The 68422-nt window shown below is 57.7% G+C and overlaps 3 protein-coding genes across 3 annotated transcripts; all 3 read left to right on the top strand.

Moving 5' to 3' along the window:
• The first annotated feature begins 102 nt into the window (after positions 1-102).
• OTOS (otospiralin) lies at positions 103-1110 on the top strand. Its single transcript, XM_066346039.1, has 3 exons — positions 103-199; positions 282-308; positions 871-1110. Exons 1-3 carry the CDS (start codon positions 127-129, stop codon positions 1053-1055), a joined length of 285 nt encoding a protein of 94 aa, XP_066202136.1. The 5' UTR covers positions 103-126; the 3' UTR covers positions 1056-1110.
• A 3221-nt stretch (positions 1111-4331) lies between these two features.
• Positions 4332-6901, top strand: LOC136378453 (COP9 signalosome complex subunit 9). Its single transcript, XM_066345410.1, has 3 exons — positions 4332-4462; positions 5616-5688; positions 6623-6901. The coding sequence occupies exons 1-3, from the start codon at positions 4400-4402 to the stop codon at positions 6658-6660; spliced, it is 174 nt and encodes a 57-aa protein (XP_066201507.1). The 5' UTR covers positions 4332-4399; the 3' UTR covers positions 6661-6901.
• Positions 6902-29268: 22367 nt separating this feature from the next.
• Positions 29269-62911, top strand: NDUFA10 (NADH:ubiquinone oxidoreductase subunit A10). The gene is made up of 10 exons (XM_066344996.1): positions 29269-29391; positions 33158-33326; positions 34340-34555; positions 37611-37697; positions 40250-40371; positions 41354-41433; positions 43522-43576; positions 45976-46061; positions 56245-56353; positions 62520-62911. Exons 1-10 carry the CDS (start codon positions 29314-29316, stop codon positions 62586-62588), a joined length of 1071 nt encoding a protein of 356 aa, XP_066201093.1. The 5' UTR covers positions 29269-29313; the 3' UTR covers positions 62589-62911.
• The last annotated feature ends 5511 nt before the right edge of the window (positions 62912-68422 follow it).

The raw sequence follows: 68422 nt of genomic DNA, 5'->3' as shown, positions 1-68422 counted from the left end.
CCTTTCACCAGAGCTGTTTTCCAGGAGTTGCCCACTGTGGGGGCCCTGAGGGAGGGGTGGCCTCACCCCTCTGGTTCTTCTGCTGCAGGTGGACCTGAGTCTGTCACTTCTAGTCTGCTGGTGGGGATGCCACTGGGGAAGATGAAGAGCTGCCTGCTTCCCGGGGTGGCCCTCTGCCTCCTGCTGGGGCCTCTGGCAGGTGAGTGCCCCTCGGGGCTGGGGGCGTGGCGGGGCCCTGTCCCGACGCCCTCCGGAGTCACTGCTCTCCCCTTCCTTTGCAGGGGCCAAGCCTGTGCAGGACGAGGCAGGTATATATATAGCATCTGCCTCCTGTTTCTTTTCTCGTCCAGGGGGGTGGGAGGGGGAGAGGGGCTGAGAAGATGGAGGGGAGCCCCTTCCTCAGGCCGTACCCTCCAGGCCCGTGGGGACACACTAGTGGGAGGGAGCCAGTCTCTGCGTGGTGTTGGGACCCTCTGAGCTTCTGGACCTGAGTCCCAGCTGGGTAGAGAGATACATATCGATTCCCGGGCTGGGCGTGTGTGGTTTGGCTTGAAACCCCCCAGGACTCTCCCATGTCCCTAACACAGTGACGCCTCCCGCTCAGTCCAGGACAGGGCCAGCCCTCCTCCTCCCCCTCCTCTGTCCCCCACCCCGGAGGCAGGGCAGGGCCTAGGGCATCCTCCACTGCTCCTTGGATGATGAGGCTCCCGGAGGACCTGGGACGACCCCGGCTGCCCTCCCAGCCGGGAGGGTCCCTTCACTGCACGGGTGCTGCTGGGCGCCTCCACCTGCCGACCTCCCCGGTGGGGGTGACTCCGGCAGGACCAGCGGCACCGCCCCGGAGCCAGACGGTCCCGATCTGTCTTGCAGACCCCTACGCCGAGCTGCCGGCCATGCCCTACTGGCCCTTCTCCACCTCGGACTTCTGGAACTACGTGCAGTACTTCCAGACGCTGGGGGCCTACCCCCAGATCGAGGACATGGCCCGCACCTTCTTTGCTCACTTCCCCCTGGGGACCACGCTGGGCTTCCACGTCCCCTACCAGGAGGACTAACGGGTCCCCAGCCTGGCGCCCTGGCCTCATCAATAAACTCCTGACTTAAAACGCACAGCACGAGCTTGTGGTTTTCTTTCGAGAGAGAGCTGCGCTCAGGACTTAACTCACCTTTGCAAGCGGACACACTGAGCTGCCGCTCTGACCGGGGGTGGATGTGTCTGTATCAGGCAGCAGCAGCTCCGGCTCAGGACTCACTGCTTCGTGCCACCCTCCTATCTAATCCTCATGGTGCCCCCAGGAGGGGTGCCACAGGTCCCCTGGAGTGTAGGTGGAGAAACTGAGAAGAGATACCAGGGGTCAGCTTGACTTGTGGACGGAACTCAGACCCCGTCCAGACAGCCGCTCCCAGAGGCCCTGCCCTTGGCCACAACGCTGGGCAGCAGCCAGACCAGCAGCGGCCACCCTGGGGCTGAAGCTGAAGGCCCTGTCTGGACGGCCACCTCTCACACTTGGCACACTCCTGAGGGCCATTCACACCACGGCAGCAAGAACCCCATTTGTGAGGAAGGGCTGTGAGGCAGGCAGGGCTGGGGGCCTGGGCACACGCTGTCTGCACACTCGGGAGTCAGAAGGACGGGCAGGCAGTGTGGACAGGGTCTCAGGGACCATCCTCTTGCACAGGAGTGGCCACTATGCAGCTGATGAGTCCTCCCAGGCGAGAGGAACACTATGCAAGCTGGAGCCCCCACAGGTCACATCCCATCAGAAACTAGCCTGACAAGCTGCTACCCCCAGGTTTTCTATCAAAATAAAATGACAAAGTGTGGTCCATTGAACTGTAGATACTGGTGTTTGCACCAGCATCTAACGACAGAAACGGTTACAGCGCATCAGAAACACGCAGGGCTTTGTGAAACGCGTGTTACACGTTATACTGGGGTGGATATGGTGATGGGCGTGGAGGTGGCCCTGTGTGCTGTCCCTCAGTATTGGCAGGTGGTCAAAGGTCACCGAGGTGACAGCTGCTGCTCAGAACCTCACACGTTATCTCAAGCAGTGAGGCGGTTATCATGAGAATTCTCCCAGTGACCAAGTGTGGGGCTGTGGGAGGACTTCATCAGGACCCAGCCACAGACCAGCCCAGCTACGACAAACCTGGAACAGGGGAGGTGGCTACGGTGCCCAGCACATGGGCCTGGTGCCTCCTGTGGCCACTCCACTTGCTGGAGCCCACCACGAGGCTTCCTGCCCTTTCACCGTTACCTGTCACCAAATGGTGGCTTCTCTCCCCGTGGCCCCGGTTAAATTCTCAAGAGGAAGACTTGGCCTAGTCAATCTCTTTGGGAAAAGCCAACACGTCTTCTTGGTCTCTCTTTCCCTCCCTGGAGGCAGTTTGACTGGTTTCTGTGAACTAACTACAATGTTTATCAAGTTCTGCTTCCTACAACAGCTGGGCATGAAGATCAATCTTCAGTTCCCACTGGGGGCCACTGGGTCTCAAGCAAACAGACCAGACAAAGGACAGCCTGTCAGCAGGGTCTGCATGCTAGTGACTTGCTTGTCAATTCATGTGTGTGCGTGTGCATGTGTGTGTCAGCATTCACATTCCACTGGACTCTCATGTCCCCGTTAGGACAAACACTGTGGAATGGTAGCCCCGGCTGCCTCTCATAGGCTGCCCAGGACCACAACTCTGGGTGCCTTCCTCCTGGGCAGGCTGCATGGTGCCCTGGCCAGGCCAGAGCTAGGTCACTCTCAGGTGTCAGCAGCACCCACAGCTACCCCGGGACACACAGCTGGGCTGCATTGATCGGTCATAAACGTCCCAGCAGACCATGCACTCTTCTCAGAGGAAGAAACCTTCACTCACTCCCAAGTCACCCTCAGTCGAACCTTCCCCCCTGGGGTAAATATCAGCTGCCTACCCAACAGCCCCCTGGACACCTCACTCCACTTCACTCCACCCCACAGCCCCCGGGACACCTCCCTCCACTTCACCCCACAGCCCCCGGGACACCTCACTCCACCCCACAGCCCCTGGGACACCTCACTCCACTTCACTCCACCCCACAGCCCCCGGGACACCTCACTCCACTTCACTCCACCCCACAACCCCCCGGGACACCTCACTCCACCCCACAGCCCCTGGGGACACCTCATTCCACCCCACAGCCCCTGGGACACCTCACTCCACCCCACAGCCCCCGGGACACCTCACTCCACTTCACTCCACCCCACAACCCCCCGGGACACCTCACTCCACCCCACAGCCCCCGGGGACACCTCACTCCACCCCACAGCCCCTGGGACATCTCACTCCAGTGTTTAGGACTCAGATTGGCTGTGACTCCCTTCCGGGTGACCTCAGCACACAACAGGTTCAGTCCTCTCCTATACCCCCACTCTCGGCGTCCCCTCTCAATCAAATCACGTGGGGAGCCCTCCCCCCACCTCCTCAGCTTCCCCTCAACACTCCACTCTGGAGCTACTGGCATGAAAAGCATTAGCCATGGCCCGCGTCGCAGGTGTCCTGGGGGACCATAGTCCACGTTGATGGACAGCTGAGTTGTTTCTGTGTTTAGGGTACTGTGATGGATATCGCCGTGAACGTAGGTGGGCAAATTATCTCAAGGATCTGCCTTCAGTTCTTTGGGGTGCTGGACCCCACGGTGACCGTCTGTTTCCTCTCGGAGGAACCTCTGTTGTTTCCCACCAGGACGACGCGGTTTTCCATCCCCGTCCCCGTGTGCAGGGTTCCAGGTGCCCCAGGTCCTCCCGCCACTGCTGTTTTCTGGGGTTTGATAGCGGCCGTCCTGATGGGCGAGGTGGTACCTTGTGGTTTGATCTGCGTTTTTCCCTTGGTGGTCAGCGCTGCGGGGCCCCTTACCGTGGGCTTGGTGGTCATTTGCGTATCTCCTTTGGAGAAATGTGTATTCAAGTTCTTTGCCCATTTTTGAATGGGGTTCAAAATTATTGTTGTTGAGTTTCCGTTCGTTATCCGTGTGGAATTGATCCTAATATCAGACATATGATTGGCAAATCTTTTCTCCCGTTCTGGGGCTGCCTTTCCCGCTCTGTTAACCCTTCCCACTCTCTAATGAATATTTCTTGGACACCTCTCTGTGCCAGACCCTTTGGGCTGACCCGTCTGTGGCCCCGGGCCACCTGGATGTCACTGAGCAGCTCCCGTTGCGCCCTGACAGGCAGGCGGGAACCCCTGTCGTCGGTCCACTCCAGAGAAGATTAGGGCTCCGTCCTGTGGGTCCAGTCCACCTGTTTCAGGGGAAACCATAGAGTCGGCGGTCCTCCGGCGTCTAGACCTGCCGCGGCGAGGCGCGCACCGGAAGTGGCGGGCGGCGGGCCGGAAGTGATCCGCGGACGCCCGGAGCGCCGCGGGGGAGATGAAGCCGGCGGTGGACGAGATGTTCCCCGAGGGTGCTGGGCCCTACGTGGATCTGGACGAGGTGATGGGCGGCTGCGGCCCCGGCGAAGGCTGGGAGAGCCGCGCGGGCAGCCGGACGCTGGGCCTGCGGCCGGGGATGCGGGAAGGAGTCCAGGCCGCCGCGGGTCCTGGCTGTCGTGAATTGAACATCTTGCGGTGCCTGCGAGAGCGGGGAGGACAGGGAGCAGGAGAAGGCGGCGGGCACGTCGTGCACGAGGCACGCGTGGCTCCCCCGCTGGGCTGCGGGGGCCGCGCATCCACTCTCCAGGGGCGCTGGCCCTGACCCCGCTGCCCAGCACTGACCTCGCTGCCCAGGTCTGTGTTCAAGCCACTGCCCTCGGCAGCGTGCAGCCTCGGCAGGGTGCTGATGGACTCCGCTGTGCAGTGTGGGGAACAGGAGACTCGAAGGGGGTCAGAGTGAAGACGACACCTGTCCATGGGGGGACAGACGAGCCCCTGCCCAGCCCAGAAGTGGGGGGACAGTCCGCATGCATGGCTTGTGGTGATGGGGAAGGGAGGAGGTGGGGACTCCTGGGCTTTTCTCTCGGGTGCTGAGAGCAGCATGCTGGGGGGAACACGGGAGGCGCTCACCTGGTGAGATTTGGGAGGGCGCAGCAGGGCCCGGCCAGCGGTGCAGGGGGGGCTGCCTCGGAGGGCTCTGCCCCAGCCCCGCACCCTGCAACACTGAAGGAGACCCCAGATCCCACACCCATCGGGTTGCCCAGCTCTGGCCGTCTTGATTTTACTGCCACCCTAAAGCAATGGCAGTGGGCCAGGGGAGGGGGCGCGAACCCCAGCCAGCAGGTCGGTTCCCCACGGGAAATGGTTTAGCTCTGGCTCAGACGGAGCAGGGAGCCGTCCAGAGCAGAGCAGTCCTCAGGCTCGTGTAGTGCGCACATGCGGGGCCTCTGTGGCAATGCCCAGTGGGGTTTGGCACCTCTGCTGGAGGTGTGTACAGAGAAGTGGTGTTAGAGCAATGGCGGGACTCTGAAACGCGAGGAGTTCAGGAGTGTAGGAGCCGAGGAGACCTTCAGAAAAATTCCCACCTCCATCTTCACCTGGAATGAAATGTGGGCTCCAACCTAGGTAGTTCTCTGTCCCTCACTTTCCTCCTGCGTGGCGTGGCCCCTCTTTCTGAAAACGCTGCTGACATTCCTGACCTCTCCCTTCCGCAGGCGGGAGGCAGCACCGGGCTCCTGATGGACTTGGCAGCCAATGAAAAGGCCGTTCACGCGGACTTCTTTAATGGTAAGGGTGCGGGGTTGGGTGCCAGTTTTAATCAGAGCGTGTCTTCGGCGGGCTGTGCAGTGGAGCGACGTTGTGACACGAATGATTTGGATCATGGGACAGAAAGCCAGGTCCTGTGCCATTCTCAGAACACAGCGTCCTCTGTGTCAGACGGCAGCGTGGCTGTTGGCACTGGCATCAGCCCCTGTATTCAGAAGAAAATAAAACCCAGCAGCATAAAATTGCCCCCAGGCTTACATTCCAGGCATTGAGATGAGCCAGACGCTTGTGACACGGCCTTGGTCGGGAATAGAAAATACATAAGAAAGTGAACGGAAGGAGGAAACGACCTGACTTTGTCCGTCCACTGCAGAAAGCGGTGCTGAGTTGGTGGTGCTTCTTCAGGGGGAACAGGACTTAGGAGGCTGTATTTCCTGAGCGTGACTGTGGGTCGGACTCCTTGAAAGGGAGTCGCTCTCCCACGGCTCCGGCCTTCCCCCACTTCCCACCACCCCCGTTTTCTTCTGGGGCGAGCAGTGCGGGGGGTGGGGCGGGGGCTTGTCCTGTCAGCTAGCTGCCGGGCCTCGCCTCCAAGGGGACAGAGCGGGGCCTTGGCCTGGTGCGTGCACAGGTGGGGACGCTGGCGGGACCCGGTGCGCAGTCACGGCCGCGAGGTGGTCGCCAGGTGGCCCAGAACACGCCCGGGTGCCTTTCTTCAGATCGTCATCTCAGTAGAAACAGGACAAGGTGCCTCTGCTCTGGACAGCACAGTGTCCTTGGTCTGCAGCTCAGTCCGGTCGAGTAAAATCGAGGTTCTGTCCTGGGAGAAGCCCTTTATTTAGTTAGATTGCCCAGTGTTTCCTGTGCGTTTTGAATGACCACATAACTCGTTTTGAGGTTATCAGTCGTTTACCTTGTGTGTCCCATTAATGCCTAGTTTTGTTCGTTCATGTAGATTTTGAAGACCTCTTCGATGACGATGACATCCAGTGAGGCGTCCGGCAGCGGGGGCAGCCCAGCCGTTGTTAGATGGGCCGGGGGTGGAGCCCCTCGGGACAGCGGGGATGCTTCTGAAGAACTGTGGGAACTCGTGCGATGAAGGGATGGGGAACCCCGCTGGGGGCCGGTTTCAGCCGGTGGCTGAGGCCTGCCTGTTAATCTTAAACGTGACCAGCTGTTGTTCTCACTGCAATTAAAAAAAAAAAAAGGATGTCATCACTTTCAGGGTGATTTTCTTCTTCATTTCTGAGGGAATCCTGCAGTCCCCAAACGTCCCTTTCGGCGTGCGTGCTCACGTACGTGTTGACAGGTGGAGAAGCGCGCTGGTCTGCACGTGCGTGCTGGCGTGCAGAGGGGCACACTGTGCGCATGCATCTTGGCTTTGCGGCGAGGCGCTTGCTCTGCGCGGGCATGTTGGCGTGTAGAGAGGAGCACACTGCGCATGCGTATAGGCGTGCAGCGAGGAGCACACTCTGCGCGTGCGTGCGTGTTGGCGTGCAGCGAGGAGCACACTGCGCGTGCGTGCGTGTTGGCCTGCAGCGAGGAGCACACTCTGCGCGTGCGTGCGTGTTGGCGTGCAGCGAGGAGCACACTGCGCGTGCGTGCGTGTTGGCGTGCAGCAAGGAGCACACTGCGCGTGCGTGCGTGTAGGCGTGCAGCAAGGAGCACACTGCGCGTGCGTGCGTGTAGGCGTGCAGCAAGGAGCACACTGCGCGTGCGTGCGTGTTGGCGTGCAGAGAGGAGCACACTGCGCATGCGTGTTGGCGTGCAGCGAGGAGCACAATGTCAGCTGAAGTCAGTGCGCTGCTTTCCTGTGAGCACTGCCGAGTGACCCTGTGGGGCAGCCCGTGAAGGGGGCTCGTGTGAGACCGTCAGCAGTGCAGGGCCTGCAGGTTCCTCAACCAGCGTCGGGCCTCGGTTTCCCGCCTTCACAGCGGATCAGCCGCTCTCCCCAAACCTGCAGCCCGGAGCGTCAGGACAGCTGGAGAACTGGAGTGAAAGAGCCGCGTTCTCCGGGAGAAACGTGCACGTGGTCCGTTACCACGGAGACTGTCCCGTCTACGGGGATTACGTCTTTCTTTGAGTTTCTCAGTGGGTTCAGCTCAGCAATTCATCACGGCCGTCCGAGTTCAGATGAGTTAGCATTCCAAACCCACCTCCCCAGGAAACGCCCGGACGTGGCAGTCCCCGTGGTCGGAGTCAAGCGGTGCCACTTAGTGGTGACTCAGCCATGCCCACCTCCCCGTGAGACCTCGCCCAGGGCGTCGTCTCGGCGGCCTCTTTGTGGACACCAGGGCAGGCTGTGAAGGGCCGTGCGTGTCACCGCCGCCTCCTTTTGTGAGTGCCGAGTGGCCTTCTCGCCTGTCCCTGTGGCGGGCTGTCCTGCCGGGGACCCGCAGCCCCAGGCTGAGCGAGGGCAGCGTCCCTGGAAGACAGCTGGGACAAGCGCGGGCTGTGCGGCTGGACACCCTCAGCCAAGCCCTCCCCGCCCTGGGCTGGAGGTGGCAGGCTTGTCCCTGTGCGGGAGGGTCGCAGCTCGGACCCGCAGGGCAGAGCACAGGCTGGTTACAGGGAGCGGCCTTTCTCAGTGCCCTGCTCTTACGCTTAATTCACGGGCAGTTTTTACAGTTTCCTAAACGGGGCCCAGCACAGGCCGAGGAGGCTCTGTGGGGCGGCAGGTGGGTGTTTGGGGGAAGTCGTTAGTGACCACTGGTCATCCTACAGCAGTGACTGTCAACCTTTTTCCTCTCGTGCACATGTAAACTGATGACTCAAATTCTGCAGCACACCAAAAAACATTTTTGTTGATCTGTCAGGGGAAAAAAAATAGATATAATTTTCATTCATTCTCACTGAATGGCTATTGTGTTGACTGCTGTCATTTGACGACGTAAGGGAAAAGAGGTCAGTGCCCCTGACTGAGCAGGTACTGCACATTTGCAAACCCTTACAGCACGCCAGGTTGGAAATCGCTGCCCTGTGATCATCGTAGGAGTTTCACAAGAGTCCTTGGGGTTTGTGCTGCACTTGGGACAGCTCAGACCCGCTGGTGATCCCCCCACTTGTCTCTGTGGGGTCCTGCGGGGTCAGCCCCCTCCCTCCTTGGGCCTCAGTTTCCACATTGGTAAACGAGGCCCTTGGTTCCCGAGGTCCTTTCTAGTTCCCGGGTCTCAGGTCTTCAGCAGGAGGGAGTGATCGAGGTAAAGACAGGCGATGACGCGGTCACCCAGCGGCACAGGGGAGCCCAGCAAAGAGTTGGTGTGGCCTTTCTAGACCAGGGTCTCAGGACTCAGAAGCTCCTCTGTGGACCTTAGGGCTTGAGACTCTAGTGCAAGCAGTTTGGTGAATGGCAGCCCCTGTGTGTGTGTGTGTGTGTGTGTGTGTGTGTGTATCTTCTGCACATATTTGCATGTGCTCAAGTGTTTGAGCCAGCGGTTCTCAAACTTTTTGAACTTGGGCACATTTAAAATCCTACACATAAATTGCAGGCACACTGTATACACATTTCTGAGAAATATGTTATAAGTCAAATATTAAAGAAAAAAAATATAAAGTCCAAGCGTGCTTTTATGGTAAACGAAATAAATATGACAAAATTAAATTTATTCTAACATTAAAAAACATTTTTGTGTTACAGTTTTTGAGTTATGCTTTTTAGAATTCATAAAAAAGGGGTTAAAAAATTTAAAAAACGACAAGTTATCTTTTTATATATACAGATACATTCTTAGATTTAGTAAATTCGGCAGGTCCCGGTGCAAATGTGTGATCGAAGTTTTTTCATTCTTGTGTTTATGAGAAACATGAGCCTGATATGTCCTAGCGATTTCTTCAATGTCTGGGCATATATTTGAAAGGCAAACTCTCATGTCCTCATCAATACATTGAAGAGTTCCTCTCTTTTTACTCTTAATTGTGTTGAGTGCAGAAAACCCCCACCATACATATCATCTTAACTTGACACCAAACAAAGGATAGAAGAAACTTGCCTCCAGTCTTTCTGGGGAACATGGGGGGTAGTGTAAACAATCCAGCACCACAGCTTAACAGCCTTTTGCAACCTAATCAGGCAAATGAGGTGGGGGGTTGGGCAGACTGTCAGCTTCCAGTCAATTCCCCACACCTCTGTCCCCCCAAACTCTAAACTCCAAAAACCCTGTTGGTTTTGGTCCCCAACAGGCACATATTTCTCTGGAATACCACAGGGCACACCTGGAAATCTAGGGCACACCAGTGCACCCTGACGCACACTTGGAGAACCCCTGTTTGAGCCCTGGCTCCCTTCGCCTTCACAGAGCCAGGAGGCCAGGAGACGGACTTCCTTCCTCCCTGTAACCTGTTGTCCCCGTCACGGCCCGGTGACCTTCGGACACGGCAGCTTTGGCTGGTCTTCCTGTCTGTGCTGAGGCCTTTGGCAGAACTCTCGTCGCCGTCGGTACCATTTCGCTTACACTGACACCATCCTCTTTTTTTTTTTTTTTTTTTTTTTTTTTTTTTTTTTTTTTCATTTTTCTGAAGCTGGAAACAGGGAGAGACAGTCAGACAGACTCCCGCATGCGCCCGACCGGGATCCACCCGGCACGCCCACCATGGGGCGGCGCTCTGCCCACCAGGGGGCGATGCTCTGCCCATCCTGGGCGTCGCCATATTGCGACCAGAGCCACTCTAGCGCCTGGGGCAGAGGCCGAGGAGCCATCCCCAGCGCCCGGGCCATCTTTGCTCCAATGGAGCCTTGGCTGCGGGAGGGGAAGAGAGAGACAGAGAGGAAAGCGCGGCGGAGGGGTGGAGAAGCAAATGGGTGCTTCTCCTGTGTGCCCTGGCCGGGAATCGAACCCGGGTCCTCCGCACGCTAGGCCGACGCTCTACCGCTGAGCCAACCGGCCAGGGCCTGACACCATCCTCTTGCTTCTGTCCGCTTCTGTCCGTCCTCTCCATCACAGAACTGTGTGCCGATCTCCGCCCGTCTGGAGGGCCACGGGCTCGGCCCCAGCCAGGTTGTGGGACAGGGAGGAGAGCCAAGCATGGCCGCTTGGAGAAGAATCGGCTGAGGGCAGGGGGACCTCGGGGCTCCAGGGAAAGTGGGCGTGTGTGTTAGAATCCCTGGAGGTGAGAGCAGGCGCTGGTGGGAGAGCTTTGGAAGCGCGGGGCAGGAAGAGGACAGCTGGGCCCAGGGCTCCGGGACCCCTGGACTTAGGCCGCCTCCTCTGTGTCTTGCTCTGTCCCTGGTTTCTGTGGACAAGGTGGTCCCGGCAGGGCCCGTGCCCCCGTGTCAGCCCTTCACGGGGCTGGGTGTCCCACGGCACACACTGGGGAAGGCCTCTGTTGGGCCCGCTCTCTGCCGGTCTCCCCCAAGCCCCCATCCCACCAATCAGCAGCCAGGCTTCTGGCTGAGAGGGTGGCAACGTCTTAGTGTCTCAGGGCTGTGGAAGGACCCCTCTGTACGGATGACACCCCTCGATAGTTGTGATGGGTTATTTGGGGAATATTTTCTGCTAACATCAAGTGTTTTGGAAGCTGCAGGGTCTCAGAAATGAGCATGCTGATGAAAGAGCCTGTTTCTTAACCACAGGGTTAGACGGGGTTTGTTTCGGTTTGGGGAGGGGATAGCAGAGTGCAACTTTTTTGGTGTTTCGGCTATTTGAGAACGTCATCAGCCCCCAGGCCTCTCCCGTCCTGTCCTGGCAGGGAAAGCGTTCACCTCGCGGTCACCTTTGCACCCTCTGTTTGTTCCAGTAGGAAGGGGCTTGTCACCTTTCCCGGGGCTCGAGAACCTGCCAGGGAGAGGAGACGGACCTCTGACTCCCTGGACAAACAGCAGGTGGGCTAGGGCACGTCCCAAACAAGTCACATTTTTAAAAGGCTGCGTTATTGATTCTAGAGGTCTCACTGCTGTGACTTCTGCTTGGAGCCAAGAGGGAAAAGGTGCTCAAACAAAAAGCCCCTTTGTCCCTCAGGAGGCCGAAAACAGGCATTTGGGGCCGGCCTTTCCTCTGACGAGGGACCTGAGGAGTCTGACTCAGGGCCTCCGCAAGGGTGAAGGGGACGGAGTCCGGGCAGACAAGGGGTCAGAGGTGGTGGGCAGGGCTGTGGAGCCCAGGTGAGTCCCCTGACTTGCAGCATGACTATGGCAGTAGGAGAGCTGGTCCCTCTGTCCCTATAATCAAGCAAAGAGTCCATAGTAGGTGCTCAATAAATGTCTTCATGTAAATAAAGGGACCCTATGCAGCACGTGAGGACGTTGAGGGTAACTGAGACCCGGGTCCTGCTGGGCTCCCCAGCGACCTGCCCTGTGGGCTCCAGGCTCTCAGCGGGGGCACCGGCAGCTCACACAGCAAGACTGGAGGGCGGGGAGGGGCCAGGACCTCGGGAACCGCCCATTCTGAGGCACCGGACAGGTGTTTAAAGGGACACAGAGTCACACCAAGTTGATAAGACGTCAAGAAAGCAGTAACCTCGCTCAACTCAGTTGAGGGCAAACGTTCTGGGTGACGGAATGCAGCCCGTTGCTGGTGAGGGCACGCGGCTTCCGTACATCGGGGGACGGGGGACGTCACCGTCTTCTCGGCAGCACGGTGGCAACAGTGATAAGAACTGAAGGCACCTGTGCCCTCGGGCCTGGCGTTGCCACGGCAGGATTTCTCGCAGGGTTTCCTTCCTCGTGAAAACTCCGGAAGGAAAATGAATGTGCATCCCGTGAGCGTGCTGCCGCTGGAAAGAGGGCACTGCAGCCTTGTCGCTGCCCGGAGGGGCTCCCTGGAGGCCCTGGGAGGGCAGGTGAGACACAGGCGGGCCCTGCTACCCGACACCTGTTTGTCTCCCTCGCGCAGGACTGGCCCTGTGTGGCATGCATGCGTGCAGGTGCGTTTTTCAGAGAGTACACATGCATGTGCACACACACGTATACAGTTTCAGGCACCTCCTTCTAGATCCCACAGGCTGTGCTGGTACGTGTGTGTGTGTGTGTGTGTGTGTGTGTGTGTGTGTGTGTGTGAATGTTTCACCAAAGCTCGGGCTCATGGTCCCGTGGACAGGACAGTGAATGAAGAGCTGTAAATGCAGAGTGTAAGTGTATGGGCAGGGGGCAGGCGGCAGGCTGCACCCTAGAGCAGTGGTCCCCAACCTTTTTTGGGCCACGGACCGGTTTAATGTCAGAAAATATTTTCACGGACTGGCCTTTAGGGTAGGACGGATAAATGTATCACGTGACCGAGACAAGCGTCAAGAGTGAGTCTTAGACGGATGTAACAGAGGGAATCTGGTCATTTTTTAAAAATAAAACATCGTTCAGACTTAAATATAAATAAAACGAAAATAATGTAAGTTATTTATTCTTTCTCTGTGGACTGGTACCAAATGGCCCACGGACCGATACCGGTCCGTGGCCCAGGGTTTGGGGACCACTGCCCTAGAGGATGCCCTTGGAGGTGAGCCCCAGGCAGTGGCGCAGGGGGCGGAGGGGGAAGCCCAGGTGTGCACAGGGCCTGGGGTCAGGGGCACGTGGCCAGTGGCATGGCTGTGGGAGTGGGCAAGGGGGTCCCCAGCAGTGGTGAGGGGCGCTGGGAAGGAGGAGTCGCTTTTCTTCCAGTCTCCTGGGTCTGCCCCCAAACGGGGGTCCCACTCCACTTTCTTTGGTTCCCGGTTTGCAGCAGAAGGAGAGAAGGAAGGCCTGGCCTTCACGGTCAAGGGCCACTAGCTGCCTGAGCTCTAAAGGAGGGACTTTCACGATTGAGTCCCCGAGTGTGGACAAGTTGTCCAGTCGGGCCTGGCTAACCCGCGGTGGCCTGAGTTTCCCTGAAGGAGGTGAGCCAGGCTCTTCCAGATTTCGGCTGGAACCTTCCCTGCAGGGCAGTGGTTCTGCCCAGAACCCAGCTGCGTGGCCATGAAGCCGTCTGGTTTGAAAGTCACTCGGGGGTCGGTGGATGGACCCTCCTCTTGGCGAGGACCTGTGACCTGGGTGGGGGGACCAAGATGATCTGTTCCCACTGCAGCCCTTGGATGGTGGTGGTGGTTTGTTTTGTTTTGTTTTTTCTTTCTTTTTTTTTTTTTTTTTTTTTCCGTTTGAATCAACGTGACATTTTATTTTGCTGAGACTTAATTTATCCTGTCACTTGGAAGGCTCACTCCTGTCCCCAACTGTGCCCAGTGCAGTTAAGTAAATGTTGAAATAACGTGCTGGAACATTGCTGAGACAGGAAAGCCGCTGACCCGGCTGGGGAAGGGGCGCTCAGAGCAGCGAGCTGTGTTTTCCTGACCCAGCATCTTGCTGGTGGCTGTAATAATAACCCCCGAGAGCCAGCCTGGCATCCAGCAATCCGTCCTCGGAACGTCCCCGGGGGGGTAGGCGGTGCTCAGCGAGCCGATGAACAAACAACGTCCTGAGGACGGGCAGAGAGGGGCTTGGCCCTGGAGTGGACGCCCAGGCCCGGGACGCAGTCTGACCCCTCTGGGACGTGCGACCGGGAGGAAGTTACTCAACTTCCCCGCCTCCGTGTTCCGTCTACACAAATGAAGGTTGTGCTTAGAAAAAAAAACTTAACATTTCTATTCGAAGGTGCCATTGAGGAATGGTCCAGCCGCAGGCGGAGGGGTACACTACAGCGTGTGGTGTGTGAGCCTCGCAACCGCAACACCGAGGGAAGTGACCAGTCGCGCTCTCCTCCCGTGGAGTCCCTGTGCAGACGGCTGGCCCAGGGGTGCAGGTCAGGGTCAGTGCAGGTGGCGGGAGAGGAGCTGACTGGAGACGTGGGGGTGGTTACTCGGTTGCATGTAACTGTCAGCACTCGCCAAACGGAACGCTTAAGACCTGTGCATTTGTGGATATGTACATTGTCCAGCAGTAATTATTTTTGTAAAGAAAAGGGTCCTAGCTCGGGCTGCCGTCCTAGAGTAGCACAGACAGGGGGCTTAACAACGAGAAGTTATTCCTCACGGTTCTGGAGGCTGCAAGTCCAGAACAAGGCTCAGGCAGGGTGGGTTTCTGGTGAGACCTCTGTCCTCGGCCTGCAGACGCCACCTGGGCACCGTGTCCTCACACGGACTCCTCTCTGTGCACGTGCGCCCGGGGGCTGTCCCTTCCTCTTCTTACAAGGACACGACTCCCGTGGGATGAGGGACCTGCCTGAGTGACATCATTCAGCCCTAACTGCCTCCCAATACAGTCACATTGGGGGTGAGAGTTTCACCGTAGGAATTTGGGGGGACACAGTTCAGTCCGTAACAAAAACCTTTAAAAAGAGAAAATAATAAGACCTGTGGTGGCGCAGTGGATAAAGCGTTGACCTGGCAATGCTGAGGTTGCCGGTTCGAAACCCTGGGCTTGCCTGGTCAAGGCACATATGGGAGTTGATGCTTCCTGCTCCTCCCCCCTTCTCTCTCTCTGTCTCTCCTCTCTGTCTCTCCCTCTCCTCTCTAAAATGAATAAATAAAAAAAAATTAAAAAAAAAAAAAAGAAAAATTGAAGTTTAAAAAAAAAAAGAGAGAAAATAATAATACGGACTTTGTAGCATGGTTGTAAGGTTTAAATGATCAGGTGAGGTAAGCCCTGAGCCCTGTCCACAGCCAAAGGCTTCTTCTCCTCTGTGGAGTTCTTGGGGCCCCGTCTCAAAGGCCACACTCCTTCACGAGGCCGTGTTTCTGGCCCGTCTTCCCAGGGGCACCGGTCACGAGCTTGTTTCTCAGGCCCTCGGTGAGGGGGTGGAGCAGTGGAATCTGACCACGGTGTGGAGAACAGGGACCACCTCGTCCCGCGCTGTGGACGCGACAGCTCCCAGCGGAGCCGGCGTGGCAGAGACTCAGGTGAGTTTGACAGCAGGTTAGAGACCACTGGTGAGAAAACCTGTGACCTGGAACACAGGTCAGTAGAAAATATTCAGAGTAAAGCATAAAGAGATAAAAAGATGGAAAAAATCAGAAGTGACGGCGAGAGACGGAGATACAGCGACAAGGGATGGAAACAAAGCACCTTGAGGCCAGTGAACCTGGGGACACAGCACTGCAGAGCTGAAGGGGTTCAGGGAAAGAGGGGCTGCGAGAGGAGTTCATAGCTCTGAAAACCAACATTTAAAAAGGATCTCAAGTAATTTAACATACTACTTTAAGAAACTAAGAAAAGAATAAAACTAAATCCAAAGCAAACCAGAGGAAAGAAATAGTAGAGATTAGAGTCGAGATAAATAAATTAGGAGAAAAATGAGAAAAAATAATCAATGATACCAAATGTTGGTTCTATGGGAAAAAAAAATCAACAAAACATACCTTTAGTTAGACTGACAAAAAGGTAGACGACTAGAATTACTAAGATAAGGAGTCAAAGCAGACATGTTACTTCTGACTCGGACCCTACAAAAAAATAAAGGATTGTAAGAGAATATCAGAACAATTGTATTCTAACACATTAGGTAACCTGAATGAAATGAAAAAAAAAATCCTAAAAACAGACAAACTGTCAAAACTGACTCAAGAAGACATAGCAGATCTGAACAGACCTATCACAAAGGGATTGAGTCAGGAATCAAAAAACTTCTAACGTGAATTCTATATTCAAAGAAGAATGAACACCAGCCCTTTTCAAACTCTTCAAAAAGAAAAAATAGAAGAGAACACTTCCTAATTCATTCCGTAAGTCCTGTCTTGTCCTGATGCTACAGTCAGATAAAGACACCACAAGAAAATGAAGCTGTGGACCAAAATCTCTTATACAGATAGCAGCATCAATCCTCAGCAAAATACTAGCAAGCCAAATCCATAGAACATGAAAAGGATTATACAGCATGACCGGGTGAGATTTACCCCAGGAATGCAAGTGTGGCTCCACATGAAAAAAAATCAATTCACATGATGCACCATAGAAACAGACTAAAGGGGAAAAGGCAGGATCTGCTCAAAAGGTGCAGAAAAACTGTAAAAGATCGTTGAAAAAATTAAGGAAGATCTATGTACGTGAATGGAAAGATATCCCGTGTTTATGAACTGGAAGACTTGATAATGTTAGGATGGCAGTACTCCCCAGATTGAAGTGCAGATTCAGTGCCAGACCTATCAAAATTCCCATTGTCTTTTGAGGAGGCAGAGATCGACCATAAATAAGCAAGCAGTCTTATAAAAACAACAAAGTAAGAAGACCAACACTTCCTGGTTTCAGTGTTGATTTCTGTACCAAGCTACAGTAATCAAAATAGGGCTCTGCTCGCAAATGAATGGACATCTAGACCAATGAACAGAACTGAGAGCACAGAGATCTCCCCCCACGTCTAGAGACAATGGATTTTCAACAAGGATGCAAAGACCATTCAATGGGGAAAGAATAATCTTGTCAACAAGTGGTGATGGCACAACTGGAACTCCAACTGCAAAAAAAGAATAAATTAAGAACTCTTCCTCTCACCATATACAGAAATTAACTCAGAATGCACAAAGACCTGAATGCAAGTGCTAAAACAATAAAACTATTCAACCAGAAGGAACGATCGGTGTGAACCATCATGACTTGGGATTAATGGACAGTTTCTTAAATATGATACCCAAAAACATAAGCAACAACATGTCTATAGATAAACTGAATTTCATCAAAGTTAAACTCTTCTTTGCATCCAAAGACTCTATCAAGAAGGTGAAAATAAAACCCATGTTATGGGAGGTAATCTGTGTAAATTATATATTTGATAAGGATCTAGTCTCCATAAAATGTAAAGAACTCATACAACTCAGCAACAAAAAGACAAACAACCAAATCTGAAAATGGGCAAAGAACTTGAGTAGACATTTTTCCAAAAATGATGTGCAAATAAATGGCCGATAAGCACAGGAGATGCTCAACATCATTTGTCCTCAGGGAAGGGCATGTCAAACACTATGAGACACGGCTTCACCTGTCAGGATGGCTATCCTAAAACATAGAGAGTGACAGGTGTTGGCGAGGGTTTGGAGATATCAGAACCATCCCTCACTGCTGATACACTTGCAGAAGTGGTACAACCGCCGTAGAAAGTTGATACAGTTCCCTTAGGGCCCAGTAACAATCTCACTCTTAGGTATGTTCCTGAGAATTGAAAATATATGTTCACATAAAACCTCCTACACAAATGTTCATAATAAATAGCATTATTCATAATAGCCAGAAAGTGGATGTAAGCCCAATGTCTAAAAAATGATGAATATATATAAAAAAATTTTGGTATGTTCACACAATGGAATAATAGCCATAAAAGAATGAAGTTCTGATACAAAATATAACATGGGTGACCTTGAAAATGGTATGCTGAGTAAATGAAGCCAGACACAAAAGGCCACATTGTATGATTCCATTTATATGAAATGTCCAAAATAGGCAAATCCATAGAGACAGAAAATAAATTAGTGGTAGCCAGGGACTGGGGAAAGGCGGGATTGGGAAATATTCCGGAACTAGGTCGCAGTGGGGGCTGAGCAACATTGTGGATATCCTGGAAAAAAAAACAAAACAACAACACTTGTTTGTGCACATTAACATGGCAACATTATAAATTTTGTCTTGTGACGATTATTTCTCAATTAAAAAAAGTTAAATGGAAAAGGAATGATGGTGAAATAAAAACATTAACCAGCAAGTTAAAATTGAGAGAATTTGTCACCACTAGAGGAAATACCAAAGAATGATTTTCGGGCAGAAGGAAATTGATCCCAGATGGAAGCTCAGAGATGACAGAAAGAATGAAGATCAAGGAAAAGGGCATGAATATTGAGATCTCTGAATAAACAATAATTTTTATAAAATGCCTGAGAGATTAAAATAGAGGGATTAGAATCCACAACAACAAACGTATGGAATTCAGGAGGGAGTAAGTCGAGTTAAAACGACCTATGGCTTTTGCGTTGTTCAGGAAGTAAATAAAAATACTAACTAATGTCAGCTGTGTTTAATTCAGAAATACAAGCTGTAACTTGTTGGCAACCATGAGAACAAAAAGGAGGAAAAGGGTGTAAAATGCTCAGGCTAATATGAAGGAAAATTATGGAATAACATTTTCTTCAATCAATGTAAAAAAAAAAAAAGAAGGAAGGAAAGAGGGGGAAATACATAGGCAAGACAGAAGAAAGCACTAAGTAACATTTTATGCTTAAAACCTAAATCTTTCCGTGTAATGTAAGTGGCCTGAAGTTTCCAATCAGAAAAGATAAATATTATTAGACAGGTTGAAGGAGCAAAACTTAACAATGTGATGTTTACCAGAGACATTAAAAATACAAAGATAAGAGATTGTTGAGAATAAAAGTGAGGGAAATATATAAATAGCAAACTAACATTTCAGCAAAGAAAACTGGAGCAGCTAAACTAGAATCAGATGAAGTAGGCTCCACACGCAAAGCACTCGTTGAGACAAAGAGGGACCCTCATAATGACCAAATGTGACTCAGCAAGCAGATGTGAAACAGTGTTTCTTTCGCAAGCACCCAACAGCATTACAACAAATAGATATAAGGGGACAATGGGCACTTACAGGAGAAGAATATATATCCACAGTTAGATGAGAGATGTTTAACTCCCTCTCCTGGATAAAACAATCAGACAAAACACCAAGAATACAGGAGAAAAGGCACAAATTGCTGATGTCAGAAAAGAAAGGGGGCTATCACCCGAGATCCCGAAAACATGGATTCGGTTATGAGAGAATGCAATGGATAACACCGTTTGAGTAAATTTGACATTCTGACGGAGTTAAATAGAACCTACCAAAACTGACCCAACCCCAAAGGAGGGGAAGACCTGAGCATCTTACCATTATTTGATAAATTTAATCCAGACTTTAAAACCTTTTAATGAGAAAGACTCCAGGATCATATAGCTTTGCTTGTGAATCTACCAAATACTTCGGGGGGGGGGGAATAATGTTGATTTTACACAAAAATCTTTAAGAGAATAAAAAAAAGAGGAACAAATTTCCATGTTATCGCATGAGGCCTGGATAATCTTAATGACAGCATCTGAAAAGGCTGTCATTAAAAATATATATACACATATATACATTATATACATATACATACATATATATACACATTAAAATATATATACACATGTATATATATATGTATATGCTATTCTCAATCAACAATATGCAAATTTACAAAAAATATTGGAAGGTCTAATTCAGTTATATATAAAAATGATAGTCCCGGTTGGGTAACTTGGTGAGAGCTTCCCTCCACATGCCAAAGTTGCAGGTCCAGTCCTTGGTCAGGGCACATGCAAGAATCAACCAGTGAATACATGAATAAGTAGAGCAATAAATCGATGCTTCTCTCTCTCTGTGTCTCTCTAAAATCAGTTTAAAAAAATGATATTATATCCACAGTCGTGTGTAAGCCAGGAGTACCAGGTGAATGTCCGGAAGTCAGTGTTCTTCATCACTGGGACAGAACGAAACGGACAGTCACAGGATCTCAATAGATACAGAAGAAAACAAACACACACCTGATCTGGAAGAGGCCAGGATACAGAGCGGCTACAAGAAGCTGGCAGCGCACATCTTTCCTGGTGACTTACTGAGAGGCTTCCCTTGAAATGGGAAGAAGACAAGGTGGTCCCCTCTCCCCACTTCCCCTGCCCCCGGGACATCCTGGCCAGTGCACAAAAGCAAGAAAAAGAAATAATAATGATAATAAGACTTGGAAAAGAAAGGGTAACAACCTGTCATTCATACCAGGGGATATGACTGTGTACATAGAAAATCTGTGAGGAGCTACAGATAATTCATTGAGATGATTAAAGTTAGAAGACTTGTTATATACCACACCAATATCTACAATTGATTTCATTTCTATGTACCAACAACAAACAGCCAGGAAATGAAACTTCGAAAGTGATATTTAAAATAACATACAAATATCCATTACCAAGTATGTGTAAAACCTTTTCTCATGAAACCTGTTAAGAGAAACCAAAGCAGATTTAAATAACATGGTGGGATATGCCAGGTTCATAAACTGGCCACCTCAACATTGTATTAAGTCTCCATTCTCCCCAAACTTAACTGAGATAATGCCATCCCATGCTTTTTATTTGTGTAATTTACAGTCTGGTTCTAAAATTCATATCGCCACGTGCAAAACCCACCCCGATCACCTCTGTTTCTAAAGAGATCCTTAGTTTAATCAGATCTGCAAAATCTCTTTGCAACGTCAGGTAACATCTACGGATCACAGGATTTAGGTTATAGACGTCATGGGGGAGCTATCTACCACACTAGCTAAAATATCAATACGGAATATAAAAGGAAGTACTTTAAAATGCATAATTCACCCCAGAGAGAAAAGGGAAAGAGAAACAGAGAAACAAGAAACAAAGGGAATAGATAGAAACAGATGCTAATATGGGAGACTTAAAACATGTGAATGCTGCCCAAGCCGGGGTGGCGCAGGGGACAGAGCACCAACCTGGGATGCAACCAGGTTCGAAACCCCGAGGTTACCGGCTTGAGCGTGGGCTCACCAGCTTGGGCGTGGGGTCATCAACATGATCCTATGGCTGCTGACTTGAAGTCCAAGGTCTCTGGCTTGAGCGAGGGGTCACTAGATTGGCTGGAGCACCCTGGTCAAGGCACATATGAGAAGCAACCAATGAACAACTAGAGTGCCAATGAACAACTAGAGTGCCACAACTATGTATTGATGCTAACTCGTCTCACTCCCTTCCTGTCTCTTTACATAGTCAGAATCTTGGCCATCCTCATCTTGTGAGGAGAAGGCACCCCACGTGAGTGGACAGTTAGAGGTCTTCCTGCAGTTTTGGAAAGCTGACCAGAAGAGCAGCTCACAGGCCCTCAAAAGGTAAAACAGGAGACACGAAGGGCAGATAGTGTTGGCAACTGTCTTCTGTGGTGTTGACAAAGACCATGGAGAAAGAGAGAACAGCCCGAGCCCACAACTCATTCAACAAATGCCCACTTCTCAACGTCTTACTTAAAGTCAAATTCTGAGCCTGCACAAGATAGAATGTATCTCAATTTTTCTCACGGGAGAGTCTTCCCCAAGCCACCACAAGGTTATCTCCACCAGAAGTGACTCTTGTCCAAGGAGCTCACGGTTATCCCAATCAGTGCTGGATTTCCCTTTCAAATGCAATACAAACTCTCTAGCTTCTGAGCTCCCAATCAGCGACAACATTGCTTTCATCTGCAGCAGGACTTCTAGATGTGGCAAAAATGCAAATGGCCAATAAGAAATCTTAAGGGATGATGAAATGTTTGATCTTGATTGTGGCTATATTGCCCAACTACATTATTTTGACAAAGCTTACAAAACTGTATCATTTACACATTAGTAAATAAATTGTAGCTCAATAAATTTGTATCAGAACGAACATTCTAATAAGAAGAATCTACAGCAAACATAGTATTTGCTAAAATATTAAAAGCTTCTCCTAAACACACACTACATTCACTCTAAGTTGACTTTTTAATTTCCATTGTTCCAGGGTTATTTGTTGAAGAGACTATCCTTTCTCTACCTTGACACTTTTCTCAAAGATCAACTTACCATTTATATGTGGTCAATTTCTGGATGATAGTATATTCTGTTCTATCATGCTGACTTGATGACTGTAAATTCATAGTAGTTCTTGAAATCAGGTAGTAGACATCCTTCAATGTTATTTTCTTTCTCAAAAATAGTTTTGACTTTTCTAGGACTTTTTTCTTTTCTATAAAGATCTTGGGCCTGACCTGTGGTGGCGCAGTGGGATAAAGCGTCGACCTGGAACACTGAGGTCGCCGGTTCGAAACCTTGGGCTTGCCTGGTCAAGGCACATATGGGAGTTGATGCTTCCTGCTCCTCCCCCTTCTCTCTCTCTCTCTCTCTCACTCCTCTCTCTCTAAAAAAATCAATAAATAAAATGTTTAAAAAAAATTGTAAAAAAAAAAAAAAGATCTTGGAGTTTCCCCATTTCTAAAACCTGCCGGGATTTTTCTTGTGAATGTTTGAAATCTATACATCAATTTGGGGAGAATGAACACCTTAACAAATTGAATTTTTTTTTTCATCCATGAACATGGTATGTCTCTCCATTTGCTTTCAGGTCTTAGTTATTTTCTTTCAGCCATGTGTTATATTACTTGATGGGTTTTTTTGTTTGTTTGTTTTGTTTTGTTTTTTGTATTATTCTGAAGTGAGAAGCAGGGAGGCAGAGACAGACTCCCACATACGCCTGACCGGGATCCACCTGGCATGCCCACCAGGGGGCGATGCTCTGCCTATATGGGGTGTTGGTCCATTGCAACCAGAGCCATTCTAGCACCTGAGGCGGAGGCCATGGAGCCGTCCTCAGCGCTCGGGCCAACTTTGCTCCAATAGAGCCTTGGCTGCAGGAGGGGAAGAGAGAGATAGAGAGAAAGGAGAGGGGGAAGGGTGGAGAAGCAGATGGGCCCTTCTGTGTGCCCTGGCCGAGAATTAAACCCAGGACTTCCACACGCTGGGCCGATGCTCTACCACTGAGCCAACTGCCAGGGCCATACTTGATGTTTCTTTTATCAATATTTTTCCATCTTCGGGATGAGGATTGACAAAGAGCCAGGGTCTTCTGGCTCAGCTTAGTGGCTGGGCACCCAAAACTAGAGGCTCATGTGGGACAATGGCCAGAGGGCGGAGAAAAATCTTTCCTGGGACTCTTGGGCGCGGGAGCCCAATGCCGTGTTCCAAACCCTGTTGGTAAAGCCGTAATAGGCGACACAGTTAGACGCGGAGGACACGGAGCTGGCCTGGAAGGCTGACAGGATTCACTTGCAAGTTATGAACACTGGAATGTTTGAACACATGCCATTGCAGGGTCTGCGTCTCCTCTGCGTGAAGGAAAGACCAGGACAGGTACTAGGTCTGACCGGGGAGCACTTCCTCCAGCTACTCTTACAAAACAGCAGGCATGGACGTTCCCCTTCGGTCAGTGTTAACTGCACATACGACACGGGAACCCACAGACTTGCCTGAAACGGACGCTGCACAGGTTGCTGATTTGAAACAGCATAAACTAACCCGGTGGATGACAAGAGATTCGCACTTTAATGAGCAACACGCTATAGAAGCTGGAAAGCCTCTAAGCAAACTCTCTGTGTAACAAGTCCCCGTAGCCCGCGGGAAAGGCAGGAGGCTCGTGGGGACAGACAGTGGGCTCCCCAGGCTTGGGTCAGCAGTGCTTACGATGGCTTCCATGGCGCTAAGACTGCAGCACGCCCAAGCAGACGTGTATGCGGTGGCGCGTGCGAATGCTCCGTCTCAGCCCCGTCTCAGGGAGGAGTGCCAGCCGCAGCCGGCCGTCACGTGGGAAGGATCCCAGTTTACATTTCTCTAACAGGCACGGGGTTCTCACAGCTCACCAGCTCACCAGCTCACTGTCAGAATCTGGTTGGTTGGAACTTCAACTTCATGCATGGCCTTGAGTGTAACAAAACACGATGTGGACGTCACGAGAACGTCAGAAACTGAAGCGTGGGCGGGCACTTACCTACCTGCGTGGGTGGGGGATGATACACGTGACCTGTAACAGAGGCTGCTCGATACACCAGCAGGAACCCAAGGGCCCGCCGACTTGGTGAAATTCTTAGCAACAACATGGCAGAAACCACCCTTGACATCTTGCGAGCAGCTGGAAATAGAGGCCAGCGGTCGTCTCTCCCTGGACGGAGGAGGGAACTGTGGGTGGCTGGGCGGTCTGGATTCTGGAGGATGCACGCTCCCCACCCGGGAATATTGCCAACTCCTACCCATCCTGGAGAGAAGGCCAAATTCGAGTGGGGGCGATGTCTGAATGTCACAATGAGTAGCTCTGCAGAGGCCCTTGGCCGTGGTGAGCCACACGCCGTCGATATGATTTGGAGGCCTTTGCACCTCACAGACCTGCAGACTTGCTTGGGGCTGAAGCCCGTGAGTGCCACCCTGTGGCAAACTGTGGGACTTTGGACCAGAATATTCCCAGACACAGGGAGACGGTATTTGCCATTGGAGAGACCATGGCTTGCTGTTGGGCATTGATCAAAAGTGTCCTGAAGGCTGAGGACAGGAAGTAACCGTGAACCCCAGAATGCCCGTCGTGTCTTGGGGGGTGTCAGAGAGACACTGTGACAAGGTGAGCAGTGCCCAGAGGGCTCCGTCACAAACGGAAATGACTTCTCCAGGAGTGCGCGCCGCTTGGGGCGTGTGGTGATGGAAGAATTAAACAGCAATGAAGGCCCTGGGTGGGTGCGTTCACTCCCCGTGGGCAGTGGCCAAAAACCCGGCTCTGTGGCCAGGCAGATGGCAATGAAAAACTGCTCTTAAAGGGTGCCGGTACAAGGCCGGGTCCTGCAGAAATCGCTCCAGGAACTTGGGTCCATTAAAGCAGGCATGCTGGTGCCCATGAGAAGATCCCCTTCTAGGATCGGAAGGTGGTTGGAAACAGCAAGTGGAAATCCCGGTGTGCTCACTGGGGGGGGGGCCCACGGGTCCATGGAATGAATGGACACAAGGGCTGCAGCACTGCAGACACGGAGTGACCATTGACATATCCCTCTTGCACCCTCAGATGTACAAAATGCCAAACAGACTGTCCCGCCCCTCAACAAGACAGGAAGAGAGCAGGTGGCTATTGGCAGCTTCTCTGGGGCCAGGCCCTGCATGTAGACCACGTCAGACCACTGCACGTCACCCTGGGAGGCTCTAGATGGGTCCTGACACTTACTCCAAACTAGCCTTCGCACACCCGATGGTAGATGAGGGTGCGTAAAATACTGTTCAAAGATTGGGAAGACGATTCTGTACTGATGTGGAGCACAGTTACATTTCTCCCAAGCAGGGAGCGTGCTCCGGGACCCTTGGTGTCCAACAGCGGGCACAAAGACACCGCAGCAAATGGACATATGGTGCAGTTCATCCTCAGAGCACTTTCGATAGAGAATTGGAACAGGCAGTTGAAACACTTGTTTACAGTGGTGGCAGATAGGCATTAAGGGCTGGCTTACACACCTCCACGAACGTGCTCACACTCACCATGAGGGCGGCCCGGGGGGAGGGTCCCCACTCAACAGACCTCACCTCTGCTGTGGGTCTTGGGGAGAGGGGACAGGGAAGAACTGCACCTGCTCAGTGGTCCTGGGACCAGGGATGCAACTGTAGTGTTGGAAGCAGGGATGATTCTTCAGTGATCAGTTTCGCTGCGCCGGAATTTCTGAGGTGGGTGGGGTGGACTGCGCCTTCGTGCTCCCTGGGGAAGTGACCTATAGGGCCAACCGCTGTTGCCTGGCAGCTGAGACGTCTCCCTGCCCTACTGGCGACCCCACCCTATATGTGGGTTGTGGACTAGTGGGGGGTGCTGGCTAGTTTGGCGCTGGCCTCAATCCGGACCAGCACTGTGGCCAGCCTGAATGTTCTTTCTAAAGGTGGGAAAGTTTGGGCTTAAAATCGATGGCAAATGTAGAGAAACAGAAATAGTACCAGAGGGCTGTGTAAGGTGGGAAACTCAGACGGCCTCTGAAACGGGACACAGGGCCCGTCCTTGTGACTTTTGAGAGAGCAAACAGTCATAAACAGAATATTAAAAAGTGGGGGTAGGCAATGACTCAATGAGACCATTAACAGAGAGGGTAACTCTCCATTAATAACAAAAGGACATCTTCCTTTAATAACAAAACCCTGAGCTGTTTCCAGGGCAATCCCATGAGCTGTTTTCCCTTCATTCTAGGTTCCTGGGGATCTGTTAAATCAGTGGTCCCCAACCTTTTTTGGGCCACGGACCGGTTTAATGTCAGAAAATATTTTCACGGACCGGCCTTTAGGGTGGGATGGATAAATGTATCACGTGACTGAGACAAGCGTCAAGAGTGAGTCTTAGACGGATATAACAGAGGGAATCTGGTCATTTTTAAAAAATAAAACATCGTTCAGACTTAAATATAAATAAAACAGAAATAATGTAAATTATTTATTCTTTCTCTGAGGACCAGTACCGAATGGCCCACGAACCGGTACCGGTCCGTGGCCCGGGGGTTGGGGACCACTGTGTTAAATGGATGTGAAAACCCTGGTTGCCTTAGAAGCTTAGATCAACCAATATCCTTCCCAGGAACGGGCCATTTGCCCCGAGCCCCGTGGACTGGGTGGGGACGGGATGGACGCCTTCACTAGAAGTGAGTAAGAAAAGAGAAGGCAGGACACAGAGTGGAGAGCAGACTTTTACGTGTGAATTACGAAACTGTTTCCCCAAGAGGGTGGGCCAGTTCTCACCCCCACCAGGAGTGTATGAGTGTCGCATGGGCTCCAAGTTCTCTCCAACACCGGGTGTTGTATTTTTCAGTTTAGCCCTTCTGGGGTTCCGAGGGTGTCTCACTGTAACTCCAATTTACACCTTTGTAGTGTCTCGTGGTTCGTTCTTTTGGCTATGCCCTTACTGAAGTGCCTATTCCATCAAGCTTTTTGCCTATTTTTATATTGAGTCACTTGCTCCCCTCTTTGTAACCATGGAAGAGTTCTTGTGTATTCTGGATACATGCCTTCTGTTGGCTGTATTTGTTATAAAAACATCCTCGTTTCTGGGCTTGGCTTCTCATTCTCTGAACGGTGTCTTTCCACAAAGAGTTCTTTATTTTAATGTACAATTTGTCCATTTCCCTCTCGATACTTAGGTTTTTTTTTTTTTAACTTTCTATTTAAGCAATGTTTGCCTGAACCAAGGTTGTGAAGATAGTCTCCTATTTTTTTTCTAGAAGCTTGATTTACCTCCCATGTTTAGATTTACAATTCCTCCAACATTGATTTTTACTTATCGTATGAAATACTGGGTAAAAACTCATTACTGTCTATATGGATATCAGATTGATCCAGCACCCACCCATTATTGACAAGACCATGCTTTCCCCTCTGAAAGGCCACTTTTTCATAAACCAGATGAGTATTTATCCATCCATCCATCCATCCATGCATCCATATCTCTTTCTGGACTCCTTACCCTGTTCCATTTGTCTGTCTGTTTGTCTATTCCTGCAGCAATGCCATGCCGTTGTAATTACCATAGCTGTTGCACATGTCTCGCTAGCTGGTAATCACTTCTCCACCATTGTTCTTTTTCTTCAGGATGGTTTTGGCTATTTTAGCCCTTCCCAGGTAAGGGTGGGGCTATGCCTTTTAGAATCAGTTTGGCAATGTCAGCTTAAGAGATGGCATCGAACCTATGGACCACTTTAGAGAGAAATGTCATCTTTACAATTCTGAGGACAAGGCTTATCCCTCTGTTCCTTCAGGACGTGCAAGACCATCGCCATGGAGACACTGAACGGTTCCAGCACCCCAAGGGGCCCTCCTGGCCTGGGAACCAGGAATCTGTACCGATGGTCCCGGACTGCCCGGTGGAGCAGGAGCGCCAGCTCCTCAGTGGCTGCTGTCCGTGGCCACTGACTCCCCAAGGCCGAGGCCGGTCAGAGGCAGCGCCGCCCTGCTAGGTGCAGGAACACCTGTGCTGAGCGTTGGGAGCGAGCGGGAGGCGGGAGGGCAGCAAGGCTACCATGTGCAGGAGGCGGGGTGTATTTAATTAAGGTGACCAATATTTTTACAATGAAAAGGACAAAAAAAATAAATGGAAGAAAACAGTATCATAAATAAACATTTTATTCATTGCAACAATACACTATATGATAGATGCATAATAAAAACGTGTAATATTTTATATTGTCATTATGCTTACATGCCTATTAATTTTTAATAATAATTTTAAGAAAAAAGTACTCATTTAGATACGAAGACGTCACATTGCACGCAATGGATCGACTCTGCATCAATCGAATATGGACATTAACAGATGAGTCTTCCAATATTAGAAAGGAGGACGTGTAGGTGGACACTTTTTTTTTTTTTTTTTTACAGAAACTGAGAGAGGGATAGATAGGAACAGACAGACAGGAATGGAGAGAGATAAGAAGCATCAATCATCAGTTTTTTGTTGCGACACCTTAGTTGTTCATTGATTGCTTTCTCATATGTGCCTTGACCGTGGGGCTATAGCAGACGTGTGACCCCTTGCTCGAGCCAGTGATCTTGGGTCCAAGCTGATGAGCTTTGCTCAAATCAGACGAGCCCGCGCTCAAGATGGCGACCTTGGGGTCTCGAACCTGGGTCCTCGGCATCCCAGTACAACACTGTATCCACTGCGCCACCACCTGGTCAGGCAGGAGGACACTTTTCGAGGGAGGACTGAACTTACAAAAGGACTGTCCTCCCTAAAGGAGGATGATTGGTCACCTTAATTTAATGCACTTTTGACATTGGCCAGGTGGAGACCCCATCGTGAGTCAAGGAGCACCCTGACTTTGGACAAGCGGGAATGGTCGCATCAGGGAAACGTCCACCGACAGGACCTCCGCTCGTACAAGCGGGGACCCAGGCGGGAAGGTCCGTCCACCGCCGCTTCCCGGGCGGCTCCCACGGGAGACCGGTGCAGAACGGGGGGGTGGGGGGAGGACACACGACACCTGCTCGCTCTCGACGTCTGCGTCCTAGCTCCGCCCTCCGCGCCTGCGCCCCGCGACCTCGCTTGACGTTCCTGACAGGCGCCGGGCGGGCACCCCGCTCGTGACGTCACCGAAGCGCGTCGGCCGCGAGAGAGGACCCCGGCGCGACCGCGTCCCTTCGGGTCCTTGAGCCGGTGCAGACGGCGCAGCCATGGCCTTGAGGCTGTTGAGACTGGCCCCTGGGTCCACGTCCGCGCGGGGCCTCACGGCGGCGGTGGCGCAGCACTTGGTGAGACGGCGTGCGTGGGGGTCCAGCCTGTCCTCCGGGCGCCACTCCTTCCCCTGTCCCTGGGCCTCTCTCTGGGCGGCGGCTCCCTAGGTCACCGTCTCGGGGGTGGGGGGGACGGCCCTGCCCGCGGGTCAGAGTCGCGGCGGGCACGGGGGCGAGCCGGCGGCTGGACGTGGAGGACCCCGTGCCCGGGCTGGTGTGCGCGGATGGGCAGCTCGGGCGCCGCGATGTTGAGCAGAAAAGGGAGGAGGCGCCCCGGTTGGGACTAGGAGGGATTGGGCGGCGCGTCTGCGGTAGCGGGGACCCCCGTGCACGCCGAAGGTCCGGGGACGCCCGGTGGGATGAGGAGGGGTTGGGGGACGCGTCTGCGGTAGCGGGGACCCCCGTGCACGCCGCGCCGAGGGCCCGGGCACGCGGGACTGCGGCTCGCTGGTGGCCGGAGCCACGTGGGTGTCAGATTGTCAAGAGATGCGACCTCCGTGCTAAGGATGTCCGACGGCACCATCAGCTGGTCTTACTGAAAAAAAGTCATGCACGTGTCTTTAGGAGATAACAGGCTGCAGAAGAGGAGAAAGCCGGCAAAGTGGCCGTCTCTTTTACTTCTCGGTGTATTGGGACCTGTGTTCACACGAATGTGTCTAAACTGTAATCCGGTACCGCATGGATCACTCTCTTCTAGCCTCTCCCTTGCGGACCCGCACCCCCCACGCCTCACTCCGACAGCGAGAACCTGGCTCCCACCGCTTGTCCGTTTATTCCCTTATCTGCTTCTGTCTAGGATACATATATAGTCGTGTCGGAATGGCCGACCCTACTCCGGTGGGAAATGCGTATCTCTATCGAAAACAGGCTTGTGCCTTTTCCCCTTGAGCCTGGCGGACTCCACCTCCTCCCCACCCCCCTGCGGTCAGGCTCTTGCACAGGTTTGGAACTGGCTGGCTTTTTTTTTTTTGTATTTTGTCTGAAGCTGGAAACGGGGAGAGACAGTCAGACAGACTCCCGCATGCGCCAGACCGGGATCCACCCGGCACGCCCACCAGGGGCGACGCTCTGCCCACCAGGGGGCGATGCTCTGCCCCTCCGGGGTGTCGCTCTGCCGCGACCAGAGCCACTCTAGCGCCTGGGGCAGAGGCCAAGGAGCCATCCCCAGCGCCTGGCCCATCTTTGCTCCAATGGAGCCTTGGCTGCGGGAGGGGAAGAGAGAGACAGAGAGGAAGGGGGGGGGGTGGAGAAGCAAATGGGCGCTTCTCCTGTGTGCCCTGGCCGGGAATCGAACCCGGGTCCCCCGCACACCAGGCCGACGCTCTACCACTGAGCCAACCGGCCAGGGCTGGAACTGGCTGGCTTTGTCACCTGCTGCATCCCATTCTGGGATGTCTCTACCTAAATTGCATACGTTGAGATTCACTCTTATGTGCTGTCAAGTTCTGCGGGTTTTCACAAGTGGAGGGTGTCGTGTGTCCACCATTCAGTGTCACGCAGAGGAGATCCACTGCCCTAAGTATCCCCCATGCTTGCTTCACCTGTCCAGCCCTTCTCCTCCCCAGGCCCCTGGCAACCACTCATCTCTATCACCTCTCTAGCTTTGCCTTTTCTAGAATGCTGTACCATTGGAATCCTACAACATGTTGCCTTTTTCATACTGTCTCTTATTACTTTGAGATGGGTATTTAAGAGTCACTCCAGTCTTTCTGTGGCTTGATAACTCTTTTCATTGCTCTATAATATTCCACTGGATGACTCTTATCACAGTGTATCTATCTGTTCAACTATTGAAAGACATGTCGGTTGCTTCCAGTCCTTGGTGGTTATGAATAAAGCCATTATAGTCATGTGTGTGTGCAGGTTTCTTTGTGGAAATTGCTGGATCATGTTTGACTCTATAAGAAACTGCCAGACCATCTTCCAGAGTGATGTACCCTTTTGTACTCACATGAATGGGCATCCCTGTTGCTCTGCATGTTTTGAGTATTTTAGGTGTGCAGTGAAATCTTTTGTTTTCCTAATCACACAAATGATGTCGAGCATTTGTTCATAGGCTAATTTGCCATGCTATCAATTTTTTTTTTGGTCACATCTGTTCAGATCTTTTGCTTATTTTTTAATTACATTGTTTCCTTTGTAAGCTTTATTTATTCACTCCTCAGTAATCAAGGCAGTAAGTAAATCAAGAAAATCAGGGTTGAAAAAATCTTGATACTATTTTATATTCTCTTATTTTTATTTCATAATTAAATATTTTACTGTTTTCGTGAGTGCCTAATGTTTCATCATATCAATATACTGTAAGTTTTTCATTGATCACGTTGGTGGTACATCTTTTTTTTTTTTTTTTTTCATTTTTCTGAAGCTGGAAACAGGGAGAGACAGTCAGACAGACTCCCGCATGCGCCCGACCGGGATCCACCCGGCACGCCCACCAGGGGCGACGCTCTGCCCACCAGGGGGCGATGCTCTGCCCATCCTGGGCGTCGCCATGTTGCGACCAGAGCCACTCTAGCGCCTGAGGCAGAGGCCACAGAGCCATCCCCAGCGCCCGGGCCATCTTTGCTCCAATGGAGCCTTGGCTGCGGGAGGGGAAGAGAGAGACAAGAGAGGAAAGCGCGGCGGAGGGGTGGAGAAGCAAATGGGCGCTTCTCCTGTGTGCCCTGGCCGGGAATCGAACCCGGGTCCTCCGCACGCTAGGCCGACGCTCTACCGCTGAGCCAACCGGCCAGGGCTGGTGGTACATCTTTACACAGATCTGTGTCTCTTCCCCGATATCTGGGCTCTAGGTCCAGTATCGACCCATTGCCAACAGCCATTTACAAGGGTTCTGTCTCCTTCCAGCACTGTACATCATCATTTAAACAGTATTTTTAAGTTTGATACATGCAAAGTGTTTTCTCCTTGTTAATAATTTTTGTTTGCTTTTTGTAACAAGGTTGAGTATTTTTATATGGTTACTGGTTCTTTTTAATACTTTAAAAGTAAACTACATTTCTGTCCTTTTTTTTCTTACTGATCTGTACCTTTCTGTTGAACTTTCCTCAACTTTTGCCTTTCAATTGTATTTGTGTGTGTGTGTGTGTTGGGGGATTGTTACAGTTTTAGTGTAAAAAATAGATTTGGGGTGTTGGAGACAGGTAATGAAGCAAATGTTGGCATTGTAGGTGGGAGAGGTGAGCACACGTGTGAGTCGGTGGTGGGCAGGGAGGCACTGCTCTCCAGCAAGGCATGACTGCGAGTGTGCAGGGGGAGGAATGAGGAGGACGTGGAGACGGCTCCACCCATGCTGTTTTCCTCGGTGGGAGTGGGTGGAGCTTGTGAGGGGCTGACTGGGGGTTCGGGTGTGGATGGTACGTCTCAGTGTTAGGCGTGTTGGTTTCCAGGAACTTCAGGACGTGAAGATGGAACTGTTTAAAGGCAGTGGGGTAATCGGACCAGGAGCCTGGGCTGGAACTATGTTCTTCCTTCCTGTCTCCCCCTCCCCCCACCCTCTGCCTTTCCTCCGTCCATCCAGGTGTCACTGAACATGGTATGCACATGCTGTTCCAGGCCCTGTTTCAGGCCCTGAGGATTTAGGAGTGAACAGAACAGGACAGACAATGCCTGTGTCCTCAGGAGCTTGCACTGGGGGTGGGCAAGGAGACCTGTCATTCAGTGAGTAGGTAATGGAGTTGTAGATGTTGACATTTTTGTAACCAAGGGTCTTCCTGGCATTCTGCCTGAGGGCTGCGAGTGCTGCCCCTGCCCCCACGCCCATGTCTACCGCTGTGTTTTCCAGGGAGGAATTCACACGAGTGCGCAAGCCCAGCGGCAGTACGGCCCTTTGGCATTCATACTGGGCGATACAACAACCAAAAAACTGACAGCAACCAGCAAAGTGATCACCGTCGATGGCAACATTTGTTCTGGGAAAAGCAAGATTGCAAAAACGATCGCGGAGAAACTAGGTAAGCGCCTGAGTCACGCAGAGTGACGTGTTCTCGGATCGACGGCTGCTCCTGAGTTTGATATTTATTTTTGTATTTTTCCAAAGTTAGAAGCGGGGAGGCAGAGGGCAGACTCCTGCATGTGCCCGACCGGTATCCACCCGGCACGCCCACCAGGGGACGATGCTCTGCCCATCTAGAGCCATTGCTCCATTGCAGCTGGAGCCATTCTCGTGCCTGAGGTGGAGGCCATGGAGCCATCCTCAGCGCCCGGGCCAACTTTGCTCCAGTGGAGCCTCGGCTGCGGGAGGGGAAGAGAGAGACAGAGAGGAAGGAGAGGGGGAGGGGTGGAGAAGCAGATGGGCGCCTCTCCTGTGTGCCCTGGCCGGGAATCGAACCCGGGACTTCCACATGCCAGGCTGATGCTCTACCGCTGAGCCAACCGGCCAGGGCCGGTTTGATTTTTACTGGAATACTGACCGGGTAGACTCGGGCCAAGGTAGATATTGGCCATTACTGACATATTTACTGAAAAGCTGGTGTTGATCTCTCACATTTGAGAAGTGTAAAGTCCTTGCCCTGCTCAGGAGGGTGGAGCTGCAGTTCGCAGTGGAGGTGAAGCGCTTTGAGTGAGTTGCTTCCTTGGAGTCCCAGGTGGGCAGGCTCAGCGTGGAGCCAACCTCACACGGCTGCCAAGAGCGAAGCCGTTGTCCGCCCCGGTTCCCGCCTGCTGCGGTGTCTGTCTGTCCAGCCTGCCTTCCTGTGCTCCTGGATGAGCTCGCACCCTGCACGGGGCCCCGCAGTTGTGAGAGGGGTGCAGGCCGCTTGTGAGCTGACAGGCTAGTCCCACGCGCTTGTTTTCGACGAGTCTCCAGCATCGTCAGTGCTCTCTTGACCACCCTGTGGACACAGGCGTGTGGTCCATGTCCCCTGGTCCTCACTGGCATTCACGCGGGCGTGGTTCCGTGCACGCTGTCCGCCGAGGGGAAGTGCGGCGCCCACATCTCGGTTCACCGGGTCCCGTCTCCCCGCAGGCATGAAGCACTTCCCTGAAGCGGGGATACACTACGCGGACAGCACCACGGGGGACGGGAAGCCCCTGGACGTGCGGTTCAGCGGCAACTGCAGTTTGGAGAAGTTTTATGACGACCCCAAAAGTAATGATGGCAACAGTTACCGCTTGCAGTCCTGGCTGTACGCCAGCCGCCTCCTGCAGTACGCGGACGCCTTGGAGCACCTGCTGAGCACAGGTGCGGCACCTGGGGTCGGGGCTGGCGTGGGCTCTGAGCCTGAGCCTGTTCTTGGGCCGTGTGCCCGTGTGCCCGTGGGCTGTGTCCAGAGTCTGGGAGGCAGGCAGCAGGGGTCAGGACGCAGGTGGGAGATGGCGGATGGAGGACAAGTGGGGCAGGACCGTGTGTTGTTCAGAGGGCAGAATGGGGTCGGGGTCCCAGCAAGGCCACTGCGTCCCCCTGGGAGCCAGCTTGTGGGTGAAACTCAGTCTCTAGAACCCCGAGACTCAGAGAACAGTGCAGCACAGGAGCTCGGCCAGAGCGTCAGGCTGCGGCCGTTCCGTGTTCTTGGGCAGAAGCAGAGACTGAGAGTGAGACAGGTGCCGTTTGTGTCCCGGCCGCTGTGGCCGCCCCACTGGGCAACCGGCTGTCACCAGGTGAGCTGGTTTACAGAGCTCAGCTGCCACCTCGAGGTTCTGTCCATGGGTCTGAGTGTCAGACCAGGGATGTACCTTTAAACACCCAGGCCACTGATGGCGCTGGTTCAGAAGCCTGCATCTGAGAGCCGGGCCTCCTCCCAGCCAATCCCACGAACACGGCTGTGCCATGAGTCGCAGGACTGCTCTCCTCTAAACGGGGTCCGAGGCCTAGTGAGTGGCTCGTTTTTCCGGTGTTTTGTTAGTGACCCTTGTTCCCCTGTGAACGTGAGCCTGCGTTTGCTCAGCGGTGCTCCCAGGAGAAGATGTGACGGCCTTTGGCCGTTCTGCACCGGGGTGGGGCCCATGCAGAGCTGGCAGCGGGGGACCCCGCTCACCCAGGTTCCTCCTGGGGCGTACCTCTGCCCTGTCCCAGGTCCCCGTCTCCCTCTTGTAGAACAGGCCCTGACTGCATAGCTCAGCTGGTTAGAGCGTCGCCCCAAAGCGCAGAGGTGCCAGTTCCATCCCTGGTCAGGGCAGATCCATGTTCCTGTCTCTCTCTCGCTCTGTCTCTAAAATCAATTTAACAAAATCTTTCTTCATGGGAACTTGTCTTCTGTGTTGTGGTGGTTTACCCACCATGGACCTAGGGAGCCGCCATGAGCCGGGGGTGTTCTAGGAACCAGGTGCCACCCGGGGCGAGGCGCTGCCCTGGGGCCCGCGCTCAGGGGAGATATGGAGTAGATGGGGGCAAGGTGGACGCCCCCTCGGTCATGAGTGGCTGTGTGGAGAGGACAGGGTGGAGCAGGGCACAGGCTGCTTCTGGGGGGAAGGCTGGGGAGGCCTCTGCCCAGCACCGCAGGGCCGAGCGTAGGGACACAGGCAGGGACCCTTGGGGGACCAGCACTCTGAGCAGGGTGGGCCTCTCTGTGCTGTAGTGACAGGAGGCCGTTGTGGGGGAGCATATTGTGTGGGAGTGGACAGGGATGAGGTCAGGAAGGAGCCTGGGCGAGGTGGTCGGGTCCTTGGGTTTTCCCCAGAAGGAGAGGGGGAGCCATGGGGACTTTGAGTGGGGGCGTGACGGGTCCGCTGAAGTGTGGAGCTGCCCCTGGGGTGTAGGCGTGAGCAGCCCGGACGGGCAGGGTGGGGGCGGGAGGCTGGCCGCTGGGTCAGAGGGAGGGGCCGGGCACTGGAGGGTCATCGCGGGCGAGGTGCCGGGCTGTGAGAGCGCAGGCTGTTTGCTGTGGGCAGGAGGGGAGCAGAGGGCGGGCCTGGTCTCGCCGAGCGGTAGGGACAGGCGCCGGGTTGTGGTGGTTTAAAGTGGACACTTTCTGCCAATCAGGTGCTTTGTCACGGCTGGCAGCGGGAAGCAGGATGTCTGTTGCCCAAACCAAAGCTACCACGGAAGGTGTTACCATGTGGGAAACAACTTCCCACTTAGTTAACTGTTCTTTTGAAAATATTTGGAATTGTAAATGCCTGGTTTTTCCCTTTTCTAAATGAACCTGTTTCCGAGCTGCTGTTCCCACGCCTGACCTCCTCTCTCTGTCCCCCTCTGAGCCTGACCTCCTCTCTCTGTCCCCCTCTGAGCCTGACCTCCTCTCTCTGTCCCCCTCTGAGCCTGACCTCCTCTCTCTGACCTCCTCTCTCTGCCCCCTCTGAGCCTGACCTCCTCTTTCTGTCCCCCTCTGAGCCTGACCTCCTCTCTCTGTCCTCCTCTCTCTGTCCTCCTCTCTCTGACCTCCTCTCTCTGTCCTCTGAGCCTGACCTCCTCTCTCTGTCCTCCTCTCTCTGTCCCCCTCTGAGCCTGACCTCCTCTCTCTGTCCTCCTCTCTCTGACCTCCTCTCTCTGTCCCCCTCTGAGCCTGACCTCCTCTTTCTGTCCCCCTCTGAGCCTGACCTCCTCTCTCTGTCCTCCTCTCTCTGTCCTCCTCTCTCTGTCCTCTGAGCCTGACCTCCTCTCTCTGTCCTCCTCTCTCTGACCTCCTCTCTCTGTCCTCCTTTCTCTGTCCTCCTCTCTCTGTCCCCCTCTGAGCCTGACCTCCTCTCTCTGTCCTCCTCTCTCTGACCTCCTCTCTCTGTCCCTCTGAGCCTGACCTCCTCTCTCTGACCTCCTCTCTCTGTCCTCCTCTCTCTGACCTCCTCTCTCTGTCCCCCTCTGAGCCTGACCTCCTCTCTCTGTCCTCCTCTCTCTGACCTCCTCTCTCTGTCCCCCTCTGAGCCTGACCTCCTCTTTCTGTCCCCCTCTGAGCCTGACCTCCTCTCTCTGACCTCCTCTCTCTGACCTCCTCTCTCTGACCTCCTCTCTCTGTCCCCCTCTGAGCCTGACCTCCTCTCTTGTCCCCCTCTGAGCCTGACCTCCTCTCTCTGTCCCCCTCTGAGCCTGACCTCCTCTCTCTGCCCCCTCTGAGCCTGACCTCCTCTCTCTGTCCCCCTCTGAGCCTGACCTCCTCTCTCTGTCCTCCTCTCTCTGTCCCCCTCTGAGCCTGACCTCCTCTCTCTGTCCCTCTGAGCCTGACCTCCTCTCTCTGTCCTCCTCTCTCTGACCTCCTCTCTCTGTCCCCCTCTGAGCCTGTCCTCCTCTCTCTGACCTCCTCTCTCTGTCCCCCTCTGAGCCTGTCCTCCTCTCTCTGACCTCCTCTCTCTGTCTCCCTGAGCAGGGCAGGGCGTCGTGCTGGAACGCTCCATCTTCAGCGACTTCGTGTTCCTGGAGGCGATGTACAAGCAGGGCTTCATCCGCAGACAGTGTGAGTCCCCCGGCCGGCTCCTAGGCCCTCCCTCAGCCAGGCTGCGTCCCGTGCCCGTCTGCTGTGTGGGTGGACACGGGCCATCACTCACTGACTTTCCACAGGAGAGAAGGGGCTCCTCCACCCTCCTTTCCTCCAAACTCGCATCTCCCGTGAGGGCGGGGGCGTCCTGGGGCGCAGCTCTGGCCCAGCACCCACACTCACTGCCCCCCCCCAGGACACCTCCCCAGCTCTCCGTTCTGTCCAGCAGGACACCTGAGCTGTGTTCCTGTGGCCGATAGGTTTAGTTTCCCTGAACGACACAGTTTGTTTTGTGTAGTGAGGGTCCTTTCGTCTCTTGTGCGGGTACCTGGGACAGCCGGCACTGTCTTCACCCCTCCTCCCAGCGCATGCTGCTCGGGGCTTCCGGGGACTGGCTCTGCGCTGGGCATTGTTCAGAGTCGACGGGGGGCTTCGTGACAGAGCAGGAGGACATCCTGGGGAAGATCACCTGACCAGGAGTGGTGGCGAAGCCCACCTGCTGGACCAGGGCCAGGTTGTCCGTACGCAGGAGTGTGCCAGGCCCGGTGGTCGGGGCTGGGAGAGGCCGTGGTCATTCTGCCTGCGGCCCTTCCCCTGTGCTCTGCTGGCCTGAGCGGGGGCGTTGGCTCTCAAGGGCAGAGTGAGCGTTACGGGTTAGTGAGCGGGGGACCGAGGCAGGCCGGTGCTGAGTGAGGCCAGGCTGCTGCTCCCACGCACGCACCCGGCCGTGGCGGCCTCCCCGCGTGCCTGCACACGGAGCAGCAGGGGCCTCTGACCACTCGCTGCACGTGCTGAGCAGCAGTTGAGGGTGGTCACCAGGCTTCTGGAGTGCAGGCTGTGTCTCCGGCCAGGGACGAGGCTCCCACTGTCCTGCGTGGGGGCAGCAGCATTAAAACAACATTGATGGCTGGTGTGACGAGTGCACGCAGGAGGACGTCGACTGCGGGGAGATGTCGGGATGGGGTCCGTGGGCAGGGAGCCCTGGCGAGCCGTGCGCAGTGCGGGGCCGAGTGAGGGGCAGGCTGCTGGTGTCGGCACGGAGTGCGGCCCACGGGGCGGGCCTGGGCCTTGGCTAGGACACGAGGACTTCTCCTGAGAGCACTGAGGAGCCCCTGAGGGTTTGAGGTGGTGTGTCTGGAGGGCGTCTGGTGAGGGAAGGTGGAGGAGGACGAGCGTGTGCAGGGTGAGGGCCGACCAGGGCAGTGGCCCGTGCTGAGAGGCCGGAGCAGGTGCCCGGCGAGCCTGGGTCAGCTCTGTGGACCTGCCTGGGCTGACGGGGCCACCGTGGGAGGGGGGCCTGCAGGGGCAGTAGGCCGGGTGTGCCGGGTCTGAAGTCCCAGGAAGGAGCCGTGGACTGTCCTGCAGACAGTGCCTGTCTGAGCCTGAAGTCCTGAGTGCTGACAGGGCTGGAGACCAGTGTGGGGTCAGCCCTGACCACGGGCACCCTCGTTCTGGCGGGGCCCACGGAGCGAGAGCTGAGGCTGAGACCAGAATCCCTGGGGGCTTCCAGGTCCCGCGAGGAGAGCCCACTGCAGGGCTGGGGCTGAGTGGTCATAGGTGCACGGGCCGGAGTGCACGGTGGGAGGAGAGCCCACTGCAGGGCTGAGTGGTCAGAGGTGCACGGGCCGGAGCACATGGTGGGAGGAGAGCCCACTGCAGGGCTGGGGCTGAGTGCTCAGAGGTACACGGGCCAGAGTGCATGGTGGGAGGAGAGCCCACTGCGGGGCTGAGTGCTCAGAGGTACACGGGCCAGAGTGCATGGTGGGAGGAGAGCCCACTGCGGGGCTGAGTGCTCAGAGGTACACGGGCCAGAGTGCATGGTGGGAGGAGAGCCCACTGCGGGGCTGAGTGCTCAGAGGTACACGGGCCAGAGTGCACGGTGGGAGGAGAGCCCACTGCAGGGCTGGGGCTGAGTGCTCAGAGGTACACGGGCCGGAGCACATGGTGGGAGGAGAGCCCACTGCGGGGCTGGAGCGTGGTCAGAGGTGCACGGGCCGGAGCACATGGTGGGAGGAGAGCCCACTGCGGGGCTGGAGCGTGGTCAGAGGTGCACGGGCCGGAGCACATGGTGGGAGGAGAGCCCACTGCGGGGCTGGGGCTGAGTGCTCAGAGGTACACGGGCCGGAGCACATGGTGGGAGGAGAGCCCACTGCGGGGCTGGAGCGTGGTCAGAGGTGCACGGGCCGGAGCACATGGTGGGAGGAGAGCCCACTGCGGGGCTGGGGCTGAGTGCTCAGAGGTGCACGGGCCGGAGCACATGGTGGGAGGAGAGCCCACTGCGGGGCTGGTACTTGAGGTCTTAGAGACGGCGGTGGGAGCACCGTTCTGCAGGTGCTGGGAGGACGTGGCGCTGTGTGGGGGGCACCTGCAGAGCCCGCACAGGCCAGGTGTGCAGCCGTGCCAACAACTGTGATGGGCGTGGTTCACAGACGGGCCCGGCTCGGAACCGTGTGCCCTTGTACTTGGAAGAGGAGCATGTTTGAGAAACCCATGTGGGGACTGCTAGGTGACCGTGGGCCTCGTGTGTGCAGGTGTGAGCCACTACAACGAGGTGAAGAAGGTGACCGCCTGCCAGTACCTGCCTCCGCACGTGGTCATCTACATCGACGTGCCCGTCCCCGAGATCCAGAGCCGCATCCAGCAGAAAGGAGACGTGAGTCCCCTCCCCACGGCCGGCCTCTTCCTGTGGCCTCGTCCCTCACGGGGTCGGCACGTCCCAGGGACGTCTGCAGGGAGGCCGCAGTGACTGCTGGTGCTCACAGGGGCTCACGTGGCCCCGAGAGTGGGCACTTACACAAGGACTGCTCTCTACCAGCCCCTGGTGCCACCCCACTGCCGTCCCTGGTGCCACCCCGCTGCCATCCCTGGTGCCACCCCGCTGCCATCCCTGGGCCTGGGTCCCCAAAACCGTCCTGTAGGGCGAGGAGGTCTCCTGACAGAACTCCCCTTGGCTGCGTACATTTCCTGCTCTCATGGGGACTTCATGCCCTTGTTTTCCTGTGAATCGAACCCGGTTCTGACATCCCCACTGCTGTCTGGGCCTCTTCCCTCTTCCCCTGCTTGCTGGTCTGGAGCAGGGAGCGGTCATCCACACACACGCCCCCTCTTCCCTCTCTCCCTGCTTGCTGGTCTGGAGCAGGGAGCGGTCATCCACACACACGCCCCCTCTTCCCTCTCTCCCTGCTTGCTGGTCTGGAGCAGGGAGCGGTCATCCACACACACGCCCCCTCTTCCCTCTTCCCCTGCTTGCTGGTCTGGAGCAGGGAGCGGTCATCCACACACACGCCCATTCACCTTTCGTGGCCTCGGCTGAGACCAGATCAGGCAGCACTGGCTGCATGCCTGGCGGGGACACTGAGCAACGGACAAGGGCCACTTCTCCTTGTGATGACCTCCTGTTTGGAATGTCACTCCCACAGCACACAGGTCCTGGGGGAGGGAGGCCTTCCTTTTGACACTGGGATGAAGATGAGACTAGTCCTGAGTGGTCCCCGAGGCCCCTTCCTCTCACCTGGAGTCCCTGCGGCTCCCAGCACAAGGTGTTCCTTGACGCTGCCCCTCGGTGCGTTCACGGTTCACGTGTGCGCGGGTGGAGGGCGGAGGCTGAGGGTCACCTCTCCTCCTCCGCTCTGTAGCCACACGAGATGAAGGTCACCGCTGCCTACCTGCAGGACATCGAGAACGCCTACAAGACAACCTTCCTCCCTGAGATGAGGTGAGCCCAGGGCACGGCTGGTCTGCAGTGGGGGTCCTTCCTGCGCGTGGGTCCTGACGCCGCGCTGCCCGGAGCTGTCTTGTTGCCGGGGGGCGTCTGGGTGTGCTGGTGGCCGTGTGTGAGCTCGAACAACAGCGCACGGCTCAGTGTGTCTTGTTGCCGGGGGGTGTCTGGGTGTGCTGGTGGCCGTGTGTGAGCTTGAACGACAGTGCACGGCTCAGTGTGTCTTGTTGCCGGGGGGCGTCTGGGTGTGCTGGTGGCTGTGTGAGCTCGAACGACAGTGCATGGCTCAGTGTGTCTTGTTGCCGGGGGTGACTGGGTGTGCTGGTAGCTGTGTGTGAGCTCGAACGACAACACACGTCTCAGTGTGTCCTGTTGCCGAGGGTGTCTGGGTGTGCTGGTGGCCGTGTGTGAGCTCGAACGACAGTGCACGGCTCAGTGTGTCTTGTTGCCGGGGGTGACTGGGTGTGCTGGTGGCTGTGTGAGCTCGAATGACAGAGCACGGCTCAGTGGACTTGGTGGAGTTTGGTTGGTTGTTTGGGTGGTTGGTTTGCTTCTTTTGTCAGAACTTTATCTTCCTTGTTATATTTAAAAGATTTCTTTGATGCTAGAAGCACACGGAAGCCGTGTTTTATCATGGGTTTCAGCGTTAGAGAACTCAGTGTTTCCGCTTGGTGGTGCGCAGGGAGCCCGCAGACGGGCGTGAAGGACCCGCCACCTCTCTGGGCACTTGACTGAGCCCCCAGTGCTGTTGGGATTAAAGGAGAGCTCCCCCAGCCTTTTTTCTTTCTTCTCTCCCTCTTTCTTCACTGAAACTGGACGTAACCAAGTGGCCTGTAATTTATGTGGCCCCGTCAGTCCACACGGTGCAGGCTGCTGGGCAGAGCTGACTCCAGCCTCGGGCAGCCGTCTGCACTGGGCAGGCGGGCGGGGTGAGGAACGAGGCGGCAGGGAGCGAGGAGGCTGAGCGGCCGTGCACACCTGTTCCTGTGTGGGGTTCACCCAGAAAGTCAGGGAGCGCACACATGCACACACGCGCGCGCACACACACACACACACACATGCACACACGCGCGCGCGCACACACACACACACACACACATGCGCGCACACACACGTCTGCGTCCAGTGCTCTCTGGCAGAAGCAAAGTAGAACCGTGGAGGAGACCAGCGGCCTTTTGAACGTGGTCCTCAGAGGTGGTGACATTGGCGTCCCTGCAGAGGGTCCCGTGTGAGCACAGCTTGTGAATCGTTGGGGAGTTTGTGGGCTTACGTCCTGTCAGTGGGAGGCGCTCAGGTACAGAGATGCCTGCAGGAGAGTGTGCTCCTGAGCGTGCCCCGTGCCCCATGGCGCTCAGCACGCTCAGCGCGAAGCAGTAGTCCATCCTGACGTCCTGCGTTTCTGCGGGGACCGGCTGTCTACTGGTCTGGGCAGCCTGGCCGGACTCTGGCCGGGTTGTGGCCTCAGGTCCCTGTCTGGCCGGTCCTCTGGCAGGGCGGCCTCCTCCCTCTGGTTGTCGGTCCTCTCCTGGCCGGTGGGCAGCTCTCTGAACGGCCGTGTGGACGTGGTGAGCAGACGGGCAGAGCCGGGAAGTGGCACTCTGCCGTCCCTTCTCTGGGACCCCGCTGTGGTCCTCCAGTGTTCTGTCCCCGGGAATGAAGGGAACGGACGCTGCTGCTGTCCTGTAGTGAGATGGAAACAGCTTGATTGGAGGGTGTACTTTGCCTGAGAGTTCTGGATTCGGGCAGCACGAGTAACCTGTGTGTGTCCGGCACGACTGCCCGGCTGCTGTCTGTGTGTGTCTCGCTGAGACAGCGGAGGTGGAGGAGACCCGTGTGCCCTGCACCTGTAGACATGGGGCTCTGGTTTCCCATGCGTGGGGCGGGGGCAGCAGGGAAGGGCAGACCTGCTGTTGTCACTGGTCGTCATGAGCACGTCCCTGCTTGCTCCAGTCGGCTGTGTGAGCCAGCACGCGCCCGGCCAACGCCCAGAGCCAAGGAGGGGGCATGTTAATGTTTGTGGTGGGCACGGTAGTGTTGGGTTTTCATGTGAGCTCGAGACATTTACGTGACCGCCCTCTCTTACAGCGAGAAGTGTGAAGTCTTACAGTACAGCGCAAAGGAGGCCCAGGACGCAGAGAAGGTGAGAACGCTGGAAGTTTGCCACCAGTAAAGGCAATCCAGGTGTTACCGGATCAGTTCCCACGGGTGTGAGAGCCGTCAGTGTTTCACAGTCCAAGAGAAGGTCCACACCCGTCACGCTCCTGGGTCACGGGGTTGTGATTTTCTTTTAATTCCCTTTCTACAACCTTCACGTTGTGGAATGGCGGAGAGACAGAGGACCTCGGTGTTCTACTCCGGTGTCTCTGTGACACAGACGGCAGAGCTGAACAGACGTAGTTAACAGGACGTTCTGGTGTCAACATGTCAGCTTTCCTAGATGCGATCTGTAAAAACTCAAGTCAGTCTCCGTGCAGTTAACATATTAACATACTACCTGTTACAAAACACATATTACGAGGTTACGGCAGTGACAGTGCTACGGTAGTGATATTAGGATTAATAAACGGGTGAATGGAATAGAGCAGAGTACAGACCCAGGTGCATGTGTGCGCTCACCTGTGTGTGCGTCCTCGCCTGTGTGTGTGTGTGTGCGCCCTCTGCTGTGTGTGTGCACTCTCGCCTGTGTGTGTCCTCGCCTGTGTGTGCGTGCTCGCCTGTGTGTGTGTGTGCCCTCGCCTGTGTGTGTGCCCTCTCGCCTGTGTGTGTCCTTGCCTGTGTGTGTGCCCTCTCCTGTGTGTGTGTGCCCTCCTGTGTGTGCCCTCTCGCCTGTGTGTGTCCTCGCCTGTGTGTGTGTGCCCTCCTGTGTGTGCCCTCTCGCCTGTGTGTGTCCTCGCCTGTGTGTGTGCCCTCTCGCCTGTGTGTGTCCTCGCCTGTGTGTGTGCCCTCTCCTGTGTGTGTGTGCCCTCTCGCCTGTGTGTGTCCTCACCTGTGTGTGTGCCCTCTCGCCTGTGTGTGTCCTCGCCTGTGTGTGTGCCCTCTCGCCTGTGTGTGCGCGCTCGCCTGTGTGTGCCCTCTCGCCTGTGTGTGTCCTCACCTGTGTGTGTGCCCTCTCGCCTGTGTGTGTCCTCGCCTGTGTGTGTGCCCTCTCGCCCGTGTGTGCCCTCTTGCCTGTGTGTGCCCTCGCCTGTCTTTGTGCACATGCACGTGTGTGAGATTCTTGGTGTGGTAAAGGCAGTATTTCAAAGGTTAAGTAGAGGAAAATGGGTTAATCCTTGAATGCTGTTGAGGCAGTTGACCATTCATTTGGTTACAATAAAAAGTACCATCCAATCTCATGTATTAATAATAGCATAAGTTTTTTAAAAACAGAACAGAAGGCGTTGGCCTAGCGTGCGGAGGACCTGGGTTCGATTCCCGGCCAGGGCACACAGGAGAAGCGCCCATTTGCTTCTCCACATCTCCGCCGCGCTTTCCTCTCTCTCTCTTCCCCTCCCGCAGCCGAGGCTCCATTGGAGCAAAGATGGCCCGGGCGCTGGGGATGGCTCTGTGGCCTCTGCCCCAGGCGCTAGAGTGGCTCTGGTCGCAACATGGCGATGCCCAGGATGGGCAGAGCATCGCCCCCTGGTGGGCAGAGCGTTGCCCCTGGTGGGCGTGCCGGGTGGATCCCGGTCGGGCGCATGCGGGAGTCTGTCTGACTGTCTCTCCCTGTTTCCAGCTTCAGAAAAATAAAAAAAAAAAACAAAAAAACAAAACAAAACAAAAAAAACAGAACAGAAGGTCTAGGGATTTTGGAAGAAAAGCTGGGTTTTGTGATGTGGGGGTGACGTGATGGGAGCATTGAGCGCTGCCTCGTGCATGGGGGGGCGGAACAGGGCCCGTGGGAGTCGTGCTCGCCCGGCCCCGGGCTGGGAGAGCCTCTCCGGTCAGTTCTTTCTGCTCGTCCACTGGTGAAGCCACACTCAGTTCCTGCCCAGCCTTCTGTGTTTATAACGCCGATTTGTTTTAGATCATTTCTAAATCTTTGACAAAATAACGAGATGGCATGCGTTTGAGAAGAAAGCATTTCAGCTCTAAGGCTGTCGTTAGTTGAGTTCCTAATTGCATACATTCAAATTCTTGACACTGAGACCCGTTCTCCGAGTTGGGTGTGTCTGGGGAGAGAACGCCCCCAGGGGCTGGGCTCGGGGAGGCCTGGGGACCGAGGTCACTAGGCCTCCAGGAGAGCGTTTACTTTCCTGTTCTGTTCCTCTGGGAGGAAGTGACTTGGGAGGAAGTGAGTCTGTCTCAGATCCCGGTTTCTTCCCTGGTCTGACCTTTCTCACCTCCCCTTTTCTCCTGGACTGTCGGGTGACATCCCCACTGCCCCGGGGTCAGCTGGGCGGGGCGCCCACACTGAGGGTCACCTGTCCAGACTTCCTTCTTTCTGACTTTTACGGCATGAATCTTCTGCCAGAGATCTGTGGTTTATGGCACATCACAGCGCCGTGTCATTTAAGTTTGACGGGAGACTTTCCATTAAAGTTGGGCTCCTCTGTCCAGGTGGTGGAGGACATCGAGTACCTCAAGTGTGAAAAGGGGCCGTGGCTGGAGCAGAGCGACCGGACCTTCCACCACCTGCGGATGCTGTGAGTGCGGGCGTGGGGTCAGGGTCTGAGTTCAGCAGCTGCGTGTGGAGACGCGTTCAGATCTGTGACGTCCTCGCTTCAGGCCAGGGGTGAGCGCACTGGCCCCCCCGCTCCGAGCTGGGACGTCCTCGCTTCGGGCCAGGGGTGAGCGCACTGGCCCCCCCGCTCCGAGCTGTGACGTCCTCGCTTCAGGCCAGGGGTGAGCGCACTGGCCCCCCCGCTCCGAGCTGTGACGTCCTCGCTTCAGGCCAGGGGTGAGCGCACTGGCCCGGCTGCTCCGAGCTGTGACGTCCTCGCTTCAGGCCAGGGGTGAGCGCACTGGCCCCCCCCGCTCCGAGCTGTGACGTCCTCGCTTCAGGCCAGGGGTGAGCGCACTGGCCCGCCCGCTCCGAGCTGGGACGTCCTCGCTTCAGGCCAGGGGTGAGCGCACTGGCCCGCCCGCTCCGAGCTGTGACGTCCTCGCTTCAGGCCAGGGGTGAGCGCACTGGCCCGGCCGCTCCGAGCTGTGACGTCCTCGCTTCAGACCAGGGGTGAGCGCACTGGCCCGGCCGCTCCGAGCTGTGACGTCCTTGCTTCAGGCCAGGGGTGAGCGCACTGGCCCGGCCGCTCCGAGCTGTGACGTCCTCGCTTCAGGCCAGGGGTGAGCGCACTGGCCCGGCCGCTCCGAGCTGTGACGTCCTCGCTTCAGGCCAGGGGTGAGCGCACTGGCCCCCCCGCTCCGAGCTGTGACGTCCTCGCTTCAGGCCAGGGGTGAGCGCACTGGCCCCCCCGCTCCGAGCTGTGACGTCCTCGCTTCAGGCCAGGGGTGAGCGCACTGGCCCCCCCGCTCCGAGCTGTGACGTCCTCGCTTCAGGCCAGGGGTGAGCGCACTGGCCCGGCCGCTCCGAGCTGGGACGTCCTCGCTTCGGGCCAGGGGTGAGCGCACTGGCCCGGCCGCTCCGAGCTGGGGTCCCTTTTCCTTCCAGACAGCGCTCGCCCTCTCTGGCCTGACAGTGTCGATTGATTGATCGTGTTACTGGTTCAGCAGGGACATCACCTTCGCCACGTGCCGGGCACTGTTCAGGTGCGGGGGGGTGGTATCAGGTAAAACTGACCCGTCCAAGATGCAGCAGGGGTGCCGGTTTGGACGGGGCCTGGCAGGACTCGCTGGAGGGTGTGCCCGGCAGCCCAGCCAGGGTGGCCGGAGCAGAGGAGGCCGGAGGGGTGATGGGCACTGGGAGGAGCGCAGACCGAGGGGCGAGGGCAGAGCCGTGCCCACTCACGACAGAAAGTTGGGGTACAGGGAAATTCCCTGAGAGAGCGGGGCCACGGCGACCTTCTCTCGCAAGTGGTGCTGGGTCCTTCCTGGCACGCGTGCTCGGGTGTTTCTGAGTGATCATGCACGGGTCTTTGTTTCCTGTGTGCCATGTCACGAGCGTGTCCCTAGTGTGTTAGGTATTGAAAGTTTTTATTTCTTTAATGGCCCTTCCTGTCTGCTGTGTGAGGCCATTGAGTTACCAGTCAGGGTCGTAGATCCTGGCCTGCAGGCCAAGCCCAGCCCTCAGCTGGAAGGTGGTTCTTACACGTTTAAAGGATTGTATGTAAGGGACAGTGCACGTGACAGTGACCATGTGTAAGCCTTGAGCCTCAGCTGCTAGCCTCTGGCCTTCACTGAGGACGTGGGCCTCGTCCCGAGAGGCAGGCAGAGCGCCTTCACCGTGTCCTCAGTCCCTGTCCCCCTGGGTGTCCTGTCCTCATCGTGCAGTAGTGAGTGCACGGTGCACACCTCTCCACCCCAGGTGACCTCTCGGGTGACAGGACTCACTGGGCCAGAGCGCACGACTCCTCTGACACCTCCCGGGCCATGTCCAGACGGGCACCAGTCTGCACGCTCGGCCGTCCCCTCAGACCCCCGTCCCCTCAGACCCCCGTGTCCCCTCTGACCCCCGTGTCCTCAGACCCCCGTCCCCTCAGACCCCCGTCCCCCCAGACCCCCGTGTCCCCTCTGACCCCCGTGTCCTCAGACCCCCGTCCCCTCAGGCCCCCGTGTCCTCAGACCCCCGTCCCCTCAGACCCCCGTGTCCCCTCAGACCCCTGTCCCCTCAGACCCCCGTCCCCCCAGACCCCCGTGTCCCCTCAGACCCCCGTCCCCTCAGACCCCTGTGTCCCCTCAGAGCCCCGTGTCCCCTCAGAGCCCCGTGTCCCCTCAGACCCCCGTGTCCCCTCAGAGCCCCGTGTCCCCTCAGAGCCCCGTGTCCCCTCAGACCCCCGTCCCCTCAGACCCCCGTGTCCCCTCAGAGCCCCGTGTCCCCTCAGACCCCCGTCCCCTCAGACCCCCGTGTCCCCTCAGACCCCCGTCCCCTCAGACCCCCGTCCCCTCAGACCCCCGTCCCCTCTGACCCCCGTCCCCTCTGACCCCCGTGTCCCCTCAGACCCCCGTCCCCTCAGACCCCTGTGTCCCCTCAGAGCCCCGTGTCCCCTCAGAGCCCCGTGTCCCCTCAGAGCCCCGTGTCCCCTCAGACCCCCGTGTCCCCTCAGACCCCCGTCCCCTCAGACCCCCGTGTCCCCTCAGACCCCCGTCCCCTCTGACCCCCGTGTCCCCTCAGACCCCCGTCCCCTCAGACCCCTGTGTCCCCTCAGAGCCCCGTGTCCCCTCAGACCCCCGTGTCCCCTCAGAGCCCCGTGTCCCCTCAGACCCCCGTGTCCCCTCAGACCCCCGTCCCCTCAGACCCCCGTGTCCCCTCAGACCCCCGTGTCCCCTCAGACCCCCGTGTCCCCTCAGAGCCCCGTCCCCTCTGACCCCCGTGTCCCCTCAGACCCCCGTCCCCTCAGACCCCCGTCCCCTCAGACCCCCGTCCCCTCTGACCCCCGTGTCCCCTCAGACCCCCGTGTCCCCTCAGACCCCCGTCCCCTCAGACCCCCGTCCCCTCAGACCCCCGTGTCCCCTCAGACCCCCGTCCCCTCTGACCCCCGTGTCCCCTCAGAGCCCCGTGTCCCCTCAGACCCCCGTGTTCCCTCAGACCCCCGTCCCCTCTGACCCCCGTGTCCCCTCAGACCCCCGTGTCCCCTCAGACCCCCGTCCCCTCAGATCCCCGTCCCCTCAGACCCCCGTGTCCCCTCAGACCCCCGTGTCCCCTCAGACCCCCGTGTCCCCTCAGATCCCCGTCCCCTCAGACCCCCGTGTCCCCTCAGACCCCCGTGTCCCCTCAGACCCCCGTCCCCTCAGACCCCCGTCCCCTCAGAGCCCCGTGTCCCCTCAGAGCCCCGTGTCCCCTCAGACCCCCGTGTCCCCTCAGACCCCCGTCCCCTCAGACCCCCGTCCCCTCAGACCCCCGTGTCCCCTCAGACCCCCGTCCCCTCAGACCCCCGTCCCCTCTGACCCCCGTCCCCTCAGACCCCCGTCCCCTCTGACCCCCGTGTCCCCTCAGAGCCCCGTGTCCCCTCAGACCCCCGTCCCCTCTGACCCCCGTCCCCTCAGACCCCCGTCCCCTCAGAGCCCCGTGTCCCCTCAGACCCCCGTCCCCTCTGACCCCCGTGTCCCCTCAGACCCCCGTCCCCTCAGACCCCTGTGTCCCCTCAGAGCCCCGTGTCCCCTCAGACCCCCGTGTCCCCTCAGACCCCCGTGTCCCCTCAGACCCCCGTCCCCTCAGACCCCCGTGTCCCCTCAGACCCCCGTCCCCTCAGAGACCCGTGTCCCCTCAGAGCCCCGTGTCCCCTCAGAGCCCCTTCCCCTCTGACCCCCGTGTCCCCTCAGAGCCCCGTGTCCCCTCAGACCCCCATCCCCTCAGACCCCCGTGTCCCCTCAGACCCCCGTCCCCTCAGACCCCCGTGTCCCCTCAGACCCCCGTCCCCTCAGACCCCCGTGTCCCCTCAGACCCCCGTCCCCTCAGAGCCCCGTGTCCCCTCAGAGCCCCGTCCCCTCAGACCCCCGTCCCCTCAGACCCCCGTGTCCCCTCAGACCCCCGTCCCCTCAGACCCCCGTCCCCTCTGACCCCCGTCCCCTCTGACCCCCGTCCCCTCAGACCCCCGTGTCCCCTCAGACCCCCGTCCCCTCTGACCCCCGTGTCCCCTCAGAGCCCCGTGTCCCCTCAGACCCCCGTCCCCTCTGACCCCCGTCCCCTCAGACCCCCGTCCCCTCAGAGCCCCGTGTCCCCTCAGACCCCCGTCCCCTCTGACCCCCGTGTCCCCTCAGACCCCCGTCCCCTCAGACCCCTGTGTCCCCTCAGAGCCCCGTGTCCCCTCAGAGCCCCGTGTCCCCTCAGAGCCCCGTGTCCCCTCAGACCCCCGTCCCCTCAGACCCCCGTGTCCCCTCAGAGACCCGTGTCCCCTCAGACCCCCGTGTCCCCTCAGAGCCCCGTGTCCCCTCAGAGCCCCGTCCCCTCTGACCCCCGTGTCCCCTCAGACCCCCGTGTCCCCTCAGACCCCCGTCCCCTCAGAGCCCCGTGTCCCCTCAGACCCCCGTGTCCCCTCAGACCCCCGTCCCCTCAGAGCCCCGTGTCCCCTCAGGCCCCCGTGTCCCCTCAGACCCCCGTCCCCTCAGACCCCCGTCCCCTCAGACCCCCGTGTCCCCTCAGACCCCCGTCCCCCCTCAGACCCTCCACTTGTGCACTCAGTGCCGTGAGCGCCCTCAGGTGACCCGTGGGGGCTGAGGACGTGTGTGTGACCGCTGCTCTGCTGCTGGGTGAGACGTCTGCTGTGGCCGGGTTCCCATCTGTGTGGACGGCCCAGCTGAGTGTGGGGAGCGGCGGGCCCGCTGCTGCCGGTGGCGTGCGCCCTGAGAGTGAGGCGGCTGCGCTGAGGGACGGGGCGTCCGGCTGCTGTGCGTCCACTCCCGGCAGGGGGCGTGCCGGCCGTCAGGCCCACAGCGGTCTGTCCCCTCCTGACGCTGTGCACTGTGGCCCGTGTGCTCTGAGGCCACCCGGGTCACCAGGTGCACACGTGCTCAGGGTGGCTGTGCCCGCTATCGTTATGTGACGCCCCTCTCACCCGGATGGTTTTCTGGTCTAGGAGCCCGTCTGTCTGAGGGGTCTGCATCTTCCCCTCCGGCCAGTGCGGCCTGTCTGCCTTCCTCCCCTGACCGCTGTGGCTGGTCCTTGTCTGGAACCTGGGCTCTTGCAGACGGCCCGTCGGGCGAGCGTGGCGGCCCGGCCCCGCTGCATGCAGCTGAAGCTGGACGTCCCTGTTCCCAGAGCTGTGCTCCCCGTCCTTTCTCCTCGATGCTCCTAGTGTGTGTCTCTGTGAAGGTCCCTGACGGTGTTGCCGTGACACCGCTGAGCCTCGCCGTCTTTCACTGCTGCGTAGTGTGTGCCTCCAGGGCTCAGCCTTCGTCATCCGGCAGGAATTGTCAGCACGTGTTTGGAAGGTGTTCCAGAAACTTCCTGGACTCCACAGCACTCCTGCCTGGGGGCAAGCGCCCTCACTTTGCCGGGGTCGGGGGAGAAGGGGCTCCGAGAGCTGACCTGCGCAGCCGTGTGACGTGGCCCAGCCCGCACAGGCGCTGGCTCCTGGTGCCGCCATTGTCCTCCCTCCTCTCGCCACGCACGTCCCGGGGGGGTCGGCCCCTCAGTCCACTGCTGCTCGTCCGCAGCCTCCTCCCCGCTGGCCCTGACCCTCCCCACGTGGCGTGTGTGTCTCCGTGGTCTCTCTCCCAGCTTTCCTTTCCTCGCACCCTCCTCGGTCTCCATTCCTGCAGTCCCTGTGTGCAGCCCCCCAGTCACTGCTCGTGAAGGGTCCCAGCGACCCCGCTCCCCACACGGGACCCTCAGTGCAGCGCCTCACCCCGTGGTGGCCCAGCTTCTCCCTCTAGAGTTAACTCCACCCTGACCTTGCGGTGCCGCCCACACGTCTCCCGAACCCCCTCCTCCTGCCGGTAACTCCCTGAGAACCCCGCCTTCTCACCTGGCTGCAGTCACCTCTCTGTTTTTCCTGGAAACCTCCTCCTAACTTTTCCTGGCTGTTACTTTATGTGCATTTACACGTGACCCTTGTGAGTATCAGCTTCTGCTGGGCACTGTGTGAATTACCACCTGAGAAAAGGTGGCTCTCCTGACATCCTGCTGAGACCACACGGGGCCACGTGGGAGGGCTCTTTGACGCCATGAGTGACACGGTGTCATTTTCTAAACGTGATCAGGAATGTGTCTTAATTTGATTCTAGACCATGTCTGAAATTCCCGTTTTAAAATCATAATCTTTGTAGTTAGTAGAGAAAGATCCTCTAATTCCCGCAGAGCCCGCAAGCACAACATCCCATTCATTGCGCTCATCTGGTGACTGAATGCCATGTCCCCTCTCCCGTCCCCTGCTCCTCCGCCCCTGGGGTGTCTCGTAGCCGTTCTCAGTGGGAACTGTGTTCCTTCTCATTCCAGGACCGGTTCTTAATTTGGGGGACTCGGGTGAAAATTATGACCCGTTTTCTAAGGTAATTACTGTAAGCGTGCCATTTACCAGTGACATGCATTCTGTCCAGAACCCGACCAGATGACTGGTTTAGACGTTCTGTGCTGTCTCAGCACGTGTGCCGGTGTGTCATTATGTGTGTGTGTCATTATGTGTGTGTGTCATTATGTGTGTGTCGTGTGTGTGTCATTATGTGTGTGTGTCATTATGTGTGTGTCGTGTGTGTGTCATTATGTGTGTGTGTCGTGTGTGTGTCATTATGTGAGTGTGTCATCATGTGTGTGCTTCTGCTGAGTGGTGGCTGCGTCAGCCCGGAAAGCACTCGATCTCGGCAGCGTGATCCAGGACGTTCTGGTGCCGTGCCGGGGCCTTGCTCCCGGGGTGGTGGCTGGCTCCCCTTCCCGCTGCTCGCCAGGGCCCTGCCGCCCCGCGCCCCACACCTCTGGACTGCTGCTTCCCGTGGCTCCGGGAGGCCGTCTCTAACGAGAGGCTCCAGCCGCAGAGCTGCAGGTGCACGTCGGTGTCAGAGGGAGGGTTTCACACACAGCTTCTCCCTGCAGGAAACACGAGGAAGGCCGTTTTGGCCACATTGTGGGAGAAAGTACAGATGTTCTGTTCATTGGGGATCAGTCTGAGTCACAAAACGTAACTTACTACTGCGTTGTTTCTGTCTTTTTTCGCCTCGCTCCTTTGCTGTGAGATGCGCGGCTCAGCACCTGGTACTGTAACCGCCGGAGTGCGTTTCTCTCGTCGGGCGCCGGGCTGCTGGCGGGAGAGGCTGTGCTGCCCTCGCCGCCCCAGGCTCGCCTCAGGTGGCCAGAGCGCCGTGGCCAGAGCGCCCTCTCGCTGCCCCTGCGTCCCGAGTCAGAGGCTCCCTGGTGTCCTCATCCTCTTCCACTCGGCTGGCGTTCCTCAGAGGTCAGGACGCGGCTCTCCTGGCGCTGGGGCCCAGGGGCGCCCCTTGTCACCATTTAAGCTCATGGTGACACCAGCCAGTCGGCCAGTGAAGATAGACTGAGCCCCAGCAGATGATTTTCTAACCCTCAGAGCAGTCTGAGGCCGGTTCCGCTGCCTCCTGGGCGTGCGTGCAGCTGCAGTTCTGCCGGGTGACCGTAGGTGGCGCCGTTGCCCTGCGCGGTCCGCACCAGTGCCAGGGCCCCCACGGCCAGTTCTCTCAGAAGCCCCAGAATTTTGTTTTTAGGACTTTCAAGCTGTAGAGAAACCCTAATCGTGCCCATTGTGATATTTGTCAACATTTAAAAATATTTTTAGTTGATGTTTTTTATTGTTAGGTTATTTCAAAAAAATTGTTCTTGTATGATAAAAATGCAGTAATCCTATTTGTGTTAAAAATAAAAAGAGGTGCATTTATACGTTACTGATGCACGCTTATGAAAGACAGTCTGTTACAGCTCGCTGTCGGGACAGGAAAGCCCGTCCGCGTGTGCACGCCCGCCCGGCGGGTCGGCGCAGTCCACGCCTGGGCCTGAGGGACGTTTGGTTAGTAGACTGTCAGTCACCGCACAAGTGACGCCCGTACTGGTGACCCGGGTGCCTGTGCCCGCTGTACACACTCCCATGTCCCCTGCGTGGGTGCTGGTGCTGCAACCCTCTTCGGAGAGGGACTGCGGGCCTGGGCCTGGGCCGGGCGTTCCCACTGCGGGGGACGGAGGCTCGGGTGTGCTGGTGGGTCTGGGCCTGGGCCGGGCGTTCCCACTGCGGGGGACGGAGGCTCGGGTGTGCTGGTGGGTCTGGGCCTGGGCCTGGGCCGGGCGTTCCCACTGCCGGGGACGGAGGCTCGGGTGTGCTGGTGGGTCTGGGCCTGGGCCTGGGCCGGGCGGTTCTCACTGCCGGGGACGGAGGCTCGGGTGTGCTGGTGGGCCTGGGCCTGGGCCTGGGCCGGGCGTTCCCACTGCGGGGGATGGAGGCTCGGGTGTGCTGGTGGGTCTGGGCCTGGGCCTGGGCCGGGCGTTCCCACTGCGGGGGACGGAGGCTCGGGTGTGCTGGTGGGTCTGGGCCTGGGCCTGGGCCTGGGCCGGGCGTTCCCACTGCGGGGGACGGAGGCTCGGGTGTGCTGGTGGGTCTGGGCCTGGGCCTGGGCCGGGCGTTCCCACTGCCGGGGACGGAGGCTCGGGTGTGCTGGTGGGTCTGGGCCTGGGCCTGGGCCGGGCGTTCCCACTGCCGGGGACGGAGGCTCGGGTGTGCTGGTGGGTCTGGGCCTGGGCCTGGGCCGGGTGGTTCTCACTGCCGGGGACGGAGGCTCGGGTGTGCTGGTGGGTCTGGGCCTGGGCCTGGGCCGGGCGGTTCTCACTGCCGGGGACGGAGGCTCGGGTGTGCTGGTGGGTCTGGGCCTGGGCCTGGGCCTGGGCCGGGCGGTTCTCACTGCCGGGGACGGAGGCTCGGGTGTGCTGGTGGGTCTGGGCCTGGGCCTGGGCCGGGCGTTCCCACTGTGGGGGACGGAGGCTCGGGTGTGCTGGTGGGTCTGGGCCTGGGCCTGGGCCTGGGCCTGGGCCTGGGCCTGGGCCGGGCGTTCCCACTGCCGGGGACGGAGGCTTGGGTGTGCTGGTGGGTCTGGGCCTGGGTCTGGGCCTGGGCCTGGGCCGGGCGGTTCTCACTGCCGGGGACGGAGGCTCGGGTGTGCTGGTGGGTCTGGGCCTGGGCCTGGGCCGGGCGGTTCTCACTGCCGGGGACGGAGGCTTGGGTGTGCTGGTGGGTCTGGGCCTGGGCCTGGGCCTGGCGTTCCCACTGCCGGGGACGGAGGCTCGGGTGTGCTGGTGGGTCTGGGCCTGGGCCTGGGCCTGGGCCGGGCGTTCCCACTGCCGGGGGACGGAGGCTCGGGTGTGCTGGTGGGCCTGGGCCTGGGCCGGGCGTTCCCACTGCCGGGGACGGAGGCTCGGGTGTGCTGGTGGGCCTGGGCCTGGGCCTGGGCCGGGCGTTCCCACTGCCGGGGACGGAGGCTCGGGTGTGCTGGTGGGTCTGGGCTGCCCGCACACAGTGGCTGAGAGCCAGGGCCAGTCAGAACTTCCATTTGGGCCATTACAAGCAGGAACATCTGCCGTTATAAAACTCCTTGATGGGAAAGTGGCCATTTAAAATAATTATTTTCTTTGTTTTGAGCCCTTAAGAAAGGAGGCTTTATTTTAATGTTTCTTTCTAAAAGCCCCAAAAATGCTTTTCCTCTTCCAAGTATAGTGGTTATATTCAGACTAAATTTAATTTAAGCAAATTATATCAAAGTATAAACATTTTAGCATCCAGCAAAACAGACCAGGGAAACAAGGAGAGGCGCTGGGGCCCGTGGGGACGGTGCCCAGAGGGCGCGTTGGACCTTCCATGCGCGGCGGGGGGGGGGGGTGGCCCGTCCAGTGTGGGTGTTCCGGGCCCTGCGGACGGTGGCCCTGGGGACAGCGGCGGGCAGGACGGAGGCTGCGCTGTGCTGAGAGGGACCCCCCCCAGGCTGTTCCCGCACAGCCTGGTTTGCAGTTTCGGGGGGACGCTGTGGGCGTGGCAGAGCACCATGGGGTGTGGGGTGAGCCTCTGTTCCCAAACCATCCGTCTGGAAGGTAGTCGGTTGTCCATCTGGCCACTGAGGCTTCTGAAGGTTCCCCTCCGGCTGTGGCAGTCGCCCCAGAGGGTGGCCCCACGCAGACCAGGCAGGCCTGGGGCGGAAGCTGTGCCTCAGGACGACTGCTTCCGAGTGTGTGAACTTTTAATACTGACGTGTTCAAAGATCAGCCTTGAGGCTTATTGTTTTAATATTTGTGTTGATGGCTTTCGTGTGACCCACGTCTGTCTTGCTTCCTAGGGTTCAGGATAAGTTGCAGGTGCTGAACTACACCACCATTCCGGTCTACCTCCCCGAAATCACGATCGGAGCACACCAGAGTGACCGTGTCTTCCGGGAATTCCTAGAGGTGAGGCCTTGGAAGCCCGAGAGTGGGCCGGGCGGGTCAGACAGCCGAGCAGGAAACAGCATCTCTGAGCGGTGGTCAGAGAGAGGGCTCTTCTCTCCCTGAAAGGCCCTCGTTTCCCCCGTCCTGGTCTGGGAAGCCAGCACAGACCCCTGCACAGCCGGGCTGCACACAGTGGACGTCTGGCAGCTGCGTGCAGGCCACACTCGCCAGCTTCACGTTGATGTGACCGTGCACCGTGTCTTAGCCCTTGTCTGTCTCGTCAGTGCCAGCTCTGACTTACGGGGTGGTCCTGCTCCTCATGGGGTGCCTGTCCATAAACAAGGGGTGTCTCCACAGGGGTCCTGGTGGGGGATGGAGCACTCAGGTGGTGACCCCGCTGGTCAACCATGAGGGTAGAGGTCTGGAGGGTTGGTCAGATTTCCACACCTTTTTAGTGAATTCTTTGGTTTCACCATGGTTTGGGGGGTCAGTTCTGGCAAGTTGCCATGAACTTAGAGGACACCCGTCCGTCCGTCTGTCCTGGTGGGAACCCAGCAGGTGAATGAGCCTCATGTCAGTGGGATAGGGAGACCCCGTACCTCCTCCTGTCTCTGCAGTTGGGGCTGGTCAGGGGCAGGTGTGGGGATGCTTGTGTGTAGACTAGAACTCGGGCTGCGTGGTCAGCACTCGTGTGACTGGGCTGTAAAGTGTTTCTCAGGACTCATTCTCGGTCTGAGGCGGGCAGGTGCTCGGAGCTCCACTGGACGCCCGAGTCTGTCCACACTCTGCCTTCCTGCTTGAGGGGCTGGGCATTTTCTTTCTAAGTAAGTGCTTTGGGTTGTTTTCAAGTGATTTTATTCAATGTAGAAGTTCTGGGAAGCTCATAAGACCGACCGTGCAGTTGTCGGTCAGTTACCTGCAGGGATGTGTGTGCGTGTTGCGTGCCGACCTCTGTGGGTGTGGACGTGCACGCGTGGTCAGCGTCGGGAGCCGTGCGGGTGGAGGCCTTCAGGGAGGGCTCTCGGTTTTCCTGTGAAGAGAGGGTTTTTCTTTGTGGTGTAGTTCACTGTTTTTGTCCACTGGCCCGCGGCCTGTTGCCAGTAGACTTGAAAATCTTCACACGACGTCAGGCTGTTTAACTCTTTCCTGGACCAGCAGGGAATTTCTGGCGGACTTGCATTGGTCCACAGACCGGCTGGTGAAACACGGGTTTAACTTGTTGATTCTGTGACCTTGGTGTTTTGATCAGTCCTGTTGCTGGTCTGGCCTGGTGGCTTTCAGGTGTCCATCGGCACCGCAGGAGCTGCCTGGGGACCTTGAGTGTCACCTGTGCTGACGTTTGCAGAGGGACACGGGGACCTGGAGCCTGGGGAGCATTTAGCGCACACTTTTCATTCACACCCCCACGCGGTCATCAGCGTGGACCCTGGCTGGGGGCAGGGCAGCTGGTGACTTTCTCCGTCACTTCTCGGGCACTGTGACCCGGTCAGTGTTCTGCCAGCCCCTCCTTGGGTGGACGCCAAGGTGGCATACGCTCTCCTGAGCCGACCCTTCGGCGGAGGCCCGGAGCTGGGGGGACTCCGCACATCTGCCCGTGCCCTGGCAGCTGCTGGACGCGGCCCCCATTTCTCTCCTGTCCCCGTTTCTTCACTGTCCCAGGTGGCCGGCAGCCCGGCCCCAGCTCCCTGTGCTGACTCTAAACAGAAGTTCACACGCGGCCGGGAGAGCCGTGTCCCCACCTCCCTGCCGCTCCTCTGCAGACAGACGGGCATCAGGACCAGCGGGTCGGCTGGCTGGTTCTAAACGTCCCCCGGGCATGAGGCCTTAGACTAACTGGGAGTCTGTTTTGTATGGAACTGCGACTCCCAGTGTGGACGTTGTTGACCCGAGGGTGACAGTGAGCACACAAGGTCTGCGTCCTGGAGAGACGGGAGGGCCCCCCAGGGTGACAGTGAGCACACGGGGTCTGCGTCCTGGAGAGACGGGAGGGGCCCCCAGGGTGACAGTGAGCACACGGGGTCTGCGTCCTGGAGAGACGGGAAGGCCCCCCAGGGTGACAGTGAGCACACGGGGTCTGCGTCCGGGAGAGACGGGAAGGCCCCCCAGGGTGACAGTGAGCACACAAGGTCTGCGTCCTGGAGTGACGGGAGGGCCCCCCAGGGTGACAGTGAGCACACGGGGTCTGCGTCCTGGAGAGACGGGAGGGGCCCCCAGGGTGACAGTGAGCACACGGGGTCTGCGTCCTGGAGAGACGGGAGGGCCCCCCAGGGTGACAGTGAGCACACGGGGTCTGCGTCCTGGAGAGACGGGAGGGCCCCCCAGGGTGACAGTGAGCACACGGGGTCTGCGTCCTGGAGAGACGGGAGGGCCCCCCAGGGTGACAGTGAGCACACGGGGTCTGCGTCCAGGAGAGACAGGAGGGCCCCCCAGCCTGTGCCCCCTCCCCCCGGGAGTTTCCTCTCGCAAGTGCGGCCCCAGCCTGGGGCCATCGTGTGTGTCAGCGGACGGGAGGTGACTCAGAGGTACCCCGAGAGGAGGCGCTGTGGTTGCGGCCTGTCGTGTGGCGTCCACGGCTCTGCTGCTCCCTCCGCAGGGACACCGCAATGTCCGACGTGCCGCCTGACCAGCCGCGCCCCGGCTTTGCTCAGCTGTCACTCTGCTCCTCAGAGTTTTCAGGAGGCGCACCCTCTCTGCAGGTGTCCGCTCCGTGTGAGCGCGGACTCCTCTGTCCCAGCTGGCGGAAGGCAGAGGAACCGATACCGTGACTCGGACAGTCGCCACACATCTGTCTGGGAGGCCGTGCTGTGACGTGTCACACAGAGAGGCACTCGTTTTTAAATTAAAGAGATTGTTTTTGAAGATTAAAAAACAAAGTTTTTCTGAAAGTTGGCTTCATTTTTTTTTACACTTGAATTACGCTGAGCAGTAATGGAAAATTGGAGAAATTGTATGTCAAAGAAGTGACTTTTAATAAATAATCTCTAGTACGCTCCTCTTCAAAATGGATGATAAATTCTTGGCAGGCTCATTCGCATTTACACTTAATAATGGGTCAGAGGAGACGGGAGTTGGAACCCCGTCGGCCAGGACTGTTCCGCAGTGTCGGCTCCTCCGAGGTCCAGAGGGAGAGAGTGGACAGCACCCCGTGTGACCGCTCCCTGCCCCTCCGAGGTGCAGAGGGAGAGAGTGGACAGCGCCCCGTGTGACCGCTCCCTGCCCCGGGCGTGGCAGCCTCACTGGGCCCTTGTTCAGGGCCACCTTTCACAGTCACGTGGAGGACGTGGTGCAGGGGTCACACACACGTCAGCCCCCAGGAGAACTCCACTGAGAAACGGCATCGCTGACTGTCCCCGGGTGATGGCTGGGAAGGCAGACTGCCCCATCAGTGCTCAGAGGGCCACGGGCAGGCGTGGGAGATCAGTGAGGGTCAGCGTGGCCTGTGGCCGATGGCGCCCAGAGGTCACAGCTGAGGACTTGAGCGGCGCGGCCAGAGCACTGACGGGCAGGCGGATGGGGTCAGCAGGGCAGACGAGGGGCGTGTGTGATCGGGAGGGACAGAGCTGCTGCTCCCGAGAGCTGACGGCACACAGCACTGTGTGTGCAGCTGATGTCTCCGTGGTGTGAGGAAGGGGGGTTCCTGCAACTGAGCATCTGAGAGTCTGGGCTCAGGCGTCATCTTCTACACAGATGTGGGGCCACCTGCCTGCCTCCTGGTCAGGGCCCGTGAGGCCGCGCTGGTCTCAGGCCGGCAGGCTGCCCGGGTCAGTGAGCACGGGTGGCTGCTCTGGGCGGGGCCAGCGGCAGGAGCTCCGAGAAGGAAGGGTGCTCAGTGGCAGAGGTCCGGGGGGAAGAGCCTGTGGGGACCCCTTCCCGAGGGGCAGGGCAGGGACGCCAGGAGAGGGGACACCGCGGGCCACCTCAGTGGCACCTCAGGGCGGGTCTGCCGGCACACCGCGGGCCCAGGGCTGCCTGGCGGGGTTGCGGGCAGGGGTTTGCTTGGCTTTCTGAGCGATGCTTCCGGGTCCCTCTCCCATTAGGTCCCCGCACTCACGGAGTGTCTTTTGCTCCTTGTTAGTGTTCATAAAGCAGTGATACTTTTTTTTTTTACTACAGTGGTTCTTTCAGAAGAATTGATAACGGACACGGGCTGCATGGAGTGACGAGGGCCCTCGGGGTCGCAGCGGCCTGGGCGGATGAGGCCGTGTGGCCTCCTGGGGCTTTCCTGGGCGGGGCGGGGCGTCCCCTGCGGGACCGAGCCCCCTCTTCACCGCAGGGCAAGTGAGGTCAGGGCTGGCCTCCTGCCTCCTCCAGTCGTGGCTCCTTCGGAGTTGGTTGGTTATGCCTGCAATTCTGTTATTCCCTCTGTTGACTTCCCAGCTGCAGCTGTATCTCGTCGGCAGGCAGGGGTGGCTCTGGGGTCCCCGCGAGCGGGCACGGTCTGCCCACCACGGTCCCTCCACCCTCGGCCTGTCCTTGTGCATTCGGTATAGGGTTATTATGTTAGCCTTACAGTCCCCTGTCTTTTAAAGGAACTAGAATTCTTTTCTGACCCTCCCCCCTTCCACCGTGACCATCATTGCGGGTGCGTCCTTCCTGTGAGTCAACCGGGGTCCTGCCAGCACCCTCTCCTTCTGCCTGGAAACACCCTGGACGCCTGCCCTCCAGTCCAGGTCGGGCGCCCTGAGGCGGGTGTGTCTCCGTCCTGCGTTGGGGGACGCTCTCGCTCACGGGAGGACGGCGGTGGTGGATTTGTTTGCCCGCACGCCACAGACACGCCGTGCTCCTGCCTAGTTTCTGACGAGCGTCTGAGGTGGTTCAGATCTTTGGTCCTCGCTCCTAACGGGCCTTTTTTCTCTGGTGGCTTTGGACACTTGATCTCTCGCTCACTGGTGTTGGGTAGTTTAGTTGTGACATGCTTCTGCGTGGTTGTTTTGTGCTTATTCTGCCTGGGGTTTGTAGAGTTTCTCAGATGCAAGAGTATATACTTTGCATGTCATTTGGAAAGCGTGTGGTCATTCAGATTTTTTCCTCCCCTTTTTTGGGGGACTCAGGTTCCTGTTCACATTGGTGACCTGATCCTGTTGCACGGACCACCTGACACGGTCCGTGTTTCTGGCCTCCTCCTCTCTCTGTGCCTGACTTGGGGTAGTTTGTGTGGCTCTGTCTGCAAGCTTCCTGACGTCTTCTTCCGTAGTTGTAAGATACACTGAGTTCCCTCGTGTGTGTGGGGTCCTCCAGGGAGCAGAGGCCGGGAGGGGCTAGATGCCGACAGGAGCTTGGGGACAAGACACCTGCGAAGGAGAACGGGGAGAGAGCCCCGAGTGGCCGAGAGAGCCTTTAGCCCTCAGGCCGGTCTGATGTCTGTGGCGGGAAGAAGGGGAGTGGACCAGCTCCAGGCAGCCGTTCTGGCCCAGTGACCCCCCTGTGGTGGCCGACGTGCTTGTCGGAATCGGAGAGCAGACACGTGGGCCCCTCAACGTCCTCCTGCCACTCGGGTCTCCCGCAGCGTCCAGCACCCTGGGGAGCCCGCCTGTCTGACCACCATCACAGCCCACGGTCACCGTGCTCTCGTGCCGTCTCCTCTGCCTGGGGTAGTGCCTGGCAGCCGCTCTAGGCCACCTGCCTGTGCCCCGGAAGCCGGACCTCTGTGGACTGTGTCCCCAGGGCCCTGCCCCCCGACATCAGGGGTACGCCCGCAGGGGGAGCAGGGGCTGAGACATCAGTCCTCCAGTTCCATCACCACCCTGCCAGGATGCCCCCCCCCCACTGGCTGTGAGGCCCCACGTTGGGCTCAGCTCAGTCCTGCTGTCCCAGCAGGACCCTTGGGCATCGGCTGCTTCAGCTGGGATTTCATCAGTGGGTTTTCAGGTGGTGATGGTCAGAGCTGATTCCAAGTGTCTGTGTGGGTCACCCCACCTCCAGCTCTCACCCACTGTCCCCTCGATAGCCTCGTCACCCTCCTGACGTCACGGGAACACTGGGCTGGGCTGTGTCTGCAGGTCCCTGCCGGGACGGAAGGTCTCGCGGGCAGAGCTGTGCCGTGCCTGGTTCCCCCAGAGCCCGTCCGTCACCGCAGGGCCCTGTGGAGGCCTCGCTGGTGTGGAGGGTGCGGGGCGGGCTAGGGGGCCACTGCTGGGGGCCGGCGCGCCTGTATGCTTGCGGTGACCATGCCTGCTTCCCTCCACAGCTGCCAGGCCGCAAGTACAGCCCCGGGTACAACGCGGACGTGGGGGACAAGTGGATCTGGCTGAAGTGACGGCCTCGCTCCGGCTGCCCGCGGCGACGAGGGGCTTCCAGTCCGCCGACTCTTGTGGGCGCCACGGAGCTGTAAAACTGGGGGAGGTGACCGATCTGAAGACCACACCGCAGAAGAGTGGCTGTGGGCCTGGTCGGGGAGCCTCCCGATGTATTTGGAATGATCTGTATTCATCCCTGGGGACAGTGCCCCTGCGAGACCAGCCGTCCCTAGAGGGGCGCCCTCCCGCCCTCAGCTCAGTGTCACGCGGGCCTGCACGTTGCTTCTTCAGACCAGAAATAAAGCGGCTCGGGCACTTGTCTCCCGGACCTCTGCTCACACCGCCCACGCCCCCACGTGTGTTCACCATTTCACCCACTGCGTCTGTGAGCGGCGTGGTGTAACTCAGACCTGTGTTAGGGTTAAAGCATCTGTTCTAACAATCTTCTATACAAAAGTGAAAAGAGTTGAGAGGGAATACCAAAAAATGGAAGAAATTACCATAGATTTTTAATTTCTGTTTTAAGAATAAAGTTTCCTCACAGTTTTGAGTTGGAGCTCAGGTTTAAGTGGTTGAGGGTGGCCATGGAGCTGTCCTGAGCACCTGGGCCAACTTGCTTGAACCATTCAAGCCATGGCTGCGGGAGGGGAAGAGAGGGGCAGAGAGACAGAGAAGAAGGAGGGGAGGAGTGGAGAAGCAGATGGGCGCTTCTCTGTGTGCCCTGGCCGGGAATCGAACCCGGGACATCCGCACACTGGGCTGACGCTCTACCACTCAGCCAACTGGCCAGGGCTGAAATTCTTAATTTAAAAATTGTGTTTAGACTGGGGAGCGGGTGGGAGGGAGGGTATAAAGAGGAACAAATATAAGTTGATGGAAAATGATTTGACTTTGGGTGATGGGTAATGAGAAGAAAAGAAAAAATAAAGAAATCATGTTTATAAAAAGAGTGACATTTCCACCAGAGCTGCCCCCTAAGTCAGCACTCGGGAGCCCCACTCAGACCGAGCTGCACGGCTCAGCGCCGTGTAACTGTGGAATTAACGGTTTTATCTCCACGAGGCTGTGCCCGGTGACTGTAGTAAAAACCCGTTTCAATGTTTAAAGAGCCATTTTCCTCAGGCTGCTCCCTGGCGATGGCTCTTCCCCACGGGGGCTCTGAGCCCAGCTGTCACAGCTGCGACTGTAGCCCTGGACAGAGGGCAGTGTGGACAGATGCCCACTGCAGCCCCCGGTGTGGACAGATGCCCACTGCAGCCCCCGGTGTGGGCCCCTCGCTGTGGCCGCCCTGAGGCGAGTGTCTGAGGAGGCGCGGTCCCAGCCCCAGGCACCCAGCACCCAGCACGGGTGGCCTGGTGGAGGAAGGCGGGGACAGCAGGAGCATGTGGCCCCGAGGACGGTGATGGTGGGTCTGGGACAGGAGCACCGTTGGGGCCGGGCCCAGGAGAGCCTGTGGGTGGGTGCAGGGTGGTGCGCTCGGCGGGGGAAGGCCGGGAGGACAGGAGCAGGGCGCAGGGGTCCTGTTAGGCCGTGGAGTCCGCCGTGGAGCAGGGCGCAGCCGCCCCCACCCAGGGCGTCTCGTAAGCACGTGTGCAGCCCCAGGGGCGGAGTTTGTTCCTCGGGAAGCACAGGTGGGAAGGGGCTGGCGGGCGGGTTCTCGTGCTGGACATCATCCCCTCGGACTCGGGAGAACGCCGGCCGAAGGCGAGGGCAGCGTCGGTCGGTCTGAGCACCGCGGTGTTGAGTACGCAGCATGCACGCCGCGCAGCCGTCCTGCGGCCTGAAGGGTTCTGTTCGTCTTGCTGCTCTGGACACGCTGAGTGAAGCCGGGTCCCCAGCCCTCCCCGGTCTTAGACGTCCCTGTCCTGTCATGCCCTCAAGGTGCTGGGTGACCCTGAGTGAGGACTGGGCTCCCCTGGGGCTCAGGCAGGTGGCGGCGGGTCAGCCCACGCCCTCCCTCATGAATGACTCACTCCCTCCAGTGTGGGGAGCGGCGCCCCGGGTCCTGCCCGCTGCCAGGATGCCCAGGCTCAGGTGGGCGGGCATGACGGGCCTGAGGTCGTCCGGGGTCGTCCCCGAAGCTCTGCTCTCGTCCTCTCCACCCGGAGACCAGGCCCGGGTCCGCGGAGCCACGGGAAGCTGGTGGTGAGTGCCGCGTGCGGCTGGGTCTCGGGCCCGTGTGAGCGCCTGTGCTCCGAGGGGGAGTCCACCCACCGTGAGGACACGGGATTCCCGTGTTTGGGGAGACAGCAAACAGCCAGGCTCAGAAGGGCCGCCTGCAGGACACGTACTCAAACCCACCCGCCCGACCCACAGACCGACGGAGCCTTTGAGCGTGGGAGGCGTGTTGCTGCAGACGTGACGCTGTCCTGCGTGGACGCTCTGCAGCGACGTGGCCGACGCCCCAGCCCTGAACTCGGGCTGTGCTGTGGGAGGGCACCACGCACGGGGGACACGTGCAGAAACCAGCGGTTATCAGGGAAGGTGTGCATCACCAACGGGCCAGCCAGCCAGAGGGTCGGGCTGGGGAGCAGCCTGGCCGAGCCCGGAGCTGGCTCCCTGTGCAGAAACCCCCGCCGGCCCGCAGGGGGCGTGCCCACGGTGCCGGGCAGCGGGCGGAGCGCGGCCTCGGGTCCCCGTGCAGAGACCCCCGCCGGCCCGCAGGGGGCGTCCCCACGGTGCCGGGCAGCGGGCGGAGCGCGGCCTCGGGTCCCCGTGCAGAGACCCCCGCCGGCCCGCAGGGGGCGTGCCCACGGTGCCGGGCAGCGGGCGGAGCGCGGCCTCGGGTCCCGTGCAGAGACCCCCGCCTGCCCGCAGGGGGCGTCCCCACGGTGCCGGGCAGCGGGCGGAGCGCGGCCTCGGGTCCCCGTGCGGAGACCCCCGCCGGCCCGCAGGGGGCGTGCCCACGGTGCCGGGCAGCGGGCGGAGCGCAGCCTCGGGCCCCTTTCACCCACACCCAGGACCCCTGGGCTCTGCTGCCAGCCTGGACCAGGTTGGATTTAATGGGTTCCAGGTTCCAAATCACTATGTTGTGGTTTCCCTAGAGGGTGTGGCCTGGGCTTAGAAAGCACCTCGGTGCCCAGGGCTGGTGGGGGCCGGGCATCCCTGCCGCCCTCCCTGCCCACTCGGCCCATGCACAGGTGCCTCTGAGGGGCTGCAGTGACGGCCTTCCTGCATGCACGGTCCGCTCCCTCTCTCCTCTGCTTTTCCCAGACAGCGGGCCGTCAGGACAGGGCCGCGGGGCGGAGGGCCAGGGGAGGTGCCCGCGGGAACGTCCTGGACAATGGCGTGAGCGTGAGCTGCGTGAGAAGGCGCAGGAAGGACATTCCTGGTGGCGGGCAAGAGGGCAGGTCCTAGACTCTGCAGTGGGGGTGGGGGGGGGCGCCCGCAGGGACCCGGGAGGAGGCTGCGCGTCCCTGTTCCTGCGATTCGTCCAGTTCCCTTCGCCCAGTCCTCTTCATCCAGTCCCCTTCGTCCAGTCCCCTTCGTCCAGTCCCCTTCATCCAGTCCCCTTCGTCCAGTCCCCTTCATCCAGTCCCCTTCGTCCAGTCCCCTTCGTCCAGTCCCCTTCGCCCAGTCCCCTTCGCCCAGTCCTCTCCGTCCAGTCCTCTTCATCCAGTCCCCTCCGTCCAGTCCCCTCCGTCCAGTCCCCTCCGTCCAGTCCCCGGCACCCAGAGCGGGACGCCTGAGCCCTCCAGCAGGAGGTTCACCCCCAGTGAGACCACTGTGCATCCACTCCCTGTGGGCTCCCGACTCACTGCTGCCTTCTCACTCGTCTGGCACCTGTGATGCAGCCACCAGACGTGGGGTCAGGCAGGTGCCCAGTTGAGTCCCCCCGCTCCACACTCCTCCATGCCTCCCTGAGCAGGTGACGCGGTCATTGTACGGGAGCCCCTCCTGCTGTCCCCAAGGCAGCGGGCCCATGCACAGGGCCATCATCGCTGTCTCCGCAAGGCTGCACGGTGCCTCCCCGGGCTCATGAGCACACACGACACTGTCCACCTCTGTGAAGTGTGGGTGGGTGCAGAGGAGTCTCAGCAGATGAGCAGCTTTAAAGCCCACTGAGGGACCCTGGCCAGTTGGCTCAGTGGTAGAGCATCGGCCTGGCATGTAGGAGTCCTGGGTTTGATTCCCAGTCAGGGCACACAGGAGAAGCGCCCATCTGCCTCTCCACCGCTCCCCCTCTCCTTCCTCTCTGTCTCTCTCTTCCCCTTCCTCAGCCGAGGCTCCATTGGAACAAAGTTGGCCCAGGCGCTGAGGATGGCTCCATGGCCTCTGCCCCAGGTGCTAGAGTGGCTCTGGTTGCAACAGAGCGATGCCCCAGATGGGCAGAGCGTCGCCCCCTGGTGGGCGTGCCTGGTGGATCCCGGTTGGGTGCATGTGGGAGTCTGTCTGACTGCCTCCCCACTTCTCAATAATAAAAAAAAGATGCAAACTGTCTTCTGTTTCTGGAACACAGGGGCTCCTCAACTGATGTTGGCTCTGTCCCCATCAACCCAGCGTGAGCTGAAGATGCGTTGACCACTGTACGTGTGTGTATAAATAAAGACACCACCACCACCGTCAGTTTCAGAGCATCTCATTGTCTCATAAAGAATCCCCACGTCCTGTAGCTGTGTGCTTCCGCTTCTGAAGTGTCCCCACTGTCCCTGTGCTCTGGTCAGCCAGGACGCCGGCACACACTGCATTAAGGAGAGGTGACCATCACGTGGGGTGTGCACAGGCTGCACTTCCTCTCCAGCTCAGAGCACCTCACACACACACACACACAGGTGTGGACAGTGCCGTGACCCCTGTGCACCCCACTGCCCAGAGCAGCCAGGCTCCGTGGGGTGAGCCCCTCAGCCACCTTGCCGAGAGGCGGTCAGCTTTCCTGGGGCTCTGGGCAACCAGTGTTGGAGTGACCGCTCAGATGCCCTCTCCCTGGGCACGTGATCTCCATGGCCAGGTGTCAGGCGGGAGACAGGGAGGACCCCTGCTCCCCCACAGCTGGGCACTGGTGCTGCCTCGGGCCACGGGGATGCAGCCCTGTGTTCTCCCGCCTCCTGGTTCCGAGGCTTCACAGAGAACCAGCAGCGGGCCCGGCCTCTCCCCGCGTTCTCGCTGGTGTTCTGCAGCCGCAGTGTTGAGGGCAGGCACCTGTCGGCCTGGGAAGCTCGCTGGGGGACGGACACACCTGCTCAGGCAGGGGCTGCGGGAGGGAAATGACACCCCTTGGGTATGACCCACGGAGGGGAATCTGCCGCAAGGAGCCACACGTAACAACGTTTCAGCCCGGCGCTCCCGCACGGCCGCGGGCGGACCGGTGTGTCTCTGTCGGCTGCAGCCCAGGGGACATTCAAGCCTGGAGACCGGCCGTGGAAGTCTGAAAAATGTTGAACAAGGAAAGAAAATGTTCCGTCGACCAAAAGAAACAGATGCAATCTCACGCTCCCTGGGTGCTGGCACCACTGGGCGGGGTGGGTCTGGGGCGGGCCGGGAGAAACCAGAGAAAACACGCCATCCGCCCACGAGAAGCGCAGGGCGTGTCCTCACGGACGCCCGGCCTGTCCCCTTCCACACGAGCGCCCTTTGGGAACGGTGGACCTGGAGTCATCACAGCGTCCGGCCATGGTGTGAGCGAGTCAGTCACTCAGCCGGCCACAGCGCTGAGACCACAGGTGAGGACAAGTCGCGGTGACTTCTTCCGAGAGACAAGAACGGGTGGTTCTGGACCGGCAGGAGGCACCCGTTTAGACCACAGTGACACAGTGACAACAGTCCCACTTGCACTGTCTGGACATCTCACAGCAAGGGACGATTTAGTGGTAATATTTACATTCATATGATACACATTTGCAAGAATGCTGCCCAT

The sequence above is a fragment of the Saccopteryx leptura genome, chromosome 7 (genome assembly GCF_036850995.1).
Source record: "Saccopteryx leptura isolate mSacLep1 chromosome 7, mSacLep1_pri_phased_curated, whole genome shotgun sequence".
NCBI lineage: Eukaryota > Metazoa > Chordata > Mammalia > Chiroptera > Emballonuridae > Saccopteryx > Saccopteryx leptura.
This window is presented reverse-complemented; position numbering and strand designations above follow the sequence as displayed.

What these genes read in the sequence shown, in the direction of transcription:
- OTOS (XM_066346039.1), top strand. Translation starts at nt 127, where the DNA reads ATGCCACTGGGGAAGATGAAGAGCTGCCTGCTTCCCGGGGTGGCCCTC. An exon ending in CCTGCTGGGGCCTCTGGCAG is followed by an intron (nt 200 to 281) that starts GTGAGTGCCCCT and finishes CTTCCTTTGCAG; the next exon opens with GGGCCAAGCCTGTGCAGGAC. An exon ending in GCCTGTGCAGGACGAGGCAG is followed by an intron (nt 309 to 870) that starts GTATATATATAG and finishes TCTGTCTTGCAG; the next exon opens with ACCCCTACGCCGAGCTGCCG.
- LOC136378453 (XM_066345410.1), top strand. Translation starts at nt 4,400, where the DNA reads ATGAAGCCGGCGGTGGACGAGATGTTCCCCGAGGGTGCTGGGCCCTAC. An exon ending in CCTACGTGGATCTGGACGAG is followed by an intron (nt 4,463 to 5,615) that starts GTGATGGGCGGC and finishes TCCCTTCCGCAG; the next exon opens with GCGGGAGGCAGCACCGGGCT. An exon ending in TCACGCGGACTTCTTTAATG is followed by an intron (nt 5,689 to 6,622) that starts GTAAGGGTGCGG and finishes TCGTTCATGTAG; the next exon opens with ATTTTGAAGACCTCTTCGAT.
- NDUFA10 (XM_066344996.1), top strand. Translation starts at nt 29,314, where the DNA reads ATGGCCTTGAGGCTGTTGAGACTGGCCCCTGGGTCCACGTCCGCGCGG. An exon ending in GGAGCACCTGCTGAGCACAG is followed by an intron (nt 34,556 to 37,610) that starts GTGCGGCACCTG and finishes CTCCCTGAGCAG; the next exon opens with GGCAGGGCGTCGTGCTGGAA. An exon ending in GGGCTTCATCCGCAGACAGT is followed by an intron (nt 37,698 to 40,249) that starts GTGAGTCCCCCG and finishes TCGTGTGTGCAG; the next exon opens with GTGTGAGCCACTACAACGAG.